The 72089-nt window shown below is 40.2% G+C and overlaps 1 protein-coding gene across 1 annotated transcript; it reads right to left on the reverse strand.

The window, feature by feature from the left end:
* Window positions 1-11232: 11232 nt before the first annotated feature.
* On the reverse strand, window positions 11233-40735 carry ERCC4 (ERCC excision repair 4, endonuclease catalytic subunit). Its single transcript, XM_069486104.1, has 11 exons — window positions 40535-40735; window positions 38643-38823; window positions 35171-35366; window positions 34047-34254; window positions 31503-31683; window positions 30297-30428; window positions 29261-29371; window positions 22905-23496; window positions 21025-21117; window positions 14483-14595; window positions 11233-13348 (listed from the first exon to the last, which is right to left on the reverse strand). The coding sequence occupies exons 1-11, from the start codon at window positions 40706-40708 to the stop codon at window positions 12615-12617; spliced, it is 2715 nt and encodes a 904-aa protein (XP_069342205.1). The 5' UTR covers window positions 40709-40735; the 3' UTR covers window positions 11233-12614.
* Window positions 40736-72089: the final 31354 nt, after the last annotated feature.

Raw genomic sequence — 72089 nt, forward strand, 5'->3', positions numbered from 1 at the left:
ATAGCATCAGAGAATATAAAAATCTTAGAATAAATCTAATAAAAGATATCTGTAATCCCTACATGGAAAATTGTAAAACTTTATTAGGAAATATTAAAGAAGGCTAAATAAATAGACACATTATGTTCATGAATAAATATTGGGAAGATGTCAGTGCTCCCTAGATTGAGCTTTAGATTCAAGGTAATTGCAATTAAAATCCCAATAGGGATTTCATGGAGCTTGATAAGATGATTTTAAAATTTCTTTGGAACACTAAAGGGCTGAGAATTACTAGGACACTTCTGAAGACCAAGAGTAGAGAGAGAAAGGTCTGGCCCCGCCATATATCAGGACTATGAATGAAGCTTTAGTAAGAGGTGCATTGGTGCGAGAGAAACACATTCACCAATAGCACAGAATCAAGTCCAGGAACAGACTGTAAATAAAATGAAAATTTGCATTCTGATAGACATGGAAAAAGATGAAATTTTGGATCTTTCCCTGGTATCATAAATAAACTTAAAAAACCCTTAGTATAAAATACAGATAGATTTCTTTTACATATTTTGGTAGAAAAGACTTACTCAACAATTTCTTAAACAAAAAGTATTAATTATAAAAGACTGATGCATTTTGCCATATTAATAACTTTTGTTCATCAAAAGATACCTTAAAGAAAGTGAAAAGAAATACAACACACAAATGAAGGATGAGTATTGAGAATATATTAAGTGCTCCTTTTGATAAAATAAAAAAACACAAACAACTGTAGAAAAATAGGCACAAAACATGAACAGATACTTCTCAGAGGGAGAAAGGAGGCATATGTGGCCAATCACATACAAAGAGATTTCACCTGTGCTACCAACGGCCACAATGAGGTGCTATTTAATTTACAATTGATCAACGAAAATTAAAAAGTCTGACAATACCAAGTGTCGGAAAGGCTGTGGATCTATTGGTTGTCATGCGCGTCACTGACGCAAGTGTGAATCAGCACCCCCACTTCTGTTTGCCACTGTACCCTAAAGTCGGGCATACACATCCCATCCAACCCAACAGTCTCACTCCTAGGTACATATCTAAGAGAAACCTTTGCACATGGATAAGATTAGGTACAAGAATGTCCATAAAAGTATTTTTTATGATAATGCTGAGAATCTATGAACAACCCAAGTGACCACTAATGGGAAAGTTGCTCAATAAACAACAGTATGTTCATACAATGAAACATTATAGAGAAACCAGCAACACGCAACAGCATGAATCTTACCAATATAAACCCTAAAACATTACACTTTTTATAAATTTAAGAACAGCATATACACATAATTTACACAAGAATTAATAAAACTATATAGAAAAGAAAGGCAGAGAACGTCAATAACATAAATCAGGGTGAGGGTTCACCGTGGCTTGGGAGAAGCAGGGAAATAGGACGGAATGTGGATCTGTGTGGTTAGATGCAGGTTATAATCTTGCTGTCAAGGTCCTACCTTTTTTTTTGGAGAGAGTGGTAGCTTCATGAGTGCTTTCTGCATTATTTAATAATTGTTTAATAATGCAGAAAGCACTCAATAAATAAAAGTAGGTCATGCACGAATTAGTGATGTGTTTCATAAACCAAGGATTATGATTATTCCAATTTTATGCACCGGTGGCCTCAGTTTAAAAAAAAACACCTATGTTAGACAAATGTTAGTGTACGATAAGGGAAACGAGATTATTAACTAGAGAAAACACAGGAAGCTTGGCTCCGGACCACGGATTGAAGGTGCAGTTTGAAGGAACAGATCAAAGGTTTGGAACCCCAACCAAAAACCACGTTACAAAAGTATCTCCAGGTCACCTCGAAGGAGTAAATGAAAAAGACCTACCTGGAGGATGCTTTTTCTTTTATAAATATTCTCTCCCATTTCAAAGCTGCCCTGTGATGCCTCTCCGCGAAACCAGCGAATAGTCCAGAGATTCCGAACAGCTGAGGACACAGGTTTCTGGCTTTTCAAGATGACTGAACTCTCTCACCTGTTTGAAAGACTCATCTTGTGCTATCTTTTTCCTACAAGGCATTAAATGTGAAATAAGGCCTTGCTTGGCAATTTGCCACAGAGAAGTATACTTTTACAACTTCTGTAACCTATGCTCTTAGCACCCCAGAACTCTGTAATGTGTATCAGAGTACTGTGAAGGTTTGGTCATTTCCAGGCAATGAGTGTTGTTTTCTTTCTTTCTTTTTTTTTTAGTATAAGTAATTCTTTACTGTAATTCCATTATTGCAAATACAAAAGCTGGCTCTGCTTTCTGGATTCTTTGAAGACCTGGAAAAAACAACAACTTGTAACTCCAAACTACAGGCTGTGCTTTACTGTTCTGGCAAACGGTAGACATTTCATGAATGTTTGTTGAATACACTGCCATTGTTTTCCAAATGATAATTTTTAAGACCCTGGCTTTCAAGAGAAAATATACTAGTTGAGTGAAACATCCTTCCTACAGATTGTATTTTATATAACAAAAAAGGATCTAAAAGTAAGAGTGTATTTATGGAGGTATGTCAAAAGACTAGCTGAAATTTGGGACTGTCTTTGGAAATCAAGGACACAGATAGGCATTATGTATGACATGAGCCACTGTGGCAAGGATACACCTTCAAGATATCTACAGAATCCAGAGAGTCAAAAAACAACACACATACACAAAACACACATACAGATTTGGCAACAGTGACTGAGAGGTTAGGCAATTCAGACAAAGCTGTCGTGCATTAATGATCCTCTTGTTCAGATGACAAATTCTCCAAATCACTTTGTGTACACTGTATACATTCGATTTGTTTCCCAAAGACAGTGGCAGGAACAGACATATGCTGGCCCTACAGATACTGAAGGGGAAATGAAAGAGATAATTAATTCCTTTTGGATAAGTTTAGCAGTCAACATAAAAGACAGCCCTTTCCCATAAGGTGAGCCGTCAGAAGCTGCAAGTGTTCCCAAGAGAACACCTACAGCAAAGAAAAGTTCCCTTTCCTGTCCACGAGGGGCATTTATCTGAAAGGAGAAAAATGTCACATACTTTTTAGAAGATTATAAGCAAGTCTGCGCATAGACACATGTTCGTATTTTCCCTATTGAGGTTATTTACATTAAAAAACATGTGGGCCACCCCTCCGCTTGTAGCGGCTTGCTCTTTCAGTAACCCCACTTGCCAAACTACTTCCTTATGTTTTTTTTTGCCATCTAAGCACATGTGTGTTCACTTGCCCCTAAATGAACTTGCTCGCTGGTGTGCTGGTTTCCAAGCCTTAAGTCATTTCACGTGTGCGTGCTCTGTGGGCGCAGCCCAACGGCGAGCTCCTGCGCGCAGTCAAGCGTTGGCTTGACCCGACTTGCATTGGCTGAGCCATAAAGGCATAAACAGACTTCTCCAGTCCCGTGGCTGCCTGAGGTGGGGTAACATTGAAGGTGCTGCTTTTTCCTTTGCTCCCTGACATCTGCCCCACCCAACCCCAAATTTGTCACCAACCTATTCTTCCTGCCTGCGTTCCCTTTGGTGAAATAACTCACCTACCAACACCCGCTCTGGGAGTCTGGGATCAGCAGGAGATGATCTGACACCGTGAGCCCTCCAGGCAGGCCCCCCTGCACGTGTGTGCCCCCAAACACAACCCACAGATGGGGAGGCGGGGAGGGACGCTGAGCTTCTCGGGGACTCACTAGAATAATGGTTTGGCCAGTTTTTTCCCTCCACTAAACTGTTCATTGCATTTCTTCTCAAAATATTTGAAGTGTAACTTACATAAAACAAGCTGTACATAATTAAAGTGTACGCTTTGATGGTTTTTGACATGTGGACATTGTGAAACCATCACCACCAAGATTATGCACGTTTCTATCAACTCCAAATGAGTTTCCTTGTGGGCATGGCCAGTTCTCATCCTGAATCTGGAAGCCTTATTGTTTTTGAGGGGATTTGACCTCACCTAGAAGCCCAGGGCTTAACAAGGGGTCACTGATAGTATTCTAGAGATCAGCAGTACTCTGCTCAAATATCTTCCTCTTCCGCAGGGGGGAAAAATCCCCTCTGACCAACAAGACTTGACACTGCGTCTGACTCACGCTCTGTCCGGGGGCGCATACTCGGGCTCTGATAAGAGGCAGTCAATCTGTCCTCCGCTTGTTTATCATGAGTCATGCTGAAAGTCAGGCATCTACTTTTTTTCCTCCACCATGCCCCGTCCAGGCAAGGATCAGACACCCCGATTCAGAGCGACTCCAGCGCGGCTGGTTTAGGACGTGCGACTCAATGGGGACCCCTACCGACGGAGGCCGGGAGCGCCACGTCTTGGAGTTGAGGTCTGCCTTTTGCCCACACCTCAGAGGCAGATCCCAGTGAGTTATGGATCTATTATATTTGCAAGAGGAATGGGAAAAAGCAGCTAAGTTTTCAGTGCGTCCTTGCAACCTGTCCTCCTCACCCCATGTCTATTAGTGACAGAGTGTGGCATGAGTCACAACGCTCAGCCTATGCCCACACTGGAGCAATTAACCACATAATTGCTTCAATGATGAACCTTCCCCCAGCTGCAAGCCGCCCCCGTGGTAGAGCTCGAGGCTGGAAGCCAACAGTCTTCAGTTGTATGAATCGTGAAGGCCCAGGTTTGAAAAGCCGAAGTTGCAATTCTTTTAGCCAAGGCCTTCTTGGCCCCAGTTTAAAATTCCTATACACAAGTCCTGATGGGTGCATGGGGGATGTTTCAGCTAGAATTAATGTCACAATCGAGTCAACATAAAGTGGGTTTATCTGCGCTTTCAATGTATTGAAGCAAAGTTGCTCTGTTTTGAGAACAAATCACCATGGCAACTCAGCCGCCCCACTTACAGTAAGCTCATTGCCACCAAAATAAAAATCCTTACCAGGTTTAGGATTGGCTGGTGAGAGTTGCTGAATGTTGACTTTCAGTTTCCAGATGACCTTAGCCAGCATATATTTTGGTTTTAAAAATTGCTGAAAGGGATGCTTTAAATAATAATAAAACTATAAAGCCAGGTTACAAACAGAGGGTTCTAGGCTGTTCCCCAGCCAGCTTGAACACGAGCTGACCTCACTGCCAAACAGCAGCATTTGGTTGTCAAAATAGAAAGCTTCAGAAAAGGGCTCATTCCTACTTACTGTGGCTTGCCAGTCCATTCCAAGTTGGGGGTACATGGTAATATACATAATGGTCTTTAAGAAGAGGCAAATTGATACAAAAACAGGTTTTCTGTAGGTGTGAAAGGAAGAAAAGCAAAACTACTTGTTTTTCCCTCCACCCCCAGGCCCCCAACACTGGGTTTTGGTTCCATTACTTATCTGTTCTCTCTCCACCTTCTTCCTTCTCCCACTCCGCTCTGCTCTGTCATCCTGATTCTCTTTCTTGTCATCCTCACCATCCGTGTGGCTTCCTCAGCCCCTCCAGCTGCCATGTGTCTTTGGGCTCCCTGGACCCACCGTCCAGGATGGCCAGAGCTCTTTCATTGTGGATCCCAAGGCCACCAGCACCCTAAGGCTCAACTCCCAATGTTGTGGGTCACTCCCTCGAAATTCCCTCCTTTCTAGTAAGTGTCCTGGTTGCTGCATCATTCAGTTTCTTCTTCTTCTAACCTTCTGTATCCTCTGTCTTCCCACCTCCCAAATACAGGCATTTTCTAAAGTTCTGTTAGTCTTCTCGTGTTTCTTTACCTTCACCATTTATCTGTTCGATTTCTTCAATTCTCATTTCGATGCAGATGTCTACTACATCCTGTATTGAGACTGTCCCCCTGACTACCCGCTCTCTCAAAACCAACCTGATCAAAACTGAACCCATATTTCTCCCCAACAAAAGCAGGTTCTTCTCAAGACTTTTGCTTTTTTCTGTTAAATAGTCTCATCATCTCCTGAGCCCAGGCTTAAAAGCTAGGTGTTATTTACACTCTTTCGAGGCACATATTTCCTTTGCCGCATTTCACAGACTGTCCTTCTTGGGTGCTGTTTCAACTGATGTCCTTTCTGTCTCCAAAGGCATCATCCTAGTTCTGGCCTTTATTACCCATTGCTTAGACAGTTGCAACAGCTTCGGAAATTATCTTTTCATCTCCAGTCCTCTCTTCTCGCCATTAAGGTATGTTAGAAAGAAGACAGACTTTGGAGTTTGAATCTACAATGTACTTCCACTGTGGCTGTAATTTCTTAATCTCTCAGAGTCACAGTCTCTTTGTCTGTGAAGGTAATATACATAAAGTACCTGGCTCTGTAAGTGCTCAATTAATATTGGTTCCCTTCTATTTCAAGGTTACTACTGTCAGACTAAAGTTTTAAAAGACTTCTTGACCACATTTTCCCCTTAATCAGACATTCACTCTTCTACTGAAATAAGGACGAACTTCTCATCCTGGCCCTTACAAGACTTCTACAATAGGGCCCTAGTGTATTGCTCCTACTTCACTATTCACCATTCTGTCTTTAAACACCATCATTCTATTTCCCATCTATTTTTTCACTAATGCAGTGGACTTGGGCTGCAGCATCTGTCTGTTGAAATCCTAGCTGTTCTTTAAGACTCTTCTCGAATTCTAGCTCCTCTCCGAGGCTTCTCCTGATCGCTGCATGGATATGACCTCTTCCTCTGACCTCTGGAGCACTTACAACTCTCTTACGGCATTTTTATTATTCTACTTGCTCCTTTTCTGCCTTTGACTGCTCTTCACTGCAAGACTGAGTGTCCTGTGATGGCCTGGACTGTTGGTTACTGCATCAGACCCAGAGAGAGCCCTCTGCCTTATGCAATCAATGCCAGATGCTGAAAAACCTGCCCAGTCACGCTTCCCCTTAGTCTACTAAACGATCTTCCTAAGCTTCTGTTGGGTGTCACCCTTCCCAGAAATAAAGTTGCACAGAGAGGCAATTCGCTTATTCAGTGAAGGGCATTTTGTAATTGACACCGAATTCTGTAGCTCATAATTATAGGAAAGGTTCCTAAATATTACCATCTCAGATATGCCATGCTGTTTCATTAGACCCAGTTTATTTACCATTTTCATGAATCCCTGAAAACCCCTTTGTGTGAAACCACAGGTTGATTTTGTTTACCTTCCAGGCCTCAGGGAACTGTGTTCTTCTGCTTAGAAATATCTTAGTCATGCAGACAGATCCCTGGGAATATCTAAAGTTCCTCTTCTTTCTCATTCATGAATCAGTCTCTTTAACACTGATAGTCAATGGCTACATAGAGAAGAACTCAGGTTAAACATTCGGTTAAGCCTTTGTAAACAGAATGAGGACAAGAGTTCACTGAGCAAGTGCCAGGATCTTAAAATTTGTCTGTAGTTCCTAAAATTAATATCAATGTATAGTTTTCAGTATATTAACATCTTAGTACCAAGTTATACTTCTTATATACTTAAGAAATATATATATATATGGACGTATAGCATCTTCTTCTATTTTATAAAGTTTAACTTTAGGATGTATGAGGCTGGAAACAGAGTTTTATTATTACATGGGAGGTCTCAGAGTTCACGTTGGCAATATCATTTTGAAAAGTTGAAACCATGACTCTATACAAAAATAAAAAAATAGAAGTCAAAGATTTGGTTTGACTCAACTAATGAGGAATCCAGGAAGATGTTAAGACTGGCTCAAAAGAAAATCAAGGACCTGGAGATTTATAGTTGGTCAAAGGAATACAAAAATAAATTTGCCAACAAATGCAAAACTGGTTAGTGTCGCACTAGGCAGTGCTACTGGATGAGAATCATATGCATTGTCATCAGTTTTCTACAAATCGATCACTGTTTTTATAAGGTTGCAAAATATCCTTATCAATCGGCAAAAGGTACGGAGACCCGAAAAACCAGAGGTAGCACAGGCAACATCTATCTGTACACAAAAAGGGTGCTCAGTATTAGTTTACCTTTTTCTAAGTTGCATACTTGCTCTTGACACTTTTACCTAAGAGAGGTATGAAAACAAAGCAATATGCTATCTCTATGACATAATTGTAACTATGCAAAATTACACAATTTTATATAAATATATACAAGTGGACACAAACCAGTTTCTCACTACCCCCCACCCCCAATCCCCAGTGTTTCACTATGGGCTCTGGAGTCCGACTGCTTGGGTTTCAAATCATAGTTTAGTACTGGGTGACCTTGGGCAGATTATTAAATACTTAGTATCTCTGTGCCTCACTGTAAAACTGGATTAAATAGTAGTACCTTCATGGCTTTGTTGTGAGGAGTAAATGAGATAATGCCGAAGTGCTAAAAAAAATGTGAGTTATATCACTGCTACTAAGAAACGATTTGTTACTCTGCCAAGTCTTTAATCAGACATTAAAATATTTTGAGAAATAATCTGTCTTCACACTTCGTTAAAAAGGGATGAGGATCTACATTTTAAATCAGAAGCAAAAAATAATTAAATCATTGAAACCAGCCAATCAGTAAACTAATAATTAAACTTGTTTAAGAGATTACAATAAATTCCAACTGTGTTGAAAGGATAATTCATTTCTTCCAACTTTGACATTAAAGGAACAAAAACATATGAGGTAGGAATGGCAGGAAATTAATCTTTGTTGAGTTAAGATGTCCCAGGCATTGTACTTACCACACTCATTACACACCAATAAATGAGTATTTGTATTTTCAGGAGAATAGTGTTTTTTTTCTTCCTTAAGGAGACATGCTACAGAATGAAAAGCAAGAAGGGAAAACAAGCAAAAAAAAAAAAAATACTTTGAAGCCTTAGAAAGTGGGTTACCAAGTGAGTCAAACAGCAAAAGCAGTGGCTCAAAGAGCATTTCAGCTTTATTTATTCTGCATAACAAAAAGGAATAAAATTAAATATTCTCTGAATTTTAAATTATATTTACCAACACATTGCTGGTAATATATGCCCTTTTACTATGCATTGCTATTTTTACTTTTCCCAGAAAATGCTGAGGAAAATACTGAATAAATATACATTTTATTAAACATACACACACAACTCTGTTACACATTGATATAAATCACTTATGTTTCACTCCCGTCCAAGTTTTGGCTTACATATCTTCAAATTAAAAAACACCAGCATAGTCTCCAACGGCCACCAAAAACCTGGTTGATGTTTAACTAAGTGCTGAAGTTCAGATTAGAACAGGAAATAGCTCTAAACCAAAATAGAAAGCAAAATAATAAAGAAAAATGACAATTCATGTCAAAGCTTGGCTAAATTTTACTATACTCAATCATGAGAAAAGAATTTTCCTAAAATATTGGTTTTTAAGGGGACATTTTGAGGCTAAACTGAACACAAAGGAGAAGAGAATCTCCCCAAAGAAGTTTTCTGAGCCAAAAGAAAATCAAATCATGCTTGAAAAACAAAAGTAAAGACCGATAATGCCTGTCTCCCTTCCGAACCCACGTCTTCAGATATGCGTTAGTGTAGGTTTTCCAGCTGAAGGCAATTTATTAATTCTATGCTCTGTTATTTCAACGTGACCAAATCTAGCCTCAACCAATCATGTCCTAATGGGGTGATGAATGAGACAATTATTTTCAGTCCCTCACGAGCTGGGAAGCTGCACCCTGGTGCACTCAAACAAACATATGCAGACATACAGTCTACTGAGCTTCAAACTGAAGAAACAAACAGTAACTTCTCGCCAAAAAAAATGATATTTATGACCACTACTGAAAATGATTTCTTCTTGTATAGTTTTAAGAAAATATCAAGAAAGGCACTATGATTTAAACAAACAAAACTGAAAATGATTTCTCACAAGATTTCATATGTTCAAATTTTTATGCAAAAACCTTATAAAATAGAATGCTGCTGATCTAGCTTTTAAAAAAGGTGTTAAAAAAGCTACACGAGTCCATTAAGTTAATTGGACATTTACTATTTTGAGAGAAAAAGGCAAAGTTAACAAAATGATGCTAGAAAATAAATACACTGATTTTGCAACTGCATGCATCTCTAGTTCTTTTACCAAAGATTCTTAGATTGTAAAAATTTGTAAAAAAAAAGCCGAGAGAAGGAAATACTTGATAGATGTACTGAAAGCTTTCCACAATTGGAAATACATTAAAATGTATTTATTTAGTTGGAAGAGGAAGTGGCAGCGAGAGCCTTTCACCTATAATGACCATCTTAGAATTCATTAGAAATTATCGTTCATAATTCAAACACACATGAGACAGCACCTGTCTTCAAGTGTTCAGTAGGTACGACAGGAAATAACAGATTTTGAGAGCCAAGGGGCACTGGTACTAAATACAAGTGAGATTGTTATCTACGTTGTACTAGAAAACAAGGACTGTTTAAAATGGAAGCTTTAAGAAGAGCTTATTTTTGAAAACTTAACTTGGAATGAAACCCCTATCATGGAATGTTCTATGTTAAGATTTTCCTTTTACATAATGAAACAACAATAAAAGGCAAGTGGAATTATACAAGAAGAAAAAATAGAAATTACATATTGTGAGAAGTGTTAGAATAGGGTGAAGAAACATAATAGCCATTACTGTTTGAAGTGGTAGGTCTATCTTAATGTACTCTGAACTGTGACTGAATTTTTCAATAAAATAATAAATACAAAAGTGAATGTAATAATCCTACATTTTTGTTTTCTATTCTAGGGGCTATATTTTAAACCTGGGACAAAATTAGTTAGCCCAAACCTTTATTCTGCCTTAAACTAATTTTCATTTCTTGTCCTCTTCCCTGCTTTCCACATCACCTTACAGAGTTGTGATAACCAGTCTGGTTCTCGACACCCCTCAATTCATTCTTGCAGTACCCTTGCATACAGTTCAAAATTCTATGTATTGTTAAGTACCAACAAATCAAGATGTCAATATGAGAGGTTCAGATTGGAAAGGACAGTTTAAACTACCTTGTTAGAGTTGAAGACAATTTTCTGTTACATGATCCACTGTGTATTAGTTCAAATAGTGTAGCAAACAAAAAAATAGCTGACATTGATGAGACCTTGAACTATGTGATACAGCTGGCAGAGCTGATGTCTAGATTAGCTCTTGAGGTAGAAAATTTACCACTCATTACTAAATATGTGAATAATAGCTAAATTAATAATGTTTAATATTAAAAGTTTAAAAATTACAAAAAGATGTTATGAATATCCCATATGTATGTACACTTCGGTAAAAAGCCAACCAGAACCAATCAGAAGGAAGTTTAGAATGAGATTGTTTTCTTATGGATTTTCAAACATATATATTTCTTTTGACTTTTTATATATTCTATGCATTGCTCTTCCATTTATCTACAATACTTTTTATCTCAGGGAAGGAAAACCAAATCTTAACAGCTTTGTGGGCCGGGTGCTGTGGCTCATGCCCGTAATCCTAGTACTCTGGGAGGCTGAGGCCGGAGGATTGCTTGAGCTCAGGAGTTCGAGACCAGCCTGAGCAAGAGTGAGACCCTGTCTCTACTAAAAATAGAAAAATTAGTGGAGGATAGTGGTGTGTGCCTATAGTCCCAGCTACCTGGAAGGCTGAAGATAGAAGGACTGCTTGAGCCCAGGAGTTTGAGGTTGCAGTGAGCTATGACTACACCACTGCACTCTAGCTGGGACAACAGAGCGAGACTCTGTCTCAAAAAAAAAAAAAAACAGAAAAAACAAAAAAGCAGCCTTGTGGGCCACTCATTTGCTTATATTTGTGTCTTCAAACAGAAAATGAAGGAGGCACCCTAGCACAGGCTGGCACAGGAACATGATACATGGAGAATCAAAGACAGACTAAGAGAGACTAAGGATGTGTTTATGTTGCGTTTCTATATGATATGGTGCTAGCACCTTATGATATAAGAGAGCTGGGAAAAGAGGAAGTCTAAAAAGACTCTATAACTAGCCATTTAGGCTTAGAGACCTCTGATTTTATTAACAAGAGGTTTTGAATATGTGCAAAAACAGAATTCTAAGAGCTCCTTCACCTATATCATCACATTTTGCAAATAGGTAATTCATTTTGTTTTAAAAATACTGGTTTTGAACAATCAAGTTACAGTATACATTACATATATTCAAGTGATTGGAAGACTAGTCAGCCAGTTTTGGAGGTGGCTGTCTTAAATTAGTAGTAGCAACGCCCCATGAATTTTCCTCACAGGCAGACAGGTGGAAGAAGTACGGAGTTGAAGAACGTGGTGGAGAGAACTGCTCAGGAATAGCAAAGAGATGGTCCTTCTCCGTATTCCAGAGGGCACCGTGTAGACAGAGGGTTAAGAACATGGCTGTGTGTTTTCTCAGTTTGTGTAGGAAACACAAATCTCTGCTTGTCTCAAAAGTAGCTTCCTGTAAACACTGTAGAAACTTTATCTGATCCAGACACACCTCATTTAAAAACTGAATACGCTAGGCCTGGCACAGACAGTGCAGGGAGGGAAGATGGCAGGCATGGGAAAGTTAACATGAGGCCCAAACACGAAGTTCAGAAAGGAATCCCAGCTTCTGGTCCACTGACCTTGGAAACAGAACACACAATCATTAAAAGCACTGGAAGAGGATGAAATACTAAGCTAATAATTAATAATGACCTATCATGGCTGGCAAAAAGCAGGTGAAAAGCACAGTCCTGGGGTAAGAAAACAGGCACCATTGTTCATTTTTTCATTTTTCCTTTAGATACGACTTCTGCGTAAGAGGTGTGAATAAAGTCATAAAGTTGCTTAGCATTTGCGGCATTCCCCAGAATACTTGTGAGCTTGTCTTGTGACACGGTTGCTAATTCTGCAATGTTCTTAACGTGGTTCATCAGGGAGCGACAGTTTTTGGCATTTACCCCTGGCATTTTTAACAAGAAGTCTTGGGGACCAGGATTATACTTGTCTGACTCAGGGAGGGTTTCAGAGTCTGCTGTGATGGCCAATGCTGTCGCCGCATCAGGCTGTGGCTTATTTTGTTTCAGCTCCTCAAACAACTCCGCGGTGGCATGAGGGGAGGGGCACCAGAGAATCCTGAGTCTGGGGAAGTGAAGTGTGAGAAGAGTGAGTTTGGAACTAACGTCGTTGCTGGAGATCTCCTGAAATAAGGCCCCGCGGGGAGTGAGAGAGAAAGGCTTGCTGGGATCAAACTCGATCAGAAGCATGGGTCGCTTGTAATAGCGGGACATGGAGATGCACTGGCTGTAGAGCCGGCCGTTATTTAAGGAGCCGATCAAGTCACTGATACTCTTGCGCTCCACGCACATGTCTGGAGTCAGGATGTAATCCCCAACCTCTAAAGTCACAGGTTCAATGTCAATGCCCCGACGATGGATCAGGGACGGGAGCTCACTTCGAAATTCACGCATATCCACAATTATGCTTTGCTGTGTACCATTCTGTTCCTGGCCACCTATAGAAAATGGGTAGCATTTCAAGTAATGTTACAGGAGAAGAACTCTCAAAGAGGGAATGTGACAATTAAAGTTTAAAATCTACGTTTATGTTGTTAATTCTGATGGATGGTTACATAACACTATATGGTATTATTCCACATTCTTTTACATTTTCAAAAAGATTTCTAGAAAAAGTAGAGGCAATTTCTCTCAAACTAAATGAAGTTAATAGGAACATTAGAGTCAATTGGCAGTTCCTTCCTTATAATGATTCATAGATACAAACACATTTGCTATGGTCTCCCCTCTGTAGTTCCCTATATAGTCCCTCATTGTCACACTGACCACATTTCGCTGGTCACTGTATTCCCAATTCCTAGGACAAAGCCCGATAATAGATGCTTAAAATAGCAGACACAGTAGATACTTAAAAATGCTCGCTGGGGAGCTGATGAGCTTGTATCAGTGAGTCCAGAGGTGGGTAAAGGGAGTGAAATCAGCTGCTGCCATGGGAAAATGAGACTGCGGGGAATGGGACAATGGTTACTTCTGGATGATGGTGTACTTAGAATTCAGCAAGTCCTGGTGGCATGCCACAGTTTGGACACTGCACAGCAATAAGAGTACCAAATGCCTGGGATCTGGGGAGGTACCAAGAAGTAACAAACGAATACAGAAAGAGAGTGCATGTAGCCCAAACAACTCCTACCTATGTATACACCTAAGGGGAGAGGCAGAGGAAGGAAGGAAGGAGAAACTTCCTTCAGCTCCTCTGTGAGTTAAACTGGCTTCTTTGGGTTCTTTGATTAAGAACCTATTTACCGTTTACCAAAGTTTCTTTGCAAAAGTACATTCTGAGTCTCAACCAACCAAATTTAAATGCAATTATGGAACATAACTCATTCTAAGCTGGGGTGGCTAGCACTCAGCCCCACGAATTCTGCAGATGATGCGGTGCCTTTGTGCCGGGGAGGACACGTGGTCAGTAAATGGCAGAGCTGAGGTCAGAGCACAGGGACACACATCCTCTCCCTCGCCTGATCTCCATTTTTAAGAGTTTGTCAAGAAAAACCGAGCCTCCGCAGAGTAACTCTGGAATTCACAGCCTCTTCCGCAGGCAACGAGGGTGCTTGGCAAAGGGCAGGACTCACCGGCTTTCCGAGTGTCCGAGGGAACATTGGTAGACGCTGCTCCTCTTGCTAAGTCTAGGTTTGTTTCATCTCTGCCTTCTCTTTCCTCAGGGACCACCATGCTAGCCTTTTCCCTGGCGGAGAAAACATTTTAAACATTTTGGGAACTAATTTCAAAATTTTAGATTTTAAATTGTAATGTAAATTATAATGCAAAGATTTATAAATTATAATGTTGAATATGATCTACCTGACCATAGTGGTAAAAAGAGAATACAAGAAATGTATTGGAGGTAAACATGCAAAGACAAGTGATAGGGAGAGGGAGTAGAGAGAATTTCTTGTTTGGGTACTACTTCTTGATCCTCCAGAGTAAAAAAAGCTGTCGTTTATTTTTTATTTTATATTCAAAAACTTGAGACATGAAATAAGCATGTAAAAAATGCCACAGAGAGATTGCTGAGACTGTTTGTAAGGTTAAAGTGCTACTGAGCATTAAAAAATAATTTAAATCATTTATATTCAAGTATCTTGAGGGCAGCCATAAAACAGGGATGGTTAAAAATCAGTGATTAAGAAAATGAAAACACATATATGATAGGACTTCAAAAAACTCCAGGTGGGAGGCCCTACTAAACACCCTCAATTTTAACGGAAAATCAAGGTTGATACAAGAAATCAAATTTCCATCAGAGATTAAAACAAAAAATCAGCAGCGTAGGTTATGCCTTCGGAGCAGCATTCATTACTCCCTCATGCATTTATTTAAAAACATTTATGGAGTACTCCTGAGTGGTGTTCTAGGTGCTTTGGATATAACTGTGATCACACAGTAATTCCTGTCTTCCAGGTAGCTCATATCTTACACCTTGTAGATCTAGAGGACCGTACAATCATAACTAAGATTATGCATAACCTAACTTTGCGATTCAGAGCTACAGCATGATGAGAGAGACTCAATGATCACAGCAAGGGTAAGCCAGGTCTGCTGTAGGCTTATTTTTCAAAACCAGTAAAGTATGTTACAATCAATTCCGTGAAACTGCAAGGACTGTATGTCCAATCTGTGTCAGGTATGACAGAAAAGACGAGTAAGCTGGGTCTCTCTCCTCGTGGGGCTTACAACTGAGTTGAGGAAACAAAGCAACCATGAAAACACCTGCAGAACTGAGGAACTGTAATAAGAGTCTAGGATGAAGTGAACCAGAAGACAAACCGTAGGTATTAACTAATTTCAACAAGCGTGAAAACAGCACAGATTTTCCGATTAAAGGAAATGAAATCAGATGAACCAATTCTTAAACCACTCTGGATAAATGATACCTTAGAGCAGGTTACCATTAAAAGACACCACTAAAGAACAGAAATCATAATTTTAAATTCTATACTATTTGAGACAATCTACAAATGCAAAGTTATTATCAGTACAACCTTTTATAAGCAGATCCCAGGGGCCACGCAATGGTTCCAGTTTCACTTTCCTTTGTCAAGTGCTACCTGCTGGAAGCCCCCTGCAGTGGTAGTGGCTCTGGCCGCCGCCGCCACTCATTACTGTCCCATTTTACATCCACTGCACTCCGCGGAGGACAGAGGGCAAACCATTCAAAAAAATCATTGCTCTTAAATTTCTTTTTCTTTAACATTTGAGATTATAAATTCACTGCTGTCCCCCCCCCCCATTCCTCCTTATTGTACTACATAGAACTACATTTTATAAACTACACATCACATATGGGGCCATCCCAATTTCCTGATTACTCTGTAATGTGTGAGAGGCTACAGAGCGTAGCGGGTTAGAGTGCAGTCTCTGTTTCCCTACCGTGTGGATCAGAAACCACTTACTGGCTTGTGGCCTTAGGCAAGTCATTTCATTGCTCTGTGGCTCAATTTCTTCATCTATAAAATGAGTGTAATAGTAAAATACACCTCAAAAGAGTGTTATGAGGATGACATCATAGTGCCTCGTGCATAGTAAGTGTTATATGAATATTAGCTGTTATGACTGTACTTGTCTTATAATGTGGTAACCTCATTCTCTTATTATCCACGATTATACTAATAAACTAAAGATTTGCTTTCAAATGATTCCATAATTGTTTCAAGTAATATTACAGAAAACAGCCAGTTTATCACTAAATGTCATAACATATCTATAAGTTGAATCTGACAAAAAATACACTCCAGAGATGAAACCTGGACTGTGACATCTTCCTAACCAGTAACTCTAATGTAACAAAAATGTGCCATAGTTGTAAATATTCAGTCTCCTGTTTTCAACATTTAGCACAATTATCCGAGTTACTCTGTTACATGTGATAGACCCAAAACAATAACTAAAAATTCAGATTCCTATTCCCACTTAAAGTACTGAGGTTTCCTGTGTTTGCTTTAATATCTTCAATGGTATTTGCACAACATGATGATGCAGGAAGGAGATCCTGAACTAGAAGTCTCTTCCAGAGGGCATTTATTCAAAAGCCCTCACAATAACCTATTTCGTGATCATATTTCCTAACTGTAAAATTTCAAATAATCTTATCCCTTCCTTTGAAAAGGAGTGACTCCTCTCGAAACTATGTATACTGAGGATGTTATTACTAATTTTTGTACCCAGGGAGCATTTTATTATAAATACTTAAAAGTGTAATCTTTTTGCTTTTCATTTGTCATCTGTAATCTACTGATCTTCAATCCAGCCGAACAATCCTTTCACTGTCAGTTTGCCTGATTCATTCCTTTCTGGTTATTTTAAATAGTACCACTGCTTTTCTTCTTACAACATCACCCATGGAGGTCTTGGCAAAAGCATGTTATATCATTCTCACATCAAATTTTTCTCTAAGTACAGGCGCAGTGCAAATGTTCTTCCAGCAATGCACCTCAAATATGTTTTTGCTTTTCAAAACAAACACCTCTCAAATTCCCCAAGTTTTCTGGGAACATAAATATCTTAAGATTCTAAATAGTGTAACCATCTGATTGCTGTGTAAAATGGGAAGATCTTATTTATAATAAGTAGACAGTCACCAGTGAGAGAGTTTAGAAAAAATTATACCAGATCATAGATAAAATGACATTAGAACCTGGTGTGGAAATTATTGTTATCAATTGAAACATGTTCCAGGCGGAGGAGATTTCCAATCTATGCAGGGCTTTTATCCACATCTTGTCACTGAGCTCTTTGATGGTTGAAGGCACTTGCATGAATTAGGAATGGGAAATTAGGTAATGGGTACAATGTACACTATTCAGGTGACGGTTACACTAAAAGCCCGGACTTTACCAGTACAGAATATATCCATGTAACAAAACTGCACTTGTACCCCTTACATTTATACAAAAAAAAAAATCAGGAATGGCATGAGGTCCCTAATACCTTACTACTATCTACTAAAAGTACCCTTTTCTAGAGTAGATCCCCTCATGTACTGGAGAAGAGGCAGGTGCATGAAGAAAGTAGGAAGCATAAAATCCACCCACTCAGGTGACGTCCTCCTCACATTCCGTTGGGCTCCTTTGGCTGTAACATTGTGCAGGGAAGGATTAACTCAGCAGGCCTGGGCTGCTCAAACTCTGCACATTTCTAAGAAAGGTCTGTTTCCTTAGAACTGGCCATTGGCCAGCTCCTGGAAGATAAGGTCTGAATCCTTGGAATATTCTGCCCGATAAGAGGGTTTTTGTATGCCTGAGGCCTTGGGCCACAGGTACCAGTGTGATCAGACAGTTTATGCTAACAACGTGATTTATGGTGAGTGCCTGGTTTTTGCTTTGGAGCGCAGGAGTCTGAGTGGCTGAAGTCAGTCCTGTGGGCAGTCTGTGTCGATGTGACTGAGCCCTAATACAAACTCGGGATATCAAACTGTTGACAACACTTTGCACGTGTTGTCACACATTACTGCTGGGAGAATTAAGCTCATCAGTGTGACTCCCCTGGGAGAGGAGACCTGGAAGCTTATGTCTGGTTTTTCTTGGACTTTGCCCCATGTGCCTTTTCCCTTTGCTGATTTTAATCTGTATTGTTTTGCTGTATGAAACTGTACATGGATATAACAGTTTTTCTGGCTCACGTGAGTCCTTCTAGTGAATCATCGAGCCTGAGGATGGTCTTGGGAACCCCAACATAATCACCGATAACCTGATCTGAATATTTTAGCTCTCTGTGCTCGTTTGTAACTTGGTGACAACTTTAATCAGAGAAAACTCAGGCAAAGGATGTTTTAAAACGAGTGAAAGAATGATCAGGAGGGACTGGCTCACACATCCAGTATCACCAATTCTTTGATTCTATCTCCTAAATATTTCTCAAATCTGTCCTCTTCCCTCTATTAGCCTAATCTTGGCTACCACCTTCTCTTATCAGACAATGGCAACAGCCTTCCCATTAGCTCCCATGCTCACTCATTCCTCTGTCTGATGCCAGAGAGAGCCTTTAAAAATATACCGGTCACTTTCTTTTGTTTTCCTTTATTTTTTGGAGACACAGTCTCGCTCTGTCATCCAGGCTAGAGTGCCGTGACATCAGCTGAGCTCACAGCAACCTCAAACTCCTGGGCTTAAACAATTCTGCTGCCTCAGCCTCCCGAGTAGCTGGGACTACAAGCTCACACCACCACACCTGGCTAGTTTTTTCTATTTTTAGTAGAGATGGGGTCTCACTCTTGCTCAGGCTGGTCTTGAACTCCTGGGCTCGAGCCATCCTCTGCCTTGGCCTCCCAGAGTGTTAGGATTACAGGTATTTAAGTCACTTTCCTATTTAGAACACTTCAATGCTATATTATTGCCCTTCAAGTCCTAAATCCTTAAGAGGCCTCTTATACCTCCGAGCCTTTGCACACGCCTTTGTTCAACATAACCCCCTTTTCCACGCAATCCTCCTAGGAACTCCCACAGGTTTTTCATGCATCAGCTTAAATATCACTTCCTCAGGGAAGCTCCTGATCTCCTTCTGGTCTGGGTTAGGGCTTTGACACACTCTCTTATTACACCCTTTTCTTTTACCTTTGCAGCCAGCAGTGCTTGGTATGCTTCTATTTATTATGATATTTATAATCATTTCATGTCTGTCTTTTCCACTAGAGGATACGCTCCAGAAGGGCGGAGACTTTTTCTGCACCACTGTAATCTCAGCACTTTAATATTCACACAGGGTCTGGCATGTACCAGGTGCTTAATACATATCTGTTCACTGTTTGAGCCTTGGGGAGTAAAGGTCTAGAAGTCAGAGAGTAAGACAGGCACGTGCTAAAAGCTTGGAATGAGAAGAGGTAGCCTGTGTAACACCTGGTCTGTTATAACACTATTTCTGAAATAACTTTCCAAGAATATGTACACACATACATGACACAAGCAATCCTATAAGCACATTGGCAGAAAATGTATTTTCACAGGCCGAGAGGACTGAGCAATAATTGTATGACTAGTAGCTGCAAGAATCCATGGCCACAGCAAGTCACAATTCTAGAGGATTTGAAGGGAAGGGAAGGGGACAGTCCACGTACCATGCTGACCCCACCTTAGGGACTCCATGGCACTGATTCAGTAAACACCTGCTTCCAGGAATGCCTGCCCCGGGTTAACTGGGCTATGTCTATATCTTACACATATACTGAGAACCCACAGCCAGCACTGTAGGATGGCTGTCCATTTTGAAATCCAGCCTAGGGCCCTGGCAGGCTGACTACTGCTAAAAATAAGTTTTGCCCTACACTGCCAACGTCTGAGGCCTGGAGGTGGGTCTGGCTCAACTGCACTCTGTCCAGGCCATGGTCTCCTCTGGTCTAGCCTTTCTCTGGCTCAGCTCAATGATGCCGCATCCAGCCCTCGCCCTGGCTTCTGAGACCCCTGAGAGATCATCTGGCCCATCTTCCCACACCAAGCGGTAGTCTCCTTGACAACATCCCTAGTGGGCGGTTATCAGATTTCTTGAACGCTTTCAGGGGTAAGAGGTAGCCATCTAGTTTGTGAATATCTCATAAACATTTTCCTTATGTTAAATTGAAAAACATTTTCTATTTGGATTTGGAACATTACCAGATACCCACTCTCAAAAACATACCCATGTCTACGTTCAGACAAACAACACATCTTCTAAAAAACATTTTCCCAGAGCGATCCTACTGACGGTGATTGGAACTGGCAGCCCCGCCCCCCCCAGACAATGGGAGTCTCACAAGGAGAAAAAAAAAATCATTCAGAAGAGGGCAGAATCTCGTGCATAGGGCAGGGAAGAGGGAGATTTACGAATCTATTTCTTAGAAAAGTAGTGTTTTAGTTATATTTCTTTATAACAGAAAAGCAGTTCTCTTTGTCCCATTTCTAATATTCTGTTAAACCACTAACAAGCAACTGGAGATGGTAGAAGAGGGGGAGAGAGAAAGGAACCATGTGCTGAGACATACGTGGGGGACACATCAGACAGCATGTTTATCTTGCTGAAAGGCCCTCTAACCTCTTCCCCTTCCCAACCTCCCCGGGGGCTGTTAGATGTCCCCCACCCAGAGACTCCTCTGGCCCTTGAAAGACCTTCCGTGTAGTTGTGACCTTCATGCTGATCTGCGTATTACCTTATGAGTTTCTCAAAAGCTTCCTTTTCTTTCCGCAAAGCAGTGAGATAGCGTTGTTCCTCAGTGGAACCTCCATAGATAAGAAAGTAAACCCTGCAAGTTAAGACAGAACTCTTTTAGATTGCAAAAACGTAATTTTTAATCCCTGAAAGGAACAGCAGAACATTTGAAATCAGCAACCTAGGTTGGTCAAATCATAAATATTTGATTGAGAATAAAAGGTTCCATTCATCACTCATTAACTAAAATTAAGCTGTCTAAACCCCACCTGTTAAAGGTTTCATTACCACATTTTTTTTTTCTTTTGCTAAAAGGAGGAACAGAGTTTAGGTAAACACTGAAATACAATCAGAGGGATAGAAATATTCTTTCCTCATAACCATAAACAAATCAAAAAACACACAATCTTAAGAGGCTTCTCTTTTTTCAATTTTTTCTTTGCATCTCTGCCAAACAATTGTTTAAAAAGTTGGATAGTAGCTATCAAAACCAGCTTATGAAAGTTCATTTTAGTGAAAAATAAACAAATGAAATCTACATGACCTTATCTTCACAAGTAATTTCTCAGTTCTTTATTCGTGTCTTAACAGGACAGAGTCATCACACATTCTATACAAACACACGGGCATAGAAGACATATGGAATGTATCAAGCATCTCAAAGAATAATTTGACAGATTTTCTCTTAGAAAAGGTCTGCTTTTGTATCTTGTTTGCCGCTAAGAGAGCTGGATTAAGCACTTCCTCTATCCCTTTTCTTCACCTTCTATCAGAAGTATTTTCCTTCTTGAGCTTCGGTTTTTCTTTTAGCCTTTATCTTCCTATTATATTTTTTTCCAGTGTAGACAGGGAAAAGATCACTAGGTAATGAGTTAAGAGACCTCAGTTCTCCCATGGATGTGCCATGTGGCTGAGACCAAGTCATTCCCCATTTCTGGGCCTCAGTTTCCCATTGATGGAGTGAGCAGGTTAAACTTCCAGGTCCCTTCTGATTCTGAAATTTTGTTTCTAAATATCACACTATTTTGTTCTCAGGCAAGAAAGAAGCTTGGCACACACAGCTATCTACAAAGTTGATCAATAGAGAAGTATGAAAAGTTACCAGCCTATAATTATATTACCAGCTTTATCTAATCTCTTCATCCTGCATTATTTCTGATCCAGCTCCTCCATTCATCTGTGCTCTGAAATGCTGTATTAGTTAAACTGCTAGGAAGGTTTCTTTTGGCTCTGTTTTTGGTTCAGACTGAGTTCAGGATATTAATTTTGTGTTTATTTCCCCTCAGATAATTGGAGAGCCAGAACACTATCTTCTTTGGGAGGCATCATTTTCTCATCTGATATTTCTGTAGATTTTTCATCTGACATTTCTTGAAACTCAAGAAAACCTGGTACAGTAATTCCCCCAAACACTTTCGTTTTATGTGGATGACATTTAGAACCACTTCTGAAAGACATTTTGGAAGATTAAAATTATTTAGCCAAGTCATAATTATATTAACTTTTGGTAGGACTTAGAATATTATACATTTTCTAGACTTTTTCAGATACAGCACCCCATAAGCTACAAACCAACGCATAAAGAATACGGTACCGAACAACAGAGCGGCATGTAACTACACACAAGGAGTCCCCTAGGTTTGTTGTCCTGCAACTACATTTGATGTCCTGCCCATGCAACTTCCCAGATCCATCAGAAAGCAAAATAAGGTTTCGTAAATGTAACCAGCATCATAACAGTAGAGTGTTAAATGAAACTAACATGCATGTAAACTAATATGCATATAAAACTAATACGCAACTGGTAGAGATTCTGTGTTAAGTCCTAAAGAACTGTGACATTCAAAGCTTTAAGAAACAGTTCATACTTGTGTAACTTGCCTCAGAGGCTTCCCGGGCCTGCTTGCTCTGTAAATTTCCAGCTGACGGACGAAGGTGAGTTCTGCATCATACAGAACCACGTACCGGGGCTCTATTTCGTGGAGTACCCTTGTCAGAGCGTAGGGGTCGCTACAACCCAGGAGCGGATGGATGATTGTGAGGGGTTCTTTCAGGATTCCATAAGCAGCATCTGATGACAGATTTAAATCAAACTCTTCGTGCTTCATTTCTTCCAAGCGGCTTTCTGGGCTACTGCTTATTTCCCTGTGATCTCCTTCCTCAACATCGCCTTCCTCTTCCAGGTCTTCAGATTTTCCTATCATCTGAGTTAATCTTCGTTTTTTCTTTTTGAGAGCCCTTTCTTTGGTAGAAGCCCTTTCTTTGTTTTGGGGGTCTTTGGGTCTTTTGTTAGATTTCGTAATTCTTCTGGAACTGTCCTCCTTCCTAAATTTCATCCACACTTCTTCAGCTTTGCTATCCTTCTCAAAGGTTTTCCTGTAGAGCCTCAGTAAGAAGGCTTCGGCTCCCAGGGTGATGTAGTCTCTCAGCTGGGAACATGTTCGGTCATCACTTGCACAAATAAGCACTTGGCCTAAAACCAGAAAACAACGTTGTGTTACTGTTGCCTCCTTGGTCCTCCTGATCCCCGTATGGCCTCTCCCCGCTTCCCTGAAAGGAAAGACAGCTTACCTTTTGGTATCAAAGACCCATAATTTACAAAGAGTTTAAAAAAGGGTCTTGGGTATTTATCAAATGCTTTCACATCTCTGGCAGGATTACTTAAATATTTTGAATAAAGTTTAAGCCAGACTATTTAGTCTTATGAAAGAACAATCACGTGTGGGGCTTTGCACTGAAACTCAGGGCTGCCCTGGCATAAGGAAACACAACACAGGGCAGAATTCTGCTGGTGCCCACCGAGGGGGCATTTTGACCAGCCTGGCCGGATAGAAATCCTCTGCCCTGAAGCCCTAGCTCCTGCTAGACCCACCACTGGCAGAAAAAGAGCAGCCGGGGGCCTGGACTAAATGCATAGGGCAGTCGGGCCACAAAGGCTGCAGTCCTTGGGCAATTCCTGTGGCTGGGCTGGCTCGGTGTCAGTGGACTTGGGGTGCGCATGACCCGGTGAGACAACAGCAGTCGCAGCCAAGCCAGTGCCTGGGTTACCCCTCCCCCAAATATAGGCAGCGCAGCTCAAGGATAGTCTTCTTCCACTTGGGGAAAGGAAAGGGAAGAGCTCAGAGGACTCTGTTTTGCAATGTGGGTACCAGCTCAGCCACAGTAAAATAAAGTACCAAGCAGACTCCGGAGGCCCCTGACTCCAGGCCTTAGTTCCTGGATGGCATTTCTGGATCCACGCTGGGCCAGAAGGAAACACGCTGCCCTAAAAGGCAGGACCCAGTCCTGGCAGGATCCACCACCTTCTGACTAAAGAGCCCTCGGGCTCTGAATAAACATCAGAGGTAGCAGCCAACAGTCACCACTGGCTTTGGGTGAAACTAGGCTGGCTCTGGGTGTGACCTGGTGCTGGTGACCACCAGGTGAGTGGCCAGGTCACTCCTCCCCCAACTCCAGCAGCCCAGTACAGAGAGTGAGGGAACAGAGTAAGAAACTTTGCCTGGTAATCTAGGGAACTCTCTCTTATCTTACCCAAGTCCACAAAGGCAGTACCACCAGGAGTCTACAAGACTCACAGCATTACTGGGCTTGGGGCACCCCCAGTACTGATCTGGCTGGAGTGACCAAAGACTTAGACCACAACACTGAACTCCCTCTGAGTATCTGGAAAGCCTTCTCAAGAAGGATGGGTTCAAACAAGCCCAGACTGCAATGGTTAAAATAAATACCTAACTCTTTCAATGCCTAGACATCGACGAACATCCACAAGCATCAAGAACATCTAGGAAGACATGATCTCACCAAATGAACTAAATAAGGTACCAGTGACCAATCCCAGAGTGATGGACATAGGTGACTTTTCAGACAAAGAATTCAAAATGGCTGTCCTGAAGAAGCTCAGTGAACTTCAAGGCAACACAGAGGTTCAGCAGAGAAATTTAACAAAGAGATTGAAATAATAATAAAAAAAAAATCAAGCAGAAATTTTGGAGCTTAAGAATTCAATTGACAGACTGTGAAACACATTAGAGTCTCTCAACAGCAGAATTGACTAAGCAGAAGAGAGAATTAGTGAGCTTGAAGACAGCTTATTTGAAAATACACACGCAGAAGAGAAAAAAGAAAAAAGGATAAATAAGAATAAAGCATGCCTACAAGATCTAGAAAATAGCCTCAAAAGAGCAAATCTAAGAATTATTGGCCTTAAAGAGGAGGTAAAGAGAGAGACTGGGGCAGAAAGTTTATTCAAAGAAATAACAACAGAGAACTTTCCAAACCTAGAGAAAGATATTAATATTCAGGTACAACAATGTCACAGAACACCATGCAGATTAAACCCAAACAAAGCAACAATGCATTTAATAATCAAACCCCCAAAGGTCATGGATAAAGAAAAGATCCTAAGGGAAACAAGAGAAAAGAAAAAAAATAACACAGCAGCTCCAATACGTCTGGCAGCAGGTTTCTCAGTGGAAACCTTATAGGATAGGAGAGAGTGGCATGACATATTCAAAGTGCTGAAGGAAAGAAACCTTAACCCTAGAATATTACATCCTGCAAAAATATCCTTCAAACATGAAGGAGAAATACTTTCCTAGACAAAAAAAGTTCATAAACACCAGACCTGTCCTACAAGAAACGTTAAATAGAGTTCTTCGGTCTGAAGGAAAAAGACATTAACAATAAGAAAATAATCTGAAGGTACACTATTCACTGGTAGCAGGAAGTACACAAATACGCTGCTGTAATTGCGGTATATAAACCACTTATATCTTGAGTAGGAAGACTAAAAGAGAAACCTAACAAAAATAACAACTTTTTGAGAGATAGATAGTATAAAAAGTTATGGATGAAAACAACAAAAAGTTAAAAAGCAGGGGCAGGAGGGATGGAGTTAAAGGGTAGAATTTCTGTTAGATTTCTCTTTGCTAGTTTGTTTGTAAGCAAAGTTGTCATATGTTTAAAATAATTGATTATAAAATGCTTTTTGCAAGCCTTATGATAACCTCAAATAAAAAAACCTACTGTAAATACACAAAAGATAAAAAGCAAGAAATTAAAACACAATACTAGAGAATATCACTTTTAACAAAGAAAGACAGGAAGGAAGTAAGAAAGAGAGAGAGAGGACCTAAAATAACCAGAAATCAAATAACAACAGGAAGTTGCAGTAAGTCCTTACCTATCAATATTAATAACACTGAATGTGAATGGACTAAACTCTCCAATCAAAAGACATAACATGGCTGAATGGATAAAAAAATAAGAGCCAATTACATGTTGTCTGCAAGAAACCCACTTCATCTACAAAGACACACATAGACTGAAAATAAAGGGATGGAAAAAGATATTCCTGAAACTATGAAACTACTAAAAGAAAACATTGGGGAAATGCTTAAGGACATCGGTCTGGGCAAGGACTTCTTGAGTAGTACCCCCAAAGCACAGGCAATCAAAGCAAAATTGGACAAACAGGATTGCATCAAGCTAAAAAGCTCCTGCAGAGTAAAGGAAACAACAAAGCGAAGAGACAACCCACAGAACGGGAGAAAATATTTGGAAACTCCTCATCTGACAAGGGATTAATAACTAGAATATATAAGGTGCTCTAACAAATCAATAAGAAGAAATCAAATAATCTGATTAAAAAATGGGGAAAGGATCTGAATAGACATTTCTCAAAAGGAGACATACAAATGGCCAACAGGTATATGAAAAAATGCTCAATATCATTAGTCATCAGAGAAATGCAAATCAAAACTACAATGAGATATCATCTCACCCCAGTTAAAATGGCGTTTATCAAAAAGACAGGCAGTAACAAAAGCTGGAGAAGATGTGGAGAAAGAGGAACCCTCGTACACTGTTGGTGGGAATGTAAATTAGTGCAACCACTATGGAAAATAGTACGGAGGTTTCTCAAAAAACTGAAAATATTAGAACTACCATATGATCCAGCAATCCCACTGCTGGGTATATATCAAAAGGAGGGGAATTTAGTATATCGAAAAGATACCTGCACTCCCATGTTTATTGCAGCACTATTGACAACAGTCAAGATTTAGAATCAACCTAACTACCCATCAATGGATGAATGGATAAAGAAATCATGGTACATATGCACCATGGAATATTATATAGCCACAAAAAAGAATGAAATCCTGCCATTTGCAACAACATGAATGGAACTGGAGAACATTATGTTAGGTGAAATAAGCCAAGCACAGAAAGACAAATCTCTCATGTTCTCACTCATATCTGGGAACTAAATATTAAAAACAATTGATTTCATGGAGACAGAGAGTAGAATGATGGTTATCAGAGGCAGGGAAGGGTAGCAGGGGGAGGGGAGGATAAAGTGGGGATGGTTAATGGGTGCAAAAATATAGTTAGATAGTTTGATAGAATGAACAATATGTGATAACACAACAAAGTGACTATAATCAACAAGTTAGGGTATACTTTAAAATAACTAAAAGAGTAGAATTGGAATGTTTCTAACATAAAGAAATGTGAAATGCCTGAGGTAATGGATACACCAATTACCCTGATTTGATTAATTCAGCTTATATGTCTGTATCAAAACATCCATGTACCCTATAAAGATATACAGCTATTATGAACCAATAGTAATTAAAAATAAAAAATACATACATATATTAGAAAGTACAATCATGATATAATGAAGGCTTTAAATAAATTCTTTTTAATTAATAATTTTCCAGATCTTACACACTAAAACAAATTCTAAAGGGATTATAGTCAAATGTTAAATCATTAAAAAAAAAAAAGAAATGACTACTCTCCATCTCTCCAGATGTACATGATTTTCTAGGCTTAAAAGCATTGGAAAAAAGCTCAGAGAAGACTGATAACTATACTTTAAGATTCACTCTATAAGAATAAAAAACTGCATTAAAAAAGCTACAAACAAAAAAAAATGCTTTATTTAACAAATATAAATGTTAGTATCTTTAATATATAATGAGCTGATACAAACTGAGGACATAGTCTAAACTGGCAAAAGAGACTAAAATGATTCACAAAAGAGGGAAAAATGCATTTGAGAAAATACTGAGCTCACAAAATATCAAAACTTAAAACAAGCTATCAAATTAATAAAATTATTATATATGTAACGTATGTGTTATATATTGTATATATTTTACATGTATATAATACACATATAAAGCATGTACACACATACACACACACACACACACACACACACACAAATACAGAGAACTTCCAGTCATGGTTAACTAAGTGAAAAAGAGGTAAGCTCTTATATTGCTAGAAGAAATGAAAATTAACGAAAACTTTCTGTAAATCAATACAGTAATATATCCCAAGAACTTTAAAAATGTTAAAACCATTTGACCCATTAGTTATATATTATATGGATATAATATTATATTTTGGATATTATATCCACACTATTTAACAATGTAAAATATTAAATATGTGACAGAAAACCTAGAAGGAAATACATCAATGTTAGCAGCTGCTAGGGGTAATTTTATTTTTTCCTTCTCTCTTTTCTTTATCCCTTTTACTATTTCTACAGTGAGCATATAAGATTTTAGGTTTTAAATCACAAAATTGTAGTTCAGGGATAACGTCACCAGCATATTTACTAATATAAAAATTGTGTGCTTGCCTTTATTGCTTTACGGGAGTTTAAAGGCTCAATAAACTTTTTTAAAATTTAGCTTTCTTTTATTTTCCACCTGGTTTTATTTTTAAATTTACAGTTCAGGTTTATTCTACTGTGCTAAACTATAAATGCTCGTATACCCCATGTTTGAAGGGAACAGCACTAAAATTTCAAAGTTTTTTGGAGGGTTAGGTCAATGTCACTCCATAAAAGAGTTTAGGCTTCTTTGGAAAGATACATGGGGAGGATATAAAACAGAAGATCCATTAGCTTATTCCTTGGGGATTCCGGATTTAAAGCCTGGTGACTATATGTGTAGAATTAGCTCAATCTTTAAATAGAAGTCCTAAGAACCCAACCAGTAAAAAAAACCTGCTTTCATGAATATACAATGATTCAACCTGCAGAAAATTACATCAAGTGAACAGAAATGAAGTTGCCACTAGGATTTCAGTGTTCATTTGGCATTTATTCATCTACATTTCACAAATAAAATAGTGAGTTACTTTTAAAGAGCTAATTAAATCGAGATTCATTTGACAGATTTTGAAAGCGATGTTATCATGTCATTTTTTCCTACCTGGACCACCAAGGGCTTCACTCTCCTTATTTTCTGCCTCAATTTCTTTCAGTACTTCAGTCAGTGCCTCCCACTTTGGGTTGCTTTCTAGGACCAGTTCTTTTTTTGTTTCTGTACAGAAATAACAGATAACCTCATTCTATGTGATAATATTTACCCATAAAGTATTCCAAAGGCTTTTAAAACAATAGATAACACAAACATCATGACATAAGCCCATTTCTTTAAGCTTTCTTTATAATGTTATAAGAAATCTGCTTTCCTGAAAAATGTCTACTTAAGGTCTAAATGAAAGATACTTCAAACCATTAATATAGGTTTCATAACACCTCGATAGAAAGTTATATGCATGGTCACCAATGAGAGCTGATTCTGTGTTGTCTGTTGTGACACTATGTATTAGATGCTATACAAAATAAAGGAATCAGTACAGAATGACATTTCTAAAATCCCCATGATTTTCACAATCCTGAACATGAATAAAAGTAGACAACACATTTTTTTCCTATAAATATTCAAACATATCATTAATATGTTCAATTAAGTTTTGAAACAGACCTTTAAACTAGGCAGAAAGTAAGCATTAACCCTATCCCGTGACTTAAAAAACTAGTTACATTTATGATACCTACTAGACAAATGTTGGAATAAAACTCATATTTGCCTCATTCTAGTATATTTATGTTCTTTAAAAATTAAAAGGAACCTTAAAATGTTCCACTCTGACTTTAGGGGACAAAAATAATAATTATTTTGAAGTAAAAAAATCAACATATAGTTCTTTATGTAACATACTTGATTGATATCTGGCATTTGTAATTCGGAAACAACTGGCAATGCATGCTAAGACTTGCCACACTGAATATTACTAACATACATTACATATGTTACATATAACATACCTATATACATTTAACATACAGACACAAACTTTTTACATGGCTAAAGATTTTAAATTACACTTTAATTTGATAAGCATTTCCACACCAAATACCTAAATAAAAGACATATTTAAAGACTTAACCCTACAAGATACCTTGCTCTTCTTCTTTAATCTCCATTTTTTCAGACATTTTGCCTTTTTTACTCATTTTGGCATCTGGAACATGATAAACCCTTGCTCGAGCATTTATAAACATTGAGGTGCTGGCATCAAGAAACAGCCAACCTAATACGAAAAGTTAAAAAAAAAAAGAGTGTTTTCAATTTATGGTTAATTTCAAATAGTCTCCGATGGTCACAAAACCGACATATGAGGGGTGTCCAGAAAGTATCCAGCCATTGTCAGTATATACGAGAACGGTTATATGGCTGGATACTTTCCGGACAGCCCTCATATATAACCAGCCACCACCTTGTCTTCCTACCAACCACACTTTCTCCCACTATTGTGGCCTCTATCACTGTTTGGCTAGATCAGTGGTTTTCAAAATGCGGCCCATGAACTCCTAGGGGTCCCCAAATGTTTTCAGGGGGGTCTGTGATGTCAAAACTTTTCTCATAATAATACTAAGACGTTATTTGACTTCTTTCACTGCGTTGACATTTCCAGTGATGGTGTAAAGCTTTGCTGGGTAATGCTGCTGGTGCCTTAGCATAAACCAAGGCAGCGTCATGAAAGCGTGCTAGCAGTCAATGCATTCTTTACTGTCGTGCTTCTATAGTTTGTTACTTAAGCATGCCCTGAAGAAGTAGTACAAATTATTCATTGTATTAAATCTTGACCCCAGGGGCCTGTGGACCATCCTTTGAAAACCACCGGTCTAGTCAAATAGCAACTGAAGCCACAGAGGCCACAACAGTGGTAGGAAAACAAGATGGTGGCCAGCTGCATGTGTATCTATCCCTATAAATCTCTCCTGCTCTTCAGTCTTTGGCACTCCAGCTGATGAAACCCCACACTTCCTTGCTTTTTCTTTGGGGAAAATGAATTTTAAGTTCTAAACTTCCAGAACACAACCTATTTCTAAGCTGGGGACTGCCTGTACTACAGTCTTTTCTAGAAATAAAATCGCCCAGAATGGATATGAATATTTATTATTACACAGAACAGAAGTTAAGTGGGCGGAAACATTAGCTATCAATAAAACCTACATCCTTGTGATATGAACATAAAACATAATTTGAAATCTTAGTATAACATATAGTTGAATATAGCACTCCTCACACCTGATTGCCCACCAAAATCTAACACTTTATTCAAATCAGCTCCTAGAATATTATTAGTATTTTTATCTCCCACCTGAATTCTGACCAAAAGCCTTTTCGGTTGCTCTCAGAGATTCCAGAAGATTAAGAAATGTGACACAATCATACTGAGAGAGATACTGCAGCAAAGTTCGTAATATCTTCAAATCCTGAACTAAGGATTTAGTCTTGGCTCCAAGCTGGTGCCACAAAGGATCCAGATAATGGCGGATAGTCTAAAACAAAAATAAAAATTTAATATTGCTAAAATATGTTCTATATAGCTATTCGTAATACATATCATACTTTCAAAAAAGATTGCTTTTATACCTAAAAATGATTAAAATGATGAATTTTATGTTATGCATAGTTTACGACAATAAAAAACCTACAACATTCCCCAAGAAAGTAGCTAGAAAATTTCAGTTAATAAATTCTAACAGTAATGCTTAACTTTAAGCAGAGTGTCTTACTGCTAGAATCTTTATGATCAGATTATCATCATCCATATTTATATGACTGTCACGAGAGAAAAGGCCTGATAAACATCAGATAATCATTGTTTTATGAACAGAGTCAAAGCGTGTAGCTCAGACACGTTCAGTTCCTGCCAGGTTGGACTCTGACTCTATCCTGGATGGGTAAAGAGGTGGAATCCAGCCGGACCACAGCACAGAGGGCACAACCTGGGTAAACTACATAGTATCAAATTAAATAACAATGCACCTTAATTTGTTAGTGTAAAGATTTATTTAGTTTTTTTTTTTAAAGTGGATTCATGATAGGAAAATATTTGTTAAATTAACAATTGACTAAGTTTGATTATTTTTTTAAGATCCCAAAAAGCCACCTAAAACAAAGAAGCACTTTATGTATATACTATACAGGTGTCTAGGTACCCGCAGCTATGTATATGCACATTTCCCTCACAAACTGATTCTGTAACTTTTTAGTTACAGAATTATCTGATGTCCACCAGATATTTAGAGCCTGATATGAAAGCAGTGTCACTGCATAGTCTCTGATCTAACAAATTTAATACTGAGCAGGAGTAATTATTTGGATGACACTATAATTTATTGTCCAAACTAGAACACTTGTGAAAAATGAAATGATATACTATTAATAATTTACTCCAGGACACAGGTAGATATTGGTCTGTCCTAGGCAGCTTGGGACATAAAACTACATGTTTCTTTTGTAAAATCATCTACAAGAGGTTAAATATTTTAACAAGATGCAAGCTATTTCTATATTTAGATACAGTTACTAAAAGAATACATAAAACAATGTTTTCACTTTTACTAACCAGGTTAGGTTATATATATTTTTTCTAGGGACATATACATTCTGTCAAAAGAATATGACGTATTGTCCTCAAGGTATAGGGGAAAAAAATTTTAAAAATGAAAAGAACGTGAGGGACTTTTAAAAAAATCTCTATGCACTATATTATAACACACTTTAAGCACAGAGGAATAGAATACATGAAATTAGTTTTATGTATCAATATTTCACAGTAAGCTGACTTTTTTGAAGGGTCAGAGAAATGAGAAATTAGATTTTTCCTTTTTTTATAATCACCATGCATTATTTCCAGGGACATGGAGATTAATTCAGAGCTTAAAGGACAGGAACTTGCTCTACCAAAATATGAAACTAAAGCTGTCAGGAATTTTTTAAAAGTCAGCATCTTCTGGATCTACAATTCAATTATTAAACATTTCTATGTCTGTACTAATATTACTCTATGATGAAAAAAATTAATTAGAATAAAAATTCTTTTTTTTTTTTTTTGAGACAGAGTCTCACTCTGTTGCTCGGGCTAGAGTGAGTGCCGTGGCGTCAGCCTAGCTCACAGCAACCTCAAATTCCTGGGCTCAAGCAATCCTCCTGCCTCAGCCTCCCGAGTAGCTGGGACTACAGGCATGCACCACCATGCCCGGCTAATTTTTTCTATATATATTTTTAGTTGGCCAGATCATTTCTTTCTATTTTTAGTAGAGACGAGGTCTCACTCTTGCTCAGGCTGGTCTCGAACTCCTGACCTCGAGCGATCCACCTGCCTCGGCCTCCCAGAGTGCTAGGATTACAGGCGTGAGCCACCGCGCCTGGCCTAGAATAAAAATTCTTGAACTAAAGTCTTATCATTTTCTCAATTCAGAATGTAAGTTTAAGATAGAACAAGTTTCATATTCTGCAACAATGAAAACTCATCCAAATTATTTTTATTCCATAAGAGATCATAAATTCATGTATAATTATGAAGCATTACGTAAAATTCTTCTACCTGTAGATATCCAAATGTTGTCATTTCAAAGTAAAAAAGTTATTTATCCTCTTGATTATAATTAAAATAAGAGATAATCACTTACTGTATAACTGCAAAAGTCAGTTATGCTCAGATGCCAATCCACATATTTTACTGCAAATTATTACCTTCTAGTAAACCAAAGAAGCTATACTTTAAATCACCTCCAACTTAATGCTAAAATAACAGCAAATTCCTTTTAAGAACATTGCAAATATTAAAATAACTTGCATTCTTTAACATTATGGCATAACGAACTGTGCTTGAAAAGGAAAAGAAAAAGAGTACCTTGTCAAAAGGTTTTCCAATAGCATTTTCTAAAGATAAATCTTCCACTTCAAGCGATGGGTTATGGCATTTTAGTTCCTTGAGACATGCATTTAAAATGTCCAGTATAGCAGTCTGTATGGCAAGCATGGTGGGTGTCATAGAAACATGAATTTCTACAACTTCAGGTTTGTGCTGTTCTAAAAATGAGTTTACTGCTATATGGAACCTAAAGAAACAAAGATTGTTCAAATATTTTCTAGACTTTCATTTCAACAGCTGTGCATTTCTAGTCTCAGTTTAATAATCTAATAATTTTTTTAAGTGTAATTAAGAAAGAAATAAAATGGAAAGCAAAATGACAGTGTTTTCAAGAATGCTTTGAACCTCAATGAATGGAAGTACTGTATTATTCAAGTAAGGCAGGGGTCAGAAAACTATGGTCTGGGCCGACTCCAGTGCCTGCTTTTATAGTCCTATTGTAACGCAGTCGCACACCCTGTTTATGTAAGCAGTCTATGGCTGCTTTCATGCTGCAGTAACAGACTTCAGTAATTGTGACAAACCATGTGGCCTTCAAAGCCTAAAATATTTAATATCTGGTCATTTACAGGAAAAGTTTGCTGATCCCCAAAACAAGGTATAATCAAGAAAGGAAAAACACAACAACTATTCTTAAAATAACATAGTATAAGCAAAATACATATTAGCATAGGTTACAAAAATGTTTGAAAATGGAAACCTTATGTTTTTCCGAGAAATTTACATAAATTCTTCAAAATCTTTGTGCTTTATTTCCCTGAGGAGGAATTTTCAGAGTGGAAGTGGTGGTCTTAGCCAGTAACTCTGCAGTTCACCTACAGCTGTTGTGTACGTGGGGGTTTCATGAAACGTATAAGAAAGAATAAATTGGCTGTCCTTGGATGGATCTGATGGACTACCAGAAATATAACTATGAAATTGCTCGCTACTTTCAAAGGAATTACAAATATGGTGACCACGTATTTATATCTGGATGTGTTTGTTTTGAACCTGACTAGTATCTACCAAGTACAATTACAGCAAATTTTACAGTACGTTATATTAAAATACAACTAAGTTATAGCAGATCTTCCCATAAACATTTATCACATAATGCTACTTACCTGGGCCACAGGTATAGCTTCCTCACAAAAAGATTTCTCATCACTCTTTCCACATGACAAAAACCAGTATCAAAAGCAACAGCATTGTCTGTGAAAGCTTTAATAAAACCACGCTTGTTTTTCTGGCGAAAGAGGCGCAAGATGAACGCTTCTTGACAAGACTCGATTATCCTGTGGGCTCTGTACACCAAGATGCCTGAGGGGGGGAATTATAATTTCAATGACAGAATACATAGGTAATTTTCATACTCATTTTCTTTCATTCCTTCGTTCATTCATCACATTTTTCTTGAATACCTACATGAGAAGGGACACGCACTGTTCTAGGCTGGGGATACAGCCAGAGATGTAAATCTCTGCCCTCATGGAATTTACAAGAAACAATACAAATAAGTAAAATATTTAGTACGATACAAGTGGTAAGGAGGAAAAAAAATGAATCAGAGGAGGAAGAGAGGGAGTGTGTATGGGGGGGGTGCCTCACCAATGTAACAGTGAGCAAGGGCTGGCCGGAGAAGAGGAAGTGAGCCTTGTGGCCGTCTGGGCCAAGAGAGGTCCAGGTTGAGGAAACAGTAAGAGCAAAGGCCCTGGGGCGGGGTGTGTCTGGCATGGTGGAAGAAGAATTTCTGAAGGCAAAGTAGGTCACTAATTCTCTTTTTAAATATGAATCAGATGTGGACTACACAAAATAGTTGCATTTTGGAAATTTGGGTAGTATCTGCTCACCTATTAATTCAATTTTCAGGATCAGAATATTGTCAGTTGAGAAGTAAATTAGTCCATTTAAAATAAATACCTTTAATAAATATATTTAATACATTTTTGGGGCTGTGCATGATTATGACACCTCTGAATTTCAAAAACAAGGACAATCATACATGTTCCCTTATTTACAAAATGAGGATACTGAACCAGGAGATCTTTTATACGCGTATGCCATTTTGATGCAGTGTGATTAGTGATAAGTTAGTGAGAAGTATGAGATGACATAAGAATATACAGATGTCATTTCTGGATTAAAAAACTCAATTACTCTATGAGTCTCAGTCGTTTAGACCTAAATCAAGCTGGACATCCTATATATATTTGCTATAAATGTACGTGCATGTTTTTGATCCAGTTCCTATCACTTTTAGGGTATGGAAAATGATACGAATAGTGATTTATGACCCTTCTAGTAGTTCAATAAAATCAATTCAGATTTTACTATTTTGATATTTAAATTTTGGATCCAGATGGATGGAGTTAAAATTTACTGTAGCTAAGCAAATTATTTTTCAAACATGGTAAAAATTAATAGTGCTGTTTAGGGGTTTGTAAACAAAGGATTTTCAATAACCCCCAATACATTTACATAACTAGTTTATTACTCAGAAAATATTCTGTGCCTAGTCAGTAGGTTTTTCCAAGGATTCTATAGGCCACACCTTGTCAGCCTGGATTGAAACACTAAATAAAGTTAATAAAAATGATCTTCTATAGAAAAGTGGAACCTCGATTTAAGAAAACGTTGTGCTCAAAAAAATTGTCATTATTTGGAACCCAGAAGGAAGAAGAGAACTAATACTATATCCCAGGCACTGGGTTAGATGTTTTTATAGATTTTTATTTCTTAAATCCTCACAAGAATTCTATGTGGTGGGTATGATGATGAGGCCAAGAAAGGGAAGCGACTTGACCAAGCTCACCCAGCAAGGAAGTGGGGGCCAAAGGCACCAAATCATGTGTGAAGCCGCACCAAATCATGTGTGAAGCCATGTCATTCCCACTAAGTGACACCACCTTGTTTAAAAAAAAAATAAAAACAGAATAAGCAGGTTTAGTTCTGGTTGGCAAGGAGACCTATGGGTGGTGACCGGTGAAGAAGTTAGGGCTGGAGGGATTCAGTACTTTCTAGAGGGTTGCCTGCTTCAGGGACTGCCCTTTGGTGTGTAAGAGCTTTGGTGAAAACTCTTACAGAGGATCCTGGTGGATGATCCCAAGGGATGAAGAATTTGAAAGAATTCATTGCTGGTACTCATTTGCATTCCATTCAGCCAAGCATCAGTAGCTCCAGCTTCATTACTGGTTGGGATTTGAGAGAATTTGGCACTTTTCATTAGAAACTGCCTACAAGCCAGATGTCGATGCTGCATTGATTCAGATTGCTCTCTGCCTTATTAGGCTGAGCTGTAACTGAAAGTCAGAGTAATACTGACACCTACTGGTAGTTCCAATACGATTTTAAAAAATTCATTAACATCAACTTAAAAAATAAAAGTAAAACCAAGCTTTTAATAAAGCGACATACAGTAAAGACTTTATGATGTATCAAGATTACTGGTTATAAAAAGCCAGTATCTTCTTTTTGTTATTATTTATTAGACTTTACTATGTACGAGGCACTATAACAAGCAATGTCTTTTATCTCACTTAATCCTTATGCTAACTCTAGGAGGCACTATTTTCTTCATTTAAGAAATGGGAAAACTGAGGTTCATGGAAATTAAGGAGTTTGCTTTGTAAGCAGGGTGTTAGAATTCAAAATCAGGTGAGTCTTACTGCAAGGCCCATGCCACTGTTTATAATTATAAATGTTATAAAAGAATAACAAAACTTCCTTCAGTTCACCATTAACTATATAAAGCATTCATTCATATATTTATTCATTAAATATTTCTTGAGGGTTGTCTAGGTTTAGGGCAATATGACAGATATAGTGTTAAGTAGGGTAATGAATTTCATGGTCTTCCTGACCTCCAGAAGTTCATTTAAGATCACAGTACCATATCCATCCATCATTCATCCAGCAAATATGTGTTTAGTACCTACCATGTACCAGTTAGTTAGCCTGCAATGAACAAGTTGTTCCTTGTGCTTAAAAAGCTTATCTCAGTGAGATAAGCTCACTCACAAATAAAGAGGCAAATAAAATGCAGTGTTCTGAATGTTATGATTGCAGAGAAGTTGAGCACAGGGCAGGGCCTCTAAATTAGCTTTGGGGAAATCAGAAAAGGTTTCTGAAAGAACAAATAATGAAAACTAATTTCTTTTTTCATATTAATTCTAGCTAAAATTAAACCATTTTTCTCAAAATAATTAAGCAACTACTTGGTTTAATTTCAAATCATTGGGAAAATACTCTCAAAGATGAAAATTAAGTATTTTAGGAAATATACATATATTATTTATAAACATTTCAAATCTGATTGAGTTCTAAAAAGCAAATGCCAGCCAATTACAAGTATTTACTGAATATGAGCTTAGAAAACAAGGAACAGTCAATTTTATGTTTAGTTACTTATACAGGTCACAAATATTAATTGAACACCTACAATGTGTCAGATATTGTGCTAACAGCTGGAAGCATAATGTTGAGCAAAAAGATCTAGTGGTACCCAGTAGAAGGTTCTAGTTTAGAGTTTGGTAGAAGGGACAAAAATGAAAGTGCCCAAATTTACACACAAATAATGATAAGATTTCAAATTCTTACCAGTAATTAAATCTGAAGGTATTCTATTAGTCAAGAAATCAACCACGAGTATTCTACTTGTTGCGAATATGATACCGCCTTGTGTGTACACTTCATAGCGATTGTTGCTTGCGATTTCATTTGTTACGCGGCGAGGGAGGTGCTCTACTCCTTCTATCTTCAGCTGATTGATAAAATACTCCTAAATCAAATTAAACTTGTGATTAGTAGGCAGCTGAATACAGGGCAGTCTTTTTTTTTTTTTTTTTTTGAGACAGAGTCTCACTCTGTTGCCCAGGCTAGAGTGAGTGCCGTGGCGTCAGCCTAGCTCACAGCAACCTCAAACTCCTGAGCTCAAGCGATCCTCCTGTCTCAGCCTCCCGAGTAGCTGGGACTACAGGCATACGCCACCGTGCCCGGCTAATTTTTTCTATATATATTTTTAGCTGTCCATATAATTTCTTTCTATTTTTAGTAGAGATGGGGTCTCGCTCTTGCTCAGGCTGGTCTCGAACTCCTGAGCTCAAACGATCCGCCCACCTCGGCCTCCCAGAGTGCTAGGATTAACAGGAGTGAGCCACCGCGCCCGGCCCAGGGCAGTCTTTAATGGCTTACAGGTATTTAAAATGATGTGCAGCCCTTCTCAGAGATAATGAGCTTAATAATGAATATGCAAACTAAGTGACTATGTTAATCAACCAACCTGTCTGCTAAGTTTTTTTTTTTTGTTAGTTTGTGTTTGGGTTTAAACTAAGGAATAATTGCACCTCAATCATTTTGGCACTTTATCAGCAACAACCACAACAATGAAGTCCCCCTGCCAAACTTTTAAAACCCTTGGTTAAAAGATGGCTACTTAGAAAATACTTCCCATCCACACCACGTTTGCAGTCAAGTGTATTCTGTGAGAAGATAACAAGGGCATTATTTTCCCAGACAGTGTTTTAGATTACTAATTCGGTCCTGATCCCTCCTAAAGGGACTTCAGTACCACCTTTACTGGGCACTTGCTGTTGTCCTAGGCCTTATGCCAAGCACTGGGGATACCTAGATAATTAAACAGGGTCCCTGAGCTCACGGAGTCTGTGGTCACTCTTCTCAGCTGGTGTTTTTCTCCCGGCCACCAGCTCTAATTAGGGGATTATCAGACTTGTCAGACCAGGCCCCGTCTCAACACCTCCCATGACAGGTGTATCTCCATTCCATCTTCCTTAGTGTCCCCATTCTCCTATACCGCAGTTAACCTTTCCCAATGTCCTCAGCTTCCAGTCCCTTGCGACCCTATGGCCCTCTGCCCACAGCCGTGGAGGACAGCCTCTTGCCCTCAGTCCCTTCTTTTCCCTACAGGGTTTGCCCAGCCTCAGCATCTCCTTCCATGTCTCCCCATCACTGTTCTCTTTCAGGGATCCCACTCCTCTGCCTCCAGAAACCCACTTAAAATCCAACTTTGAGACTTCCTCATTATTCCTATCCAGATCCTCCTGCAGACATCTCCCAGTCCCCTGAAGGGACCTCCAATCCTCACCTGCCACCATCCTCCTCAAAGGACTCCCGTGCTCCTCTCAGAGCCCCTCCGTCTTTCTGCGCCCTCGCACCCAACTCAGGGATCTGCATCCCCCGAGGGACCCCTCCCATTAGTAACCTTGAACTGCTGTCAGGGGCCTGCATTCCCCTGGGGAACCCTGCCATCCTTCTCACTGTCGCTGCACAATGTCGGGGACCTGCATTTCCCTGGGGACCCCTGCCATCCTTTCCGGGGTCCTCGCGGAGTGTCGGGGACCTGCATCCCTCTCGGAGCCCTCCCCCCGCCCAGCCCTGTCGGAGGCCTCGCTTCCGGGCCAGAGCCCGCATCCGCTCAGGAGCCCCCCAGCGCGCTCGGGGTCCCCTCACTCCCGCGTCGGCGGCGGCCGCACCTCCTCGGCCGGCTGCGTGTTGAGGACCAGCACCAGGCAGGCGGGGTGGCAGTGAAGCCGGAGGAAATGGTAGAGGAGCCGGTCCGCGCCGAGCCCGCGGGCGCACACGACCAGCCCGTCGGCGTCGAGCAGTTCCAGCACCAGCTGCCGCTCGTACTCCAGCAGCGGCGCCATGGCCGGCCGTCGAGCGGGCGACCCCGGCTCCACGGAAGCCCTTCCGGGGCGCGGCCGAACGCAGCCGAAGAGAGCCGAGTCCGAAAGGGCGAAAGCCGGCCGAAGGTAGCCGGACAGGAGCCGAGGACGAGACGAGAGTCTCCCGAAGAGAGCCGAAGAGAGCCGAGCCCGAGAAAAACCGACGGAGGCCGAACTCAGCCGAATCGGAGCCGACTGGAGCCGAAGATCCATAGGCTCAAGGCGAGGTGCTGGAGCTCCGCATCGGTGTCGCCTCCAGGCTTCCTGCCCCGCCCCCTGGCTTCCGTGGCTCCACGTCCTCTGGTACCCTAGACCTAGGCCGCAAGCTACCAAAAAGCAAGGAGAGGGAAAGTAAACCTAAGGAGCTTAATCCCCTGACATCAAAAATTCAAAAAGTTAATTCCAAGGGCGCCTGGAATTAGCAGCACCTGTTTCCCAGGGTGGATTTTTGACTTGGTCCTCCTCCCCCTTTCAATTTTTATTTTTTGGTGCCAGGATCTTGATCTGTTGCCCAGGCTGGAGTGCAGTGGCTATTGAATGAGCAGAATTGTTTGCTAATTTCAGGCTCTTGTTTACTGCCAATAGTCTTGAATAAAATGAGCTATTTTAAAAAGGCGTCCCTCCTTCCACGAGGGACACCTTCCACAGTGTTTGTTCTATACCTAGAAACGTCTGTCACCCGAACCAGTAGAGGGATTATTCTGTATCGAAATCCTCCCCCCAACCTTCACTGTTAGAAAATAGAAAATACAAGTAAGCAAAAATAAAATTCACTTGATAGTCTGTAACACAGAAATAGCCACTGTTAATTATTAATAATTTGGGCAAGGCCATGGGGCTAGTTAATGTATTTCTTAGGTTTAGCCCAGGATGTGGTAAGTATGGACTCAACACACCTTTAGGAAATGCATGTTGAAATGACAAGGCTGAAATTCAAACCCGATTCCCAAGCTGTGGTAGGCAGAATAACAGCTTCCCAAAGACGTCCCTGTCCTAATTCCTGGAACCTGTGAGCATGTTATCTCACAAGGCAAAAGGGTTTTTGCAGATATGATCAAGTTGAGGATTTTGAGATGGGCAGAGTCTACTGGATTATCCAGGTGGATCCCATATATCACAAGGGTGTTTATTGAGGAAAGAAGGATGTGGGAGGGTCAGATTCAGAGGACTTGTGACAGAAAGCTGAAGTTGGAGTGATGTGGAAGGGGCCCTGAGTCAAGGAATGCAGCCTTTAGAAGCCAGAAAAGGCAAGGAAACGGATTCTCCCTAGAACTTCCAGAATGACTGCAGCCCTGCTGACGAATTTTGCACTTCTGACCTCCAGAACCGGAAGGATGATGTCACTAGCTGATCAAAACAAAACAAACTTTAAAAACCAGAGATGAGAGTATACAGTGAAGCAATCATTTTGGAAGGCTACTGGTCTATATATCTATGTATCTATCTATGTGTATATGTGTGTGTGTGTGTGTATATATTATATATATATGAATATAAATAATTTTTCTTTTTTTTTGGAGACAGGGTCTTGCTCTGACACCCAGGCTGGAATGCAGTGGTGAAATCATAGCTCACTGCAGCCTCAAACTCCTGGGCTCAAGTGATCCAACCTGCCTCAGCCTCCTATGTAGCTGGAACTACAGGCATGCACCACCATACCCAACTAATTTTTAAAAGTTTTTGTAGAGTTGTGATCTCACTGTGTTGTCCAGGCTGGTCTTGAACTTCTGGCCTCAAGTGATCCTCCTGCTTCACCCTCCCATAGTGCTGGGATTACAGGCATGAGCCACTGTATAAAGACATTTTAAGTACCAGTATAGATAAATATACACATGAAGATATAGCCATCCAGTGAATGTTTATGGGGCACCCAATGTGTCAGTCACTGTTCTAAGTGCTGGGAGTTTATTAGTGGGCAAAGCAGGCAAATCTCCGCCATCAAAGAATTTATATTCTAGTGGGGAGCTTGTGTATGAAGAGATTTATTAATATTCATCATATCATTGTGTGGACTATTGTTATTTCTTAGACTTTTCTTGTAAGTGTCTAATACTAAGAGACTAAAGTTTTTTCATGCATCTCTAATAAGTGAATATCAGACAGCTATTAAAAGCTGTATGTGATAAGATACCAATACGTGTAATTATGTGCTGAAAAAAGCAATTGCAAAACAATAATGTGTAGTCCAATTTGTCTAAAAACCTCAGCAAACAGTACGTTGATGCGACCACATAGAAAAGCTCTGGGATGAAAGTGTCTTAACAAAAGCAATTGCTTCTGTGGAGTTGAAGTAAGTGTTAGGTATCAGAGTCAGATCTTTACACTTCAGTTTATTTAACTTTTCTGTTCTGTTTGACTTTCTTACCATGAACTTATATTGCTTTTACAATAAAAATGAAAGAAAAAACTTCCCAGCTACTATATAAATGGTTCACAAGCTTTAAAAAACATTACCTTGTGAATTCTAGATTTAATGTGTGTGTGATGGGCAACACTTAATGTCCAATGTTGGTATCTATGCAAGTAGACTTTTGTAAATTGTAACTGATTGTGTCTACACATTTTACTTTTGTCCCTGGGTAAAAGTTTTCAACTTAAAGTGAAGGGATTTTTTTTTTTTTTTAAATCCTATGTTACTGCCACAATGATTCTCCAAGCCTTTCCTTATTTCTTACACTGTTCTGATCACCGGAGCCATCTCTCTCCTCTCCAGGCCACTTTGCAAGGGTCAGATTTGCCCTTGAGGACACAGGGCAGGCACTCATCTTTTTGGCATTTGGAGTTGGGCTGGAAATGAGATTAGGCATCATTTTCCTCCTGACCTGAGCTAGAACCCAGTACAACCCTATTAACCTTGGCTTGACTGCCAGTTAGGCCGCTGTGATCTCTCTCAGCAACCTGAGAGAGTTTATGTGTGTGTATATGTGTATATACACAAACATATATATATGTGTGTGTGTGTGTGTGTGTATATGTGTATATACACAGACATATATATGTGTGTGTGTGTGTGTGTGTATATATATATATGGGCTGTCTGGAAAGTATCCAGCCATTGTTAATATAATATATATATCTTCCACATAAAAAGCCCTAATTCCCTCTCATATATGTGTATATATACATATATATATTTCCATATACATATATATGGAATGTCTACTAAATCCAGACACTGGGCTCGGTGCTGAGGATTCAGGTATGAGCAACACACCAAGGTCCCTCCGCTCATGGAGTTCTTACTCAAAACGATGCCACTAACCAAATAAACCAGTATTTAATAATTGTGTGAGTGCTATGAAGGAAAAGTCCAGAAGCCCCAAGAGTGTATGATAAGGGAACTTAATCTACTCTGGCTATCCAGGAAGGCATCCCTGAGGAAATGACCTTTGAGGATGGCTTTGAAGGCTGGTTAATTAGGTTAAGAGGGAGAGAAACTTGTTCTGGGCAGAAGGAGCTTCAAGTGGAAATTCCCTAAGACAGGAAGGAGCCCAGTGAAGGGGCAAGTGATTTCTGGGCTTGACTCCTTTCCAGGTCACCACTGAGCCTCTTAGGCTTTGCTATGCTGGTGTAAGGGCCCAGGTTGTAAGTCAGAAAGACCTGGGCTAGAAACCCAGTTTGGCAACCCGCTAGCTGTGTGACCTCCTGCAAGTTGCTTAACCTCTCTGTGCCTGAGTTGCCTCACCTCTCTGTGCCTGAGTTGCCTCATCTTTAAAATGGGGCCGGTAATAGGACCTGCCTCCTGTGGTTATTGTAGAGATTAACTGAGACAAAGAATATAGCAGGAGATGAATATTCAGCCAATTTTAATACAGAAACTTAATGACAACTGCTTTAAAATAATCAGATAGGAGGCGGCACATGAACCCCCAAGGGAGAAAACCAAACATTCCCCCCTTCCCTGCTTTCTAATAAGGGGAAAGTAGTCTGTGGTTGCTAATCATTTGGGCTCTGCTTTTAAAATGCCTTAAAGACAATGTGAAAGAAAAAGAGGAAATTAGAGTTTTTTATGCGGAGGCCTTAATAGAACAAAAAGATGAGCTTCGTCCAAGCAAGAGATAATTCTCCAGCAGACTGCTTGTGGATTCGTCTGCAACATAAGCTCTTTCTGGTTCTACAGTAGACTGCTCAGACTCAAACTGGAACACTGGACCTCCAGCCTGCAGCCCACCCTGAAGATTTTGGACTTAGCCTCCATAACTGTATGAGCCAATTCTTTATAATAAATATCTCTCTTTATAAATGTGTATACACATCCTATTCTATTTCTCTGAAGAACCCTAAGATACTATTTATGTACTATATATATGTTTCTTATGCATAAAAAGTAAAAATTTTCATCCTGCCGAGAACAAATTATTGTCCCCTTGGAGTGATATTTCCCCCATTGAAAATGAATGCTCTCGAGTCAGATTCCATGGGTTCAAATACCAGACTCAGCACCTACTAGCTGTGTGACCTTAGGTAAGCTGCCTAATCTCTCTGGGCCTCAGTTCCCTCATTCTTATCATGGGTTAAAAGTAGAACTGACCTCATAGGATCGCTGTGAAGATTGACTGAGTTCCTATCTGTCAGTCAGGCAGTGGGTGCTATGTAACCGTGAGCTAGTTAGCATCTTGACTTTGCAGTTAGGCGGTAACCCGCAATAGCTGAGGTGGAGGTTCTAGAGTTAATGGATCAGTTCAAATCCCGGTATAGCCATGACTGCCCTGGGCCCCCTTTGCCACCTGTGAATAGACATTAATTAAAAACGTGAATTAACAAAAGCTTTTTAAAATTACCTTACTTTTTAATTTTGGTATTTCTGCTGATTTGTGATTCTTCCTATGACACATGGTGTGTTTGGAAATGATGAATGTTCTTGTATAGTGTGTGTGTGTGTGTGTGTGTGTGTGCGTGTGTGTGTTGGGGTGGGGTAGAAATGGCACAGGGTAAATGCTGCCTGGCGTCACATCTGGAAGGCATCAGTTCCAGGCAGGAGGAATTCTCCCCTCATTCAGGGAGAGTCAGCCCTTGCGTTCTATAATATTCAGTCCTTCAGCTGACTGGACAAGGCCCACCCACATTACAAGGACAAACTGCTTTACTCCATTGACTTAAGTGTTCAACTCATCCAAAAACACCCTTACAGACACACCGGAATAATGTGTGACCAAGTATCTGGGCACGCCATGGCCCAGTCACATTGACACAATTAGCCATCACATGTTGCAGCACCTCTGGAACTCTGCCTGGGACCATGGAGGACCCACTGGTGTGTATCACTTCCGTGAATTCTCTGAAAATGAAGTCACCTGTGCACTAATGCCGTATCATAAATCCACTGAGAGAACACTTAGCATTTGGTTAGCTAATTATTACCCCTGGTCAGAGGGAGTTTAATCATTACACTAATTATTTCCTTTGTAAATAAAGACTTCGGTTGACTCTTTAGTTAAATAAAAATATTTTTATTGTTTGATAAGCCATTCATCATTAAAAGAAAAGGGGAAAAAAAGAGTAAGAGTGAAGCTGAACACAAAAACCAATTACCTGCACTTCTTTGGAGCGAGTAGTCTTTTTGCAAAACGAGAGCGGTTCTTATGGATTAGCTAATTAACCTTTTGTAGGAATGGGCAAGCAGTTCCAAGGAGGCTTTCCCGTGGGGAAAATAATATTTAAGTCAGGCAAGCTTTGTGATGTGTGCTTTTCCATATTTTTGGAGATATTCCTTTTCCTTTACTCATCTTCTTTCTCAGCGTGTATCGAGAAGTCGTCGAGTGCAGGACTGGCTACATAACTTGCGGATCCCGGTGCAAAATGAATATACAGGGCGTTTTGTTATGATAAAAAATTATTAAGATTTTCAAGATGGCAACAGCAGAGCAATCAGCCAAACAAGGGGCCCTTCGGAGCGTGGGGTCCTGTGTGACTGCACAGGTCTCATGCCCTGAAGCTGGCCCTGGCAACGAGCTTTTACCTTGCAAAGGACAATGTTCTAAGAGGGGTCTGGCTTTGTTAGTAAGCACCGATGGCTCTGTTGTAATCCATTTGCCTGATTTGAAGTTTGGGCCTCTTGTGGAGAAGGGAAAATTGGGGCGATGATGGGGTGAAAATTGGCCATTTCTCTTGGCATCTTATTCACAAGGGTCCTTAAATTTAGATTTTAGATGTTTTTCCAAACGTGGTTTTATCTACAGTCTCACAAAAGCACAAGCCATGGTATTAGGAGAAGACATTAAATTTGAGTCTGATTATTGGACCACATTACTTGTACTGACCTACAAGTTAATATTAAAAGGAAATAAATCATGTAATTTTGTTACAGGACCTTGCTATTGAAGTGGAGAATGTAAAACAGAATAGAATCTGTAAATTATAAGTAACACACAGTTATCATCTCAAGTATATGTGCAATCATCATATGATTACCAAAAAATCCTAAGTAACAATGCTTTGTTCCAAAAATACCCCAAAACTCTATGGTCCCTCATTAATCAAAAAACAATTGATTTTGTTAAGTGAAAAAAGCAAGATATAGAATGATGTGTAAAGTATGTTCTCTTTTGTGTAAAATACTTTTTGTGAATATAGATTTACACTTGAATATTCATAAAGAACTGGCAGGATATAGAAGAAACTAAAATGTTGGTTTTCTGTTGGAAGAAATTGGACAGATAGAAATGAGGATGAGACGGAGATGTTTTTCATTGTTTATCTTTTAATTTTTTTTGTTTTTTGAACCATAGAGTTTAAAAAGTATCAAGCTTAATATTAACATAAATAAAAATTGAATTCAGTAAAAATAAAAAATGTTACAATGCACTAAATTTTGGGTTAAAAACATTAATTCATCAAATAAATGAATCTAAATTATAGATTATTTGAAAAAAAATCCTGTTTTGTCATTTCTTCATGGCCTCACCCTTTCTTAAGCTCTGAGATGCTTAATTTGGATTTTGCTTTTGATATTTTTCTAAGAAATACCATCAGGTGAAGGTGCTTTTTCAATAAAAAATGTTTAAGAAATTCGAAGTTGGCTCATTTCAAAAGTAGGATTATTGTTTAATGTAGATCTAATCATTGCCCATTTTTTCCTCTACAGGCGTATATGTTATACAGCATTGACATTTACAGTGGGAATTATGTTTAGAAGCCAAGACAAGTGCTTGGAATAAGAAAAAAGGAGCTATGGTGATAGTTGATACATCCTTGCTGTGGAGGAAATGAGGTTGTGGAATAGCTTAACCATGGGATTTACCCTTTAAGACAAATAAACAGAAGGTTGGCTATTGGTTCTTTACCCAGTCTTGGAAAAAGAAAGTAAATGACATTCGTTTTCTTTTACTTTCCTGTGCTACTTTCAGATAAATCCTTGATGTTTTAACCATAAATTTTTTCAAAAATGTGATGGTCAGTCAGTGTAGTGGGTGCTGTGGTGTGCCACCTAGAAACTCTCCATGCACTCAATTCGAAACAGAAACATTTGTTCCTTTATCTGCTTGAGATGCTGGAGGCCAACAGTTCTCGTCTAAGTCTCTCCTATGACTTGCTCTTAGATGAGGAGAGCAGCCTTACTTCCCCTCCCTGGAGCTAGCCAGGTATCGTTGGAATGGACGTATTTGGTAGTTGGTGGAACCCCACATTGGTTCATTGGCCTGTGGGGCCAAAACCATCATAGTGAAAGGCCAACATCAACCCTCCAAAGTTGTCACCACCCCTCCTCTCTAGCCAGAACAAAAACAATATTATAGGAGTGGCAAGCCCCATGATAGCCTCCCTTCATTCACCAGTGTGGCTCCTACAAAAGCCAGACAAATCCTGGTGGATTTTCTCTTTAGGAATGAAGCATTCATTGTCTCCACTGCTGGGGTATTGGCGGCTGCAAGTTCTTAGCTGAGATTCTTTCCAAGACTTGCCTTCAGCTGCTTTGCTCAAGCTTGCTCTACGCTTCCTTACAGGGGCAGGCTGCATCTAATGACTCGTTGATGCAGGGATTTGGAGATCTGATTCTCTTGCTCCAATTCAGGATGACTGAAGGGTCAGCTCAGCTCCAGAGCTCCTCACAGGATCAGCTGAGGCCTCTGTTGTGACTGCATCACAGTTCAACTCCTCCTTTCCACCAAGCCTGCTTTCTTTACCTCCTCATAGGTGTTGAGAATGCCCCAGTGAATTTCCGGCAAGCAAATCTCTGAGTCTGCTTCCTGGGGAATCTGACTTGTGACAGCCAGGGAATGCATTTATCAGTCATTAAGCATATTTTAACATCATTATCTACGTGTTTAGTGTACGAAAACTGGGAAATACAGAGTAGTAAAAAGAAGAAAATAAAAATTAGCCATAATCATTGTTTTGTGGGTCACTTTTACCTTTACTGAAATAATACCATATATATTGTATTGCTTTTTCACCTAATTTGGGGATCGTCATGAGACAGGGTGTTTGGCGGTAAGCAGCCAAAATTGATTCTGGTTTATTGATGCAAAGGAATTTGTCGAAAGAAATTGCCTGGTTTACAGAATTTCCAGGGAGACTGGAGAGCCATGTTATGAAAAAGGGCCAGAACTAAGGAAGTTAGAGACCAAGACTGTAGGCACAGCCCCAGGAAGAGTGTGGCCCACCAGACGGTGGATGCATTCTCCTCTGTCCCTGCCTCTTTGCATTTCTTGTTTCAGGTTCAAAGTCCCCAGCGGAGGTGTCTGCACATATCCCAGCAGCTAGGAAGCAGAGAAAGTGTGTAAATGGCCTTTTCAGGGTCTAGAAAGGCAACAGCCATTTTTTGTTTCCTAAAGTTCCCTTTTACTTGGTTCCATCTGTCTGTTGGAGGCTGTCTTCATATGCCTTGTGATCCCTGGCTATCTGTTAACGTTAAAGAATGAGGCACCAAAGTGTTGAGTGGTAGCTCTGTGTGCACACATGGGGCTTAGGGGCCAACCGTCTTCACTGAGGGATCTCTGTACTTCCCCATGTTTAGGTCTTTCCTCTTGGGCAGGTGTTTCTCTGGGGAAGAATCCACTAGTGTTCTACATGAGTGTGGCTTTCCAAGCTGTGCAGCGTGGCTGGCGTGCTTCTGCAGAGCAAAGTTTAACAATAATCATGCCTTTCCTCTGGCTTTCGTGACACTGTTCGTTTCCACTTTAATATGCTTCTTCTGGTCTGAGATAGTTTTCATATACTTTATTTCTCCTTTTTTAAGGAGTCTATTTAAAATCAAGAATGGATGTTGGATTTTATAAAATATTTTCAGCATCTATTGACAGGACCACAGGACTCTTCTCTTTGATCTCTTGAAGAAATGAGTTTAATTTTAGATTTCCCGATATTAACTCATTATTGATTTCCATGAGCATTTTAATTAATTATGTAACAGCACTTTTTGAGGCCTATAGCAGTATATGTGTGGGGCGTAACCGTGACAGCAAAAGAGGAGCCCTATTCCAAGGAGTTTCAGCCCAATGTACTGGAAAATGCACAAGCTCTGGAACGAGGGAGGTGTCTGCTGCATTTATCACCTACGTGGTTGCAGGCAAGTTTCTTGAGCCTGTAAAATGAGTACACAGTGATGAATGGGACTTCCTGGGAATGTTTTGAGAATTAACCAAGTGTACCTGATGCATAGTCAGAGACCACTGAGTATTAAAAGAAGGATATTTTTGAATTAAGTGGATTCCCGGAGCAGCAGAACAATTTGGTAACCATATATATCAAAAGACAGTACATAGGTAATTTTGTTAGTGTGAGTTGCAGCTTCAAAGAATTGTATTTCATATTAAATTGTCAGCACTCTGAGAAAATACATATTCCTCCTCCAATCTTTTTATTCACCACACATTTAGTTCCCAACATCAGGTTACATATTAAAATATATTACTAAAATTAAATAAAGAAGATATATTTGGATAAAACTTTTCCTCATTTCTTCCTCCAGCAAAATTACCATGGCTCCAAAGAAAAAAGATTGAAATGAAATAAATGGAAATTGGATATTAACTTTTTTGGGGGATTTTGAGTTGGCAATAAATCCAAAGGAAAGAACTGAAAAATATATAGAATTCAATTCAGCTTAAATATGGATGCATTTTTTAGATGAAAGATATGTGTGTGTATAAGTTTGTGCTTCTCCCATGTACAGCACACAGAGTATGTGTGAACGTAGCTATAAAAACTTAACCTTGCTTTGTGTGCATATAACAATCAGTATGCCTTGTTATTTTTGTTCTAATTGACTTGCATAAATACAGATTTCTGCTTTAATGGGATCTGCAATAAATCATGCAGGCTTTTTCATCTTCTCATGTCCTACTCCCAAATATAACTCCGTAAATATAGATAGTGTTTACCATCTTCGGGGGACGTGAGAAATTGCTTGTTTATTTTGATGAGAAAAATAAATTACCTTCCCATCTATTAGTGTGAGTCTCTAATCTCATCAGATAAAGAATTTAAAAGACTCCAAAATGATTCAAGACTAGTTAATAGCATCTTAATTATCTCACATCATTTGAGGAAAAACAAAAATGTCCCTCCGGGGTGTACTTGTCTCGGTAGGGATGATGACTGATGGGGGTCTGGGGAATGGCTGTTTATTCATGTAGCAGAATTCTTCAGAAAGAAACACATGACTCAAGTCATCCATGTCGATTAGACTCTGGAGAGGTGGCTTGTAGGAGGTGAGAGATGAACATACTGGTTACCAGGAGGAAGGGGGTCAAAGGTCAGGGGCAGAGTAGAGGGGGCCGGGAGATGAACTGGTTTGTTCGAACAGAGCAAGACTGGGCACTTTAATTCTCTGGCAGTAGTTTCCCTTGAAGGGCGAGGACAAGGAAAGAAGTGGGGAAAAATAGCCCAAAGTTGAATGAGGAGGGAGTGAATCATGCTTTGACTCAGACTCTGAATTTGACAGACACACCATCGTCTCCAGACGCAGCGACATCGCCGCTCTTCAACACAGATGAGCAAGTGTGTAAGAAAAACTCACTGACATATGAAAAATCCCAGAATGCAAAAGAGTGGGACCAGACTCAGCAACCAGAACAAATATCGCCTTGCAAACTAGAGGAACTGCAAGACATGCGAGAATAGCTGAAGTTTACAATATTTCTAAACTAGATTTTAACACAACTCTTTGAGGCATTGCATTTGGAAGCAATACATTTGCTGCTGGTCTTAAAGAGGAAGGAGGTGGAGATTGGGAAGAGTTGTAATGGGAGAGAAAATACATGATTGATGGATTAAATCTGCAATGGACACAATTGTCCGTTTGTAGGTTGTCTATTGCAGGAAGTGGAATGAAGTGAAGTGGAGACATGATCAAGAGTTTCTCCCAAAACTCAGAGAAGAGGATAAAGACATTACGGCTTACTTAGGAAAAGAAAAAGAAATGAAGAACAGAGGGAAAAGAGTAAGAATTTTAGAGGATACAAGTAATATATTGAGAAGGAATAATTCAAAGAAACAATAGAAGATAGCTTTTTTTTTTTAGCTGAATAAGGACTTAGGTGCTAAATTTGTGGTTTACTGTGTATGGGCAAAAATAGACGAATGAAATCAGACTAACAAGGAGTACAATCCACACAGCATGAAGTCTGGGAAGCTTTTATGCTTGGTCTCTTCAGAAATGTCAATGGCAGGGATTTGCAGAATGAAGACATTACCGTGGGGCAGACAGTGACTGTAAGGTGTGTCATGATTTCAGAGTGGATAAACATGTGAAAATATTTCATCTTCAGATCAATGAGATAGGTTATTCTGATGAAATGCTTGAATCTTAAGGACAAATAAAAAATATTACGAGCATACCAACAGGATAAAAGACTACTTAATAAGGAAACAAAAATAAGGGTAAGATTTTTCTTATCTGAAATGCCAAATGATTAAAGACAATGGAACAATTTGTGCAGAACTTGGAGAGGGAAAGATATTAAATCAAGATTTTGATACTCAGCTCCTCTGCTGTTCAAGTGGGAATGCAACAGAAAGATATTCTCAGATATGCTCCAGATGTATACCTTTAACATACTTTTCCTGACTGTAATTACTTACTATCGTATTCCACACAGCTAAGAAATGAATCAAGTTAAAAAATTATTTGATACCATGGAAACCATGGTATAAAATAACTGATGGTAAGTAATTAAATTAGTAATGCTTCCATTAAATCTAAATTATTATTGCTGACATAGATCTAAAACAATGAAAATATTTTTAAAATCTTTAAGGAGAAACATATACCATACAAATGCATTAGGGCATTCCAGAGAAACAGAGTTAATAGGATATATATGTAGATACAGAACGAGATTTATTATAACAAATAGGCTCATAAGATTATGGAGATTGGCAAGTCCAAATCTATGTTATGGGCTATTGGTGTTGATGCAGATGAAACTGTTGGTGCAGATGAAGCCCAAAGGCAGTCTGCTCCCTGTTACTCAGAGCAGAGTCAGTCTTTTTCTTCTACTCAGGCTGTCAACTAATAGGATGAGGCCTGCCCACATTATGGAAGGCTACCAATTAAAGTGCTAATCTTGTCCAAAAAGACCCTTGCAGAAACACCCAGATAATGTGTGATCAAATTTCTGAGCATCCCATAGCCCAGTCACTTTGACACATAAAATTAACCTTCACAATAAATAAAAGGAGTTTAATGATAATAAGCAGGATCTAAAAGGACAGATTATATCTATAAAAATGGGAAATGTTGAAGAGTAGAGGGAAGGAAAGTATATACAGTGGTGTATTAGTAAACCAGCTCTCCAAAACTAAAACAAAAACAAAACAAGCAAATGACAAAACAAACAAAACAAAAGCCTCTTCCAATTTTTAACATTTGCTGGTTTCTGTGGTGTAAATACCACTATGGGTGATTTAAAGCTACCAGTGAGATATCACCAAATGTAGTTGGGAAGAAATGTATATAATCAGCTCTTGTGAGCCTGTGCGAGATACCTTCAGCGCACCTGTTCACATATATGTACCTACATGCTGAAAGTTCACCTACTTTATCTCTCAACCATGCTTCATTTCTTGTTTGCATTTGCCTGATATATCTTCCTCTATTATTTTAATATTCCTTTTTAGTATATACATTTTAAGCATTACATAGTTTTATTTTTAGAAACTTCATTTGAAATCCCTCACCACTGGATAGGAAAATTTAACCCATTTATATTTATTGTCACAATAAACGTGTTTGATTTTATATCTGATATTTTATGATCACTGCTCTTGTACTTTTATCTTTTTTTAAAGAAATTGATTTTCATTGCTTTTTCCCCCTTCCTCTATATTCTTGAGAATTTTCAAAGTTTGTTCTTGACATCACTTATAGTTTTCTATGGCGTCCTCTCTGCTTTAAACTCTCCTCAATGTGGATTTTAATTCTTTTATTAGAATTTAGATTTCCTTAAATTCTTTTCTCATTTAATTTGGATTTTTTTCATTTCTACCTTCATCTCTATGGCTCTCTCCCTTTGTTGTCTAGAGGCTTCTTGATTTTATATCTATCTAGATTAAGATATATGTAGATTTTCTATATCTATATCTATCTATAGGAAAATGTAAATTTATAGTTGGCCCCTATATCTGTGAGTTCTGCATCTATGAATCCATCCAACTGTGATTTAAAAATACTGAGAAAAAAAAAAAAACAATAAAAAGAACAACACAACAATGAAAAATACAAATAAAAAAATCAAAACAGTGTAACAACTGTTTATATAGCATTTACTTTCTGTTAGACATTATAAGTACTCCAGAGGTGACTTAATGTATATAGGAGGATGTGTGTCAGTTGTATGTAAAGACCACACCATTTTACATAAGGGACCCCCCACAGACACCAAAATTCCCCCATAGATCCTGAGGGATGACTGTACTTGCTATTTACCAATAAGTATTTTTTAAAAGTTTTGTTCATTTCTTGTAGAAAATCATTTTAAAGTTATGCTTTTCTCTGACTCTTTGAGGTAATGTTCTCTTTCCTTTTACTTTAGTACTTTTTTATGGGCCTCAAATGTGAGTCATAATTTGAAGGAAGCAAATCTTTGCATCATTTAATTAGCTATTCCACCAAAATGTTGCTTATAAATAATAAGATCTGTGATATTTTATGACAGTGCATTATAGGTCCCAAATTATACTGCACTAAAAGGAAAGTATGTTCTGTGCATTTTCTGAAGTCTCACAATAAAAACAATTTTAAAATAACTTATTATCTTTAGAACTTATTTTGATCTATTGAGAACAAAGTCTAGGTGTCAGAGGGATTATTAGAAATTTATATAGATGGGAAATATTTGGTACAAAATGGCCTCATTTTGGTAGTAATGCTTTATCAAATTAGAAAAATTAAATTTTATTTGAGGTTTTCTAATATTCTACATAAAGTTTGATATTTCCATCCTGATTCATAACATTTAGGGCTTTAAGAACATAAAGCAATTTAGATATTTACAAATTTGTTTAGTGATGATCTATCAAAAGAAAAAAGGCAATGCTTATTCATAGCTGTCCTGCTTCCTCCTGCCTTTCTCGGGAACAGTGAATTTTAAGTATATCAGCACCAGAAATCTATGAATATACAAATAGCTATGCTCATACATTAGACTTAGCAAGACTCTTGTAAAAGTGGAACATCTTCATGTAAGATGTGTCCAGCTTTCCAAATGTTGTTTATTTCTAAGTGTTCCTATAGAGAAATATGAGAGGTGCCTATTTTTACAGTCTTAGAAGGCATATACATTTCAGGCGCCAGGAGTGAGAAACACCTGCTGGTGTAGGAAGAACCAGAGATACTCTATTTAAACTTCAGACCAGCTATCAGGATTTGACAAGAGCACCTGTGCTGAGAATTAGTCACTTTCTGCCCCGAGGTTTCCTGCTGCGTGATTCTCTGCAATGGTAACTCCCTTGTGTTGCTGCTATGCAGACTGGGCATGCTGAATTTAATGGGTTTAAGTACTAAATATCAGTTTTACACATCTGGAGGAATTCTGCCAATATGCACTGGGTGAATGTGACCCAGAAGTCCCTCTTCATTCACTGCTTTGGGATAGCTCAGTGTCTAGAGTGGTGGTGTGCTCTGGGGGACAGAATATGGCCTTTGGTCATGTAGACTGGACTGAGGGCCAGCATTGCCTTGACCAGCTGTGTGGCTTTGGTAAGTCATAAGGCCTACGGTTTATGAAGCAATGTGTTTTAGGTCAGATTCTCCAGAAGCAGACCCTGAGATAAGGGCTCCTGTGAGTATCAGCCAGGGTTTGATCACAGAAGCAGATCCACAAGAAGTAATATGGAATAAGGGATTTATTAGAGGGTTGTGACCAAACGCAATCTTGGGAGATGGTGGAATAGATCATGGTCATTGCTTCTGTGTCTGGTGTTGGACTTGAAGTTAGCAGGGCAGGCAGACAGGAAGAAAAGATGGATGTAGAATGGGGGAGAGGAGGAAAAACTGGAATCTAGGGGATGAGCTGGAACCTACATTGGTTTCTAACCACCTGCATGCATCCAACTTAGACGATATGGTGTTGTCCTGCAAGGGAAGCTGGTGCCTATCATCATGGGGTGAAACACTCAATTGCACCAGGAAGCAGAGATGCGGAAGGGGGAGGGGCCAAAGGGGCAGGGCCAGCAGGAGCTGGAGGAGCTGTGGGCCTGGCTGTCACCCCTGGCCAACCAGGTGGGCCTGGGAACCAATGACCATGTAGATGAGCTGCAACACTGCCTGCCCCTAATCCAAACTTCTCAGCCTAAGTGTGGGTGCCGCTTCACTTCTGCCCTCTGAGTCTGATGCTATATTCTCCTGTGGCCAAACCTCATCCCCTGTGGAATTTAATAGCACATAGAGTTACCCACTGTAATTCCCTTTGATTTTTAAATCATTGCAATGCCCATTATTATGTCTTCTTTTTATTGCTAATGTTGTTTATTTGTGACTTCTCTTTTTGTTTTTCTGAATCAAACTTGCTGGAGATTTGTCTATTTTACTGTCTCTTCAAAGACCCAGTTTGTGGCTTTGTGGGTTGATTTTAGTATTTTTTCTATTTAATTGATTTGTTTTTTTTCTCAATGATCTTTGGTTCTATTTTGGTTTGTTTTTCTTCTGAGTTCCTCAGTTGAATGTTTAGTTCATTTTTTTCCCCAATTAAAAAATCTGTAATTCTAGTAAATGAATGTACATGGCTATAAACATTCCTCCAAATGCCACTTTGGCTACATCACACCAATTCTGGTATTTAATGCTGTCACTGCCATTTGGTTCTAAATATTTTAGAACCAATCAAATTTGCCACTGTGATTTCTTGTATAGCCCATTAAATAAAAAGAGTGTTTTTAGGTCTCTAAATGTATAGAAGCTGGGAATTATCTTTTTTTGAGTCAATTTATAATTTCACGGCACTGTCATCAATATGAGATTGATTTTTATGAAATGTGTTCAGACTTCCCGTGTGGCTTAAATACAAGGTCGTTTTTACTGGGTAAATATTTTATGTGTACTTAAAAAGAATGTATAAACTGTTGGGCTTTGAAAATCTTTTATGGCTTAAGATTTTTCAGGTTCTGAGAGTGCTGTGTTACAATCCGTTCTGACTGCGGCTGAAAGTACAGATAAGCCGAGTTAACAATTCTGCAAAAACACTGGAATGGCAAAACCCCAATTATTCCTCACTTAAGAAGAATGTTAAGCCCTTGGACTTTTGTGCTGGTGGTTGTGGCACTGCCAGGTGGCTGAATTCTGCACAATGACATTTTCCTGGCTGCGGAGCCAGCGCGCTATCCAGAGAGAAGGCCATGCACATGTCATCTGGAAACAAGCTGATTGTGTGCAGGCATTTGGGCAGTCAGCCTCTATTTCTTTTGCCCCAAGGAACAGGCTTTCGCTTTGCCCACTCTTCCGTGGATAAGTGAAACCTTCTGGTGGCCGACTTCCATCATTCTCGTCTCGTCTGTTGGCAAGCTTTCCCAATTATTTGCTGGGTGCTCGTGTCTATAAATGCTGGGACCATTCTACTTCCTGTTTCTATCACAGCCCCTGTTGGTGACGGACAATTTGTTTGTTTTTCTTCCCCCTCCAAAATCTATGCCTGCCAAAGCCCAGTCCATCGAACATTTGGAGGTATTGTCACCTTTATGAATTCTTTAAAATATAATTTGTGAAAATTCCAACGTGCTGCGCTTGTGTTAAAGTTCTTAAACCGGGCTCTGCAGTTGACTACTGCTGGGTTAATTTACTGAGTGAATATTTTTTTAACAGTTTTATTGAGGTAAACTGGAGTTACAATGAACTGCTCTTATTCAAAGTACACAATTCAATAAGCTTTGACACACGTATACACCTTGAAACCATCACCCAAACTAAGGAACCTATGCAATACCCTCCAGAAGTTTCCTCATGCCTTTTGTAATCTCGCCCTGTGTGAGTGCCAGGCACTGTTCCCTCAAGTCCTTTGGCTTGGTTCCTCCACTGGCCTCGAGCTAATCCTAATACGCATGCGTAGATTAGTCTTCTCAGGGGACCACCGCAGGCTTCCCTCTCAGGGCACTGCTCTCTTCTATAGTAGTATGTTCTGCCTTGGTCTCCCCTGATTGGCAGCTCTGTCTCCTCCACTCAGGAGTTTTCTGGGTTCTCTGTCCCTGTGCCGTGGCCTGAGTAAGGTTGGGCAATCGTAGATCAGGCTCACCTTGTTTGCTTTCCACCTCAAGACCACCATCCTTCATCGCCTGAAGTCTAGTGTCCTGAAACTGCCATTTCATATATTTTGCCTATATTTTGGTTATTTCAGCAGGGAGGGTAAGCTGTTCCTCCATCTCGGCTAAATAGACACATGAGATTATTATACATAGTCATACATGCTAAGAAGAAAGAGTGTGCTAACACGAGAATAATGCCGTTGGGAGTTCATGCTAACATGTGAAGTAAAATCTGAAGAAAAAGCCAGACCTATGAGAAGCAGGAGGAAAAGTGTCCCAGCCACGTGCAGCAACAGCGCAAAGGAGTTAAAAAGCTTGGCATGCTCTAGACACGGGTGGAGGTTCCGCGTGCTGGGGAGATGTAGGAAGACCTGAAGTAGGAGAGGAAGGTAAGATGCAGGTCACGGGAGCCTACGAGGCCATCCTAGAGCCTGGGCTGACTTCTCAGCACAATGGAAATTCATGGAAGGCACTCCATGGTCTGATTTAATTGTAAGCAAGTTGCTCTATTTGTGGAGAATGGGTCAGATGGGGAAAGAATAGATCCAAGGAGGCCAGACAGGAAGCTTATGCATGATCCAGCTGTCAGGGTGGTGGTGGACTTGACAAAGGCGAAGCTGTGGAGGGATGAGAAGGGGACGCATTTGAGGTGTATCTGGGAGGAACAATAGACAGATTTGTTCAGGGGTTGGATGTGAGAGGAGGGGGAGAGAAAAGGACTCCTCGATTTATGGTTAAAGCAACTGTGTCGGAGGTGGTACCCTCAGGAAGGCTCAGTGAGGTGTGGAATGTGAGTTGGAGGTTGGAGGAACAGGTTTGGGTGGGAAAATCATCAGGTTCATTTGGGATCATGTGTTCCATACAGGAAGCCACTGAAAAGTGGAGCAACTGAGACACTATATCCAGGAGCAGTTTCTTCTGCATCTCTGTTGCCCTCTCTGCAAATGTGGGCTAATAATACCTTCCTCTTTGTCGCTATGAGGCATAAATAAGGAAACGTGTTAAACATCACAGCACAGGTGCTCAGAAAAGTAAATTTTCTTATACGGTTAAAGCAAGCTCCAGGCAAAACCATCAACTAGGTCGGTGGCTCCCAGAATTTGGTTTTACAGACTGACACAGTAACTTCAGAAAAAAAATGGATAAAATGACATTAGAGAAACAGCTACTAACTATGATCATCATCACTTTATAAAAGAAATGACATTTTAGTACCAAAAAATGTAGGAAGGTCATTTGTTGTCAGTTTAACAATGATAAAGGACCGTATTGTCAAATTAGCTTTCTTTTCTTTCTTTTTATATATTTATTTTCAGAGATAGGGTGTCACTGTCACCCAGGCTGAAGTGCAGTGGGATGATCATAGCTCACTGCAGCCTCTAACTCTTGGGCTCAAGCAATCCTCCTGTCTCAGCCTCCCGAGTAGCTGGGACTACAGGCATGCGCCACTGTGCCCGGCAATATTGTTCACGTTGTGTTCTGATGACCACTTCATGTTCCTTATTTTTCCCCTTACACCACAAGCCAGTGGGCAGTGTCACGGCAGGGATTGGCATGGTGCACTTTAAGGAAAGATGGAACTGAGTAGCAACTGAGTTCAGCCTCTTCTCCTTCACTCATTTGCACCCCCATCACTCTCTGCTTTTTCCACACTGGTTTGCAAGAAATATGTTGCCCTTTCTTCCCTCCTGAGGGAATCCCACCGTGGTAGTCACCATTTCCCATCATCCCCTCTTACTGGTCACCTAAAAGACTACATTTCCCAGCACCCTGCAGTTGACAAAATCATGTGACTAGTTCTGGCCAATGGGCTGGGAGTAGAAGTGTTAGCTGTCCTTCCTGGGTGGAAACATTTAAGAGCAAGTGTGTGATGCTCCATGATGGTTTTCAGACACCACATGGACAGCAGCTTCCCCAGAAAACTGCCCAAACTCAAAGAGGCCTTTGCAGGAGCAAGAAATAAACTTATGTAAAACTCCTGAGATTTTGGTGTTGCTTATTACTGCAGCATAACGTGGTCTGCTTGAACTAATGCCAGCATCAAGACCTGTTTGACTCAAGCAAGCTTAAATCTCATTTTGTTAATAATTACTACATAGACCTAAATAGTAGTGTGAAAAGAAAAAAAATTCCTGATTTTCAATTTTTTATTTTTTTAAACTCTAATTCTCTGGTGTTTGCTTCTATTTGACCCATACTGGGAGGCTATGCTGAATTCTTTCGTTATTGATTTAAATTAAAATCTCATTTTCACGGTGGGAGGCAATAAAAAAGGCTGTGTAGAGGGGCGGTAAATGAAAACAAGATTGAGAAATGCTGGTGGATCTCCAGTGTGGTAGATTACATTACTGGCCCCAGTTCTCCACTCTTTGACCTCATTTCTTCACTTTGAGTTTAGCCCTATCATTTGCTTTGGCCAATGGGGTATTAGAGCTTGTGATGTGTGCAGAAGCTTGCAATGTGCTTGTCCGGTTGGACTTGTCCTCTTGTGTTCTAGTGACCGTGAAACCACTGTCCCTTCAGCGTCGGCCCCTGGAGCAAACCTGAACCAACCCAGCAGCCTGGAGCAGAGACACCTCCTGTGCCCCAGCTGATGACATCCTAGATCAGCCAAATCACAGCCGCTCTGCAGACCCACGAGCATGGGAATAAATGCTTCTCATGGTTAGACACTGAGACTTTTTGGGGGGGGGGATTTGTTATGTAGCATTATTGTGGCAATAATTGACTGATACATGTGGGCTTCCCTCACAGTGGAGTCTGATCTCTCAAATAATCAGCTCCAGCCTTTGAAATTTGGTGCATTGTTACAACAGAATGAGCTAAGATCTACTTTAGACTCGACGGAGTCATCATCTCAGATGTATAACCTGCCTCGCAGTACTGTGGCCTCTGTTTCTAGCTGTGGTTTGAATTCCATTTGTGGCTGCCACTAATTAGCTTGAAGAAGACTGTGATTTCCTCTGGACATCTGCATGCTTCGTGGATTTTCCTGGCTTCTTACTTATCTTCGGATGTTTTAACTCCTGCTTTGTCCTGGCATTCCTTTGACAGCGTGATTTAGTTACGTTTTTGTTCCATTCTTTCTAAAATTCTAAGATGGGAAGGCTTTCTGGCTGGTGTGGGAATGCATAGCCTTTGGGTTAATGAGGTTGCTCAGTAATGCTTGTAAGTTAAATGAGAGTTTTTATTTTCATTAATTAAGCATTATTTGGAATGATCTCTTTCTTTACTTGCTGTGAGCAGGATGTCAAATGAAAATGCAGTCATTCACCACAATGCTTTTTCCTCTATGTCTGCTCTCAAATGTATGCAAATATCCAGAGACTTGGCTCAGTGTAGACAAAACAGTTCTGCTTCAGATGTTTTTGATGTCACGTAGACACAGCCACATTATGGCACCTTTGAAGAGTTGATTTCAAAAAATTCTTCAAAGGAACCGCTGAAACATTGGTTTACGAGAGGAGTTACTATTTATCACAAAATTTTATGGCCTCAAAATATTTTGTGTGCGGTGAAAAATATCATTAAAATACATTACACTTAAAAAATGCAATCAGTGAGTAGTCAAATGAACAAATGTGTTTAAATCCTAACCAATAAAACACAAGAGCATGATATATTGATTTTGTATTTCCTCCTAAGCATGATTATAACATAAAAGAAAATTCAAAATTAAATTCAGGATCACAATAACTATGAATTATGGCTGGGTTGTGCCGTGGTAATGAAAGTGTAGAGTAATGGAAGGGAAGGGTGGCATTTGCATACCACCAATAATTTTTAAAGACAGAAATATAAAAACACAAATATACTTCATCTTTCTGCAGTTTTTATATTAAGGAGTCACGTTTTTCTCACTTCCTAAATGTTTCTCTTGCAATGAGGTCTTGGAGAACCTCATTTGTTGTTGAAGTCATTAGACTGCAGCTTTATACTCTGCAGGCCAGCATTTCCTCGGTTTCCCAGGCTCAAGTCTCATTACTCTTATTATTCAAAGTGTGGCCCACCGGCCTCGCCTGGGAGCTTGGTGGAGGTGCAGAGTCTCGGGCCCTGGCCCAGACTTCATGTACCAGAATCTGCATTTTAACATAATCCCAGGTGATTCATGTGCACGTGAAGCGAGAAGCCCCAGAATTTATTTTTATTTTGGTTGCTAAGAGTAGGGCATCAGCCACATCACTTTTTAGCAGGTATCATTCCTTCTATGCCTCTGGGCACACTCATCCTTATATGAGGATATCTTTATTTAAAAAAGTATTTTTAATTAAAAAAATTGACTGGTAACATTGTGTGTATTTATCAAGTACAACACGATGTTTTGAAATATATGTACATTGTGAAATGGCTAAATCTAGCGAACTAACAAATGCATTACCTTACTTAGTAATCATTTTTGTGATGAGAGCACTTAACATTCACTCTCTGCATTTTCCGGAATACAATATAACGTCATTAACTATAGTCACCAGGCTGTGCAATAGATCTCTTGAATTTATTCCTCCCATCTAACTGTAATTATGTATTCTTTGATCAACATTATTCAGGTAGACGGAAACAGATGCTCAGCCACCTCTCGAACAGTGAGGGAGAGAACTTGGACTTGGTCCTCAGTTCCCTGAAGGAGGCCTTCCAGGTGGGGAGAGAATGGCTTCCCGACTGCAAAGCACTGCACTTTGTGTAGAAGAAAAGTCTGCCTGCGTGGGACAGGGTGGATGAAAGCTGGGTGTGGGGCAAAGGGAGCCCCATCACAGCCACCACGGGGGACTGGGATGACCCTCAGGGGGCCCAGCCTCCCCTGCAGCGTCTGCTGCTCTGGGCCAGGGGTGGGAGTTGGGGGTGATTGGCAGGGGAGATGCACAGGGTCTCTAGGGGCTCAGGAGGTCTTAAAGGACTGAACTTGAGACACCGGTCTGTACTTGAGTATTTGGGTGCAACATATCATGGAATAAGACTTATAAAATGTCTCATTTATTGAGCACCTATTATCTACAAGGCACCACACTAGATGTCTTATGTACATCATCTCATTCCATTGGAATCCTTCTGAGAAGTAGTTCTTACTATTATTATTTTATAGATGAGTCAACTGAAGCTCAGAGAGGCTAAGTAGTTGTTCAAGAGTACCCGGTACGTAAGTAGTAGAGTGGGATTTGAACCTTGGACTGTCCGACTCCAAACCCAGTCTCTTCTTATGACATAAAGTACAAAGTCACTTGGTTTTTCAGAGCAATGTGCCAGGAGCTAGGGCTTCAGGGTTCATAGTTAAGGTTGACTTACACACAAGGACAGTGATCGAGAGGGAAGTGAAGTGCTGGCTACATTAGTGATGGGCACATCACCTGGTACCTGCCTTCCTCGTCCCCACAGAGCTGGGTCTCATCCCTTTTGTATATGTGTCTGGGCCTGAGAGTCCAAGGGGGCCTTCTGAATAGGACTCCCTAGAGTTTACAAGGCCGGTTGCATGAGCCACACCAGTCCCACCAACCCTGCCAACCACTGGAAGGGGAGCTGAGTGCTGCTTTGTTTCCTTAATTCATGATGCAGAAAGAGAAGTGGGAAGTGGGAAGGGGGCCACTGTGCATGGCCATGGAAGAAAAAGAAGAAAGGTCCGGCTGGTTCCCGCCTTTATCACAGTACCCTGCCAACCAGCAGCGTGTGTCCCACTGGCTATCTCAAGCTATTACCAATCCAATCAGCAAGTCCTCCTCCCATGGGGCATGGCATGGATAGAAGAGATGAAATTGTTGGGGAGAGAGTCAAGTGTTCTACTCCCCTGATTGTTGAAGGAGTAACATTCCGCCGTCTCCAGCGAGTGGGAGAGGTAGGGAGAGGGGATGCTAAAGGAATTGAAGACATTTTTTACCCTGAGAAATGTTGGGTCTTTTTGGAAAGCAGGCTGTGGGGTGCTGAACCAGCTAGCGTGGGCTTGTGAGAGCACAGTGTGCACATCTTTTCCCAACTCCGCTCAGTGACATCAGATTGGCAGCTTGATATAGATTACACCATAGAGATTGGCAAATGCTACACACCAGGGCTTTGTGTTCCCAGAGAGGCAGTTGTTTAACGTTTACCAGCACATCTCCGAAAGCAGGTGTATACAAACATGAAAGGTCCTCAGAATAGAGCTACGGAATAATTCATCAATAAGTTATAGCTAATATTTGTTAAATCCTCTTACAACCCATGTGAAGCAAGAGATATCTCTGTAATAGATTTCCAATCTCTGGGGACTGGTCTTATTTTTTCAAAAATAATCCCAGTGAATCTGGAGTTTGCAGTAAAAGAAATTGATGTGGATGATCCATAAGGCATTGGAAGGAACATGGCGGGAAGGATTGGAATGTTGGTTATCACACCTGAGCATGCACCAGTGTCCCCTGGGTGGCTTGCACTCATAGGGCTGGTCCCCACTTTCTCAGTGTCAGAATCAGTAGGTTGGGGGAGGGACCTGAGAGTTTGCATCTCTAACCTATTCTCAGGTGATTCTGATGCTGCTGGTCTGGAGACCACACTTCACACTTTAGAACTGCTGGGGACCAATCCTGAAGAAGTGCGAGTGAGGTCAGGGTTAGAAGGAGAGGAGCTGTATGGAGGCGAATGAAGCAGCCAAGGAAGCACACCATTTATTAAGCCTCTACGATGCACTGGGCACTAAGTGTAATGCATTTTCCATCTATTGTTTCCTTTAACATTCTCTCTCTTTAGTCAATGCATTTACCGGGATGATGTCACGGTAACGAACCAGCACAAAGTTCTGGAGGAATGACCAGTTTCTCCACTGGGGAAGAACTGAAAGGTAAGGTAGCAGAGATAGGGAAGGAGAAATTAGAGTTTTATTTTTCTCTTGATTCCTGAGTTTGGGTAATTATATCATTAATCTGTTTGAGATGGGCAAAATACGAGGTAGAAGCTGCATAGATTTGCCCTGTCTTGAATGGCAGCCAAAGGAAGGGTGGAAGTTCCCATTTCCCAGTGCCTGCCTTGTCCCAGGGCGCCATTCCCCTGCATTGCAGGTGCCCAGCCAAAGAAGGGGAGAACGAGGTGGGAGGAGCTGCCATTGCTGGCATACCGATGAGCACCATTCCCAATCACCACCGCACTCACACTTTATGCTATTCCCTTTAATTTTCTCGGCACTGTAATTGTAAATGAAAAGCATATTGCAACACATCCAATTACAATCAGATTTCCACCCCCTCCAGGACTCATTGAAGAGGAAAAAAACGTATTTATGGCTGTGAGGAGCCATTAATCTCTGCACTTATGACTCTGCACACGGTTCTGTAACAGCTGCAAGACTGGGCTCCCTCTCCCTCTCTTTCCTTTCTCCAGTGAAACACTTCATCAAGTCTCAGCTGGGCATTTTATTATAAATGAGGTCCTGAAATATTGGTTTCATAAGCACCTTGGTTAGGATCCATTGAATAAGATTTCTTCTTTGGTCTCCTACCCTGGAATCATCCATCCTTTCTGGTGGGATATCTCGTCTGCACACAACTTCTCTTTGTCCAAAGCAGTTTTGTTGGGGGAAAGCAGTGAGGAGGCTTCACAGTCTTGGAAAATGGGAAAATAAATCATGTTGTGGTTTTGGCTACAGGGCTGATTGCTGTTCTGGAATTATTAGGAAACAACGACAAGTCACTTTTCTCTTCCTTCTTATCTAGACCATGTCTCCTATACTCTTCCTGCTACTTAATGTATTAATCTTAATGACTATACTAGGTTATTTTTTGCTACAGAGCACTGTTACTGTGAGCTTAGCTGCTTGAAACAACTCACATTTATTAAGGCTGCAATCAAGGTGTCAGCTGGAGCCGTGGTGTTATCTGCAGCTTGACTGGGGAAGGGTGTGTTTCTAAGTTCACATGGTTGTTGGCAGAATTCAGTTCCTTGCTATGGGACTAAGGGCTTCAGATTCTTGTCCTCAGTTCTAGAGGCCACTTGCAGTTGCCTTCAACGTGGAGCTTCCCAACATGAGCACTTGCTGCCTCAAAGCCAAAGAAAGAGCGACAGAGGGTCCAGCAAGATGGGTGCTCCAATCTCACGTGATATAAACATCTAATCAGGTCTGTGCCATCACTTTTGCCATATTCCATTGGTTAGAAGCAACTCACAGGTCATGTCCACACTTGATGGGTGGAAACACACAAGGGTGTGATTACCAGGATGTGGGGATGATTGGGGCTACCCTAAGAATTTGACTTCTACAATGATATTCATCAATAATAATGATAATTTAAAAAATAGCAATAATTACTATTATTATTTGGTACCTGAGTTACAAAACAACCTTCAAAGTGTGTGTTATGATGATTGTCAATCTCCCTGTAACCATTGAGAGAACCAAGGAGAGAGTAAGGGACTTAGCTAAATCCACACATCTTTTGAGTCAGGGATTGTGAACTCAAAAGCCCGTGGGGGCCAGGCAGGAAATGTCCATGAATGAAATGGGATAGGCGGGACCCTAATAACCTGGATAGGGGCTGGTTACCCTAAGGAGGCAGCTCTTGGTCAGCTGCAGGTTACTGTCATTCTTCAGATTTCAGTTACAACTCCCTAATTTTTAAAAAGTTGGCCATTTAAAAAGTAAAATAAAATAAAAAGGTCCTGGCAGAAAAATACACACCTGCAGGTACAATTCATTTTATGGGTCCATTCAAATTGACTTATGTGACAAAGTCAATTTGAATCAGGGTTGTTGCCCCAGACTTAGCTATTTGTCAGGAGTTTTTGGTTGTGAGTGATAGAGACCCATTGGACATAACTTAATCAGGAAAAAAAAAAAAAGAAAATTTATTGACCCCTGTATGGTTGGATCCAGGGGCTCAGATGACGTCATCAAGAATGTTTCTCTCCAAATAATCCAATTAAAAATGGGCAAAAGGCCAAGCATGGTGGTGTGCACCTGTAGTCCCAGCTACTTGGGAGGCTGAGGCAGGAGGAACCCTTGAGCCCCGGAATTCGAGTCTTCAGTGAGCTAAGATTACACCCCTGTGCCCAAAGCCACAATGAAATACAAATTTACAACCACTAGGAGGACAATAATAATAATGATGATAATAGTCATAAAAGCAGAAAATCAGTCTTGGTGAGAATGTGGAGAAATTGGAATCTTTGTGCATTGCCAGTGGGAATGTAAAACGGTGTAGCTGATGTGGAAAACAGATTGATGGTTTCACAAAAAGGTAAACAGAATTACCGTATGAACCACAAATTCTATTCCTAGGTATATATCCCAAAGAATTGAAAGCAGGGACTCATACACGTAACTAGTTAAAAAGATAAGCCCATGTTCATAGCTAAAAGGTAGAAAAGACCTAAAGGCCCATTAACAGGAGAATGGATAAACACAATGTATTATATCCATACAATAGAATAATTTCAGCCATAAGAAGAAATAAAATTCTGATGTATGCTACAACACGGAGGGTCCTTCAAAACACTACAGTAAGTGAAATAAGCCAGACACCAAAGGAAAAATATTGTCTGATTCCACTTATATAAAATATCTAGAAGAGGCAAATTCATAGAGACAGAAAGTAGATTAGGGGGTACTAGGGGCTGATGGGAGGGGGAGAACAGGGAGGTATTGTGTGATGGGCAGCAGGTTTTCTTGTGGAGTGATAAAAGAGTGCTGACACTAGGTAGTGGTGATCGCACCACGACATTGTGAATATACTAAATCCCACTGAATTGTATACTTTAAAATGTTTCAAATGGTAAATTGTATGGCATGTGTATTTTACCATAATAAAAAAAGACTATGGCTCTGTCTCTCTACTTGGATTTCTTCTGTGTTGGCCTCACTCAGTCAAGTGTCTTCCACTGGGGACAAGATGAATGTCAGCAGATCTAAGCCCACAGTCTCTTCTTTCAGCAGTGTTAGTGGAAAGAGGTTATTTCCCAACAAGTGTGTTGGAACTGCCTCTCTTTGGCTTCCATTGGCTGGTCTTGCTTCATCCAGCCTTCCCGGAGCCAAACACGTGGCCAGCATTATGTGATGTTCCAACAGAGTCATGTGCTGCTAAATTGTGGAATGAGCACCATTTTGTGGGAGTCAGAGGAGGAAGTGGTTAACTTTGCCTGGGAAAAGAGGGTTGGAATAGGGTTTGCCATACGGTGAAATAAGGGAAGCACGTTCTAGGGACAAGGAAAATCATGGACGTGAAACATGGTTGTTCCCGAATGAGTGGAGAGTTCACTGTGGGTGGGTTTTTGGTGCACCGTTTAAGAAGGCTTGTGCCTGCCATGTTCATAATGGGTCTGTCCTTCACTTATAGGTTAACAGACAGATATAAAAGACTGCAGAGCAGAGGTTCAATATCGTGTGTACAAGTGTCCTTTCCACCTCCCTGTTTCTAAATAATGTGCATGGGATGACTATTTTACTATATGATTTATCAATTTGAAAGTCACTAATTTTCTAGTATTATATTTGAGAATTTGGGTCTCTTAAACATTTTTGTTATCCTCCCTCCCAAGATAGCTATTTTTAGATATTTTAATTAACTCAATAGTCAGGCTTTATATAATGGTTATTATGCAAAATCATTCACAGACGAGTTTAATTTGTGGGGATGTATTCCCCACCCACCATCCCTAGCTCCCATAAAGAAACATCCTAGTAGTGGAATTTAGGGCAATGCTCACCAGCAGCAGGGATGGCGACAAGCCCCGCACAGCTTCTGGGGCCATGGTCTCCCTGAAATTCGGGATTCTGCCCCCCAGCTCCCAGGGAAACAGTGTGTATCAAATCAGAGACTTGATACGGGGCTCAGAGGTCCCAACAAACAGTTCCGTTTTCCCCACTCCATCTCTCAAAAGGAGAGTCATCAGCTACCCACCTCCTGTCTCCAACAGTGAGCTCAGGAGGAGCCACTTTGGGAAGGAGCCTGCTGGCTGTCTTCCCTCATCCCCCTCGGAGAGACGTTAATAGGGGTTTACTCACTCAAGGACTCAAGGTCAACAGCTTTGTCAACGCTTAGCGTACCTTCCTTCCTTCCGTCTCCCCTGTGTCTCCCAAACCATTGAGTCTTGTGCTGTTGGACAGACTTTCCTGACCATCGGGGACACCCTCTGCCTCTTGAGGCATAACCGCCTTCCAAGGGAGAGGCCCTGGGGACTCATGATGTGACGCTTTCATCCCTGCCTCGTGTAACTGGCAGGTGGGGAAGGCAGAGAGGGGCCCTGGAAACCAGGAGGAAGGTCCTGGCAGGGCAGACTGCGGGGCAGGATAGGAAAAGCTTTAATTTCCTCATTGTGTCATGGCCCCAGGCTCCAGTATCCCTTTGCAGCCACTGCCCTACGGCACTATAGATTAAGGCAAAGACCACCGAGTTGAGAGAATACGTGGTTGGTTTGTTTATACAACCTGGACATTTTTTGGTCACATGTTGCACCCAAAGCTGGACTAGAAAGCTCACTCAGATATGCATAGTTCGTGAAGACATGTCTAAAGTTTCTAAAACCCTGATACAACCATTTTACAAAACCCTAGATATCCATACATCTTATTCCTCCACCAATGAGAAGTCGGAGTAAGCAACAAAGACACATTTCCTGACAACTTTGGTGCCATGACCAATACTTGCTAGGAGGCATCTCTGGCTTGGGGAAGTGGGGAAGATGCCACACATCGGGGGAGCTTACATGGGAGTATATAACCCAGTTCTTGGGATGTGGAAGGGAGCGCAAAGGGGTTAGGTACTGCTCTGTGAGTCTCTCATTACACGCAGCATTTTCAATGAACTAACTGTACAATGGCTCAAGGGAGTCAGCCAACAACTAGCCTCCTTCTGCCTCCTTGCTCTGCAACATTTTATATGTGGCTTTTGTCCTCATGGTGTCAAGATGGCTGTTGTACTTCTGGGTGTTGTTTCTACATTCCAGGCAGGAAGAAGGGAAAAGGATAAAGAGTGAAAGGCAAAAGCACTTTCTCCCTGAGAATTTTTGCCTGGGCAAGGAGCACCTTCCCCAGGGACATCCATCTACATCTCATTGGCCAGAACTGTATCACACAGCTACCCTTAGCTCTAACGGAATCGGAAGGTGAGTATTTTAGCTATGCATGTTGTTAGTTCTCCACCATAGAGGTTTATTAAGAGAGAATTATAGGAGGTCCGAGTTCTAGAATTAGCCTTGTTTAACAAAAATTTTTCTACTCAACTATCTGGAAAGACATCTGACCATAGAGCCAGCCTGCCTTGGAGACATCAAAGAGACTGGAAAACATGTAGCAGATTTGAAGTTTCCTAACTTCCTGAGTATTTCAATATTTTTATTTTAGCCCTCCCTAGGAATGTTAATATCATTCCTCAGTTTACTAAACATGGAATACACGACAGTTATGTGCCAGGGATTGGGCTAGCTACTGGAGATGTAAAGAGGATGATGGTGATGATGACAATGATAGTGATGATGATGGTGATGACAATGATGGTGACAATGATCAGGATGTTGAGGACTGATGATTTGAACATGGGTCCAAGTTCTTAACTACAGTCAAACCTTTGGGGGGGTCAATATTTAGTTTTAGAGGCAGGCACGTAAGCAAGTAACAAGTGGGCACAGGTTATTGGTGGCCTGTACAGTGTTAAAAACATTTTAAAAGGTCAGATGCCAACGTTGAAAAATTAAGGGATTTTCCCCACATAAATATTAATTACTGGTTTTTCTTGGGGGGAAAAAAGTCAGATTTCTCAATATAGCACTAGTGGTGGCTCTTCCCTTTAGCAAGGCAGGTTCTCTCCAGTTCCCCACTCCCCACCACTCCCTACTGTCTGCCGCATCCACTTTGTTTACTTATGCTTGGTCTTGCAACACTGAAGATGTGGTCCCTGCAGTATGTTGCATGATGAACACAGCAGAGGAGGTAAAATCAGAGTCTTTTGGAAACACAGAGAAGGGAGTTGGGGAAAACTTCATAATGCAGGCCCTGTCTCAGTTGGGTCTGCAGGGGGAGAGCAAGCCTATTAACTGGGAAGGGGAAGAAAGGCATTTCTGGCAGAGGGAACAGCCATTCAAACGGAGACAGGCCTGGAAGCACTCAGAATATTACTCCTTTCTGTAGCGACGTGTAGAATTTGCCATAGTTCGAATCTATTAATTTGTTTGACACCAAAAGGAAAAAAATGTCTGTTTCCTATAATCATTGTACCCAGCCTGGGCTTTTTTTTTTTTTTTTGGTACAACTTTAATTTCCTTCTTTTTATATCGATCAAAGAAAACAAACACAAATTTTCTAAAAAGTTCTTTTTGAGCCAGCATTTTGCTTTCCTGTCTGATGCTTGCTTTTGATGGAAATTGATTTGTTTTCTTTCCGGCATGCTGGGGAATTTACCTTCCTTGCCCTTATCTCGCTTTATGCCACAGCTTGAGACTCCCGAACTGAAGCTCAGGGCAGGCTTTCTAAGGAAGGATGCCTGCAGACGGCCTGGATGTAAACCCCGTCCCCATCATGACTAGCTGTGTGTTTCTGGGTGGCTTCCCTAACTTCTCTGTGCTTCAGTTTCCTCATATGCAAAACAGGAATCACAGCAGTCTCTACCTTCTAGAGTTATTAGGAGAACTGAATGAGTTATTCCTTGGGAAGCCCTTAGAGCACTGGCTGTGATACGGCTCTCAGCACAAGTGGGCTGTTATTACAGATGCTACTCCATGCCCAGTTTGTGCCAGTTGTTGGGGAAAC

This window comes from Eulemur rufifrons, chromosome 14, assembly GCF_041146395.1.
Source record: "Eulemur rufifrons isolate Redbay chromosome 14, OSU_ERuf_1, whole genome shotgun sequence".
Lineage (NCBI taxonomy): Eukaryota > Metazoa > Chordata > Mammalia > Primates > Lemuridae > Eulemur > Eulemur rufifrons.

Bases quoted from the DNA above. Each gene is read 5' to 3' on its own strand.
- ERCC4 (XM_069486104.1), bottom strand. From the start codon at position 40,708: ATGGCGCCGCTGCTGGAGTACGAGCGGCAGCTGGTGCTGGAACTGCTC. The intron at 31,684-34,046 runs GTACTCTTTTTC...TTTTTGTTTTAG, and splicing joins TTGGAAAACCTTTTGACAAG to ACTATCCGCCATTATCTGGA. The intron at 13,349-14,482 runs GTGAGTCCTGCC...CATTTTCTATAG, and splicing joins CTCGGACACTCGGAAAGCCG to GTGGCCAGGAACAGAATGGT.